At 37.0% G+C, this 63,711-nt stretch overlaps 1 protein-coding gene across 2 annotated transcripts; it reads left to right on the forward strand.

Annotated features, from left to right (window-relative positions):
• Positions 1-43,674: 43,674 nt before the first annotated feature.
• LOC144546481 (ATPase 8, plasma membrane-type-like) lies at positions 43,675-49,586 on the forward strand. 2 transcript variants are annotated; one of them, XM_078295032.1, is made up of 13 exons: positions 43,675-43,822; positions 45,105-45,224; positions 45,438-45,536; positions 45,640-45,777; positions 45,876-46,517; positions 46,606-46,725; positions 46,811-46,933; positions 47,052-47,463; positions 47,536-48,050; positions 48,139-48,312; positions 48,387-48,569; positions 48,660-48,838; positions 49,343-49,586. In XM_078295032.1, exons 1-13 carry the CDS (start codon positions 43,775-43,777, stop codon positions 49,437-49,439), a joined length of 2,850 nt encoding a protein of 949 aa, XP_078151158.1. In that variant the 5' UTR covers positions 43,675-43,774; the 3' UTR covers positions 49,440-49,586. The 2 variants fall into 2 exon arrangements, with proteins under 2 accessions (XP_078151158.1, XP_078151159.1); XM_078295033.1 differs by having other exon boundaries at positions 48,660-48,853; positions 49,343-49,426.
• The last annotated feature ends 14,125 nt before the right edge of the window (positions 49,587-63,711 follow it).

A 63,711-nucleotide genomic window follows, 5' to 3' on the forward strand; every position in this document is an offset into this window, starting at 1 on the left:
GAGCAACAAGATAGACGACATACTACATAACAATGTAGGAATCAATGCAAATGTGTAAAGAGGATTGGTTCACGTGAAAGTCCTTCCGGAAGCATTGAACAATGATTTTGTTGAACCAATCCTCCATTGTTTTGTAGTATGTCGTCTATCTTGTTGCAAACAACACAGAGCAAAATCATTCATGCAAACATTTTAATTGTTTATTTTTTCTTTGTTATGAATTTGAAGAATTTTGATAACGTTAAATCCTATAGAACTTTGAGCATGTTTCACCTCAAAAATTAGGCCAAATTCCTCCTTTTAATATCTAGTTTTATCTATTTTTATGTTGAATTTATCAAGTTCCAAATTATTGCGAAAATCTGATTTTAAATGCAGTATTGGAGCAAACCAGAGATTCCATGCGGCCAGAGCCCATTCTGTGCGGCCATACAGCTGAAAACAAATTGCAGCAAATTCCAGACTAGAAGAAAAATGAAGAAAAAGGATTTGTGCGCCCAGAAGGAATTTTGTGCGGCCACACTAAGAATCCATAAAAATAAATAAATTCGGATTCTTGCAATTTCAACTCCAAAAACTCCAGAGACACTTCGAGATTTTGTGCAGTCACGTCTGGATGCAGTCCGGCCGCACAAAATTTCTGCTATCAACACAATTTCGTGTTTTGGCCGTATCTCATGAGGTCTCGCTTGATTCACTTCCTTATTGCCTTAGTGTGCTTCCCAACCCAAGAAAACTTCCATATAAGGTCCAAAACGCAGCTAAGGAAGGATATTGAGTGTGTGCGGCCACACTTGGTTGTTAATTTGCTAAGGAAGGATACTCAAACTTATTTGCTTGCTCCCAAAGTCACCAAAATTGTTATAAATCAAGAAGTGGGCAGTAAGAGAAGGTATCAGTCCCCTTGTGGGATTCAAAGCAATACAACCCTCCAGCAAAGCTTTCACCATTAATTCTACATTTCTTCTACTCTTTCTCCACCATTCTAAATCTTTCTAAGTAACAATTGAGGCGTGAAGTGAGGTGAACGACAAATTGAAGGTGAGTAACTTGAAGAAGACAAAGATTCTACAGGGATTTGGTGTTTTCTACTTCTCTTAATTTTCTTAGTTATTTTCCTGTTCTCTCTTTTATTTGATCATTGATGTTTTAGTGAACATGAGTAAGTAGTTCCCTTTCCAGGGGCGTAGGCATGTAAACTTGATGTTGGTATAAAATCTACCTTACTTGGTTCTTTTATTATGATTGTCTTTGATTGAATGTTTGTTCTTTGAATTCAATATTCTAGTATGTATGACTTCAATGCATGAAACTGCAAATCTCGTGAAGTCTTTTAGACTACCGTTTAGTATATGAATGATTTTAGGTTAGAAATAACCGGAACCCTTTGAGCAAAGTTTCAAAAGGTAAAGAACTTAATCGTGAAACATTAGAATTGTGACACCTAGATTTGTTTTGGTCGCAAATTGTCCCCAATCGTGATAGTTGGAAGCAGAATGTTGTTCGAACTCACGACTAAAATAACAACAATTCTATGGAATAGGTTAAGGCTAACCCATTTGATTAGAAACCCCATTTAAATTAACACATGAATAAATACCAAGTAGTAATAAAACCAATGGATAGTTGCCTTAAGCCCCTAGACATTGTCCAATTGTTAAATACTCTCTCTCTCTCTCTCTCTCTCTCTTGCTTTGACACAAACCAAACCCTTCGGGTATTGAACCCAACAAAAATAAAGGAAGATTGCAACAACCCCCTAATTTACTTAATTGCACATGTTTTAGTATTAATTAATTTAATGAAAATTAATCTCTCACGTTGTCTCTTGGATTGATACCGATAATTACTACAATGATAGATTGTGCACTTGCAATAATTTTACTACGTGTTTTTAGGGGTTTATAAATTTACACTACAAGAAATTATGCAATTAACAGTACTCAGAGGGTCGGCGCAATAGGAAACGACGGTATGTCTTAGATCGGCCGGCACTAGTACCTCGGCACAATAGAAAGTGCCTGCCTAGGTTTTCGCAGCACGATTGAAATCTATTTCGCCTCTTATTTCTCCAATGTGAAAAGTTTATTGCTTTATTTACTCCCGTCAAAATTCTATCTCAAAACAACAAACAAAAGGCAGTCAATCGATTGTACTCCATGACTCCCCAGCTACTGCTACTCTTCTCCGTGACTCCGCCCTTGCTGCTCTTCTCCGTGACTCCGCCGCCACTGCTGCTCTTCTCGGCGACTTCGCCCAGCCACTGTAAGTAATTAAATTGTCCTTTTCTGTATTCATTAGTATTTTATTGAGTTTCGTTTAGTCGTTAGAAAGGGTTTCTGTAATGGAATATCAATTACAGAATCCACTTACATTTGAGAAATAAAAAGATTACCTACCAAGTAAAAAGAAACCAAATTAACCTGAAGAAAATAGAAATTTCGAACATATCTCTATCGAAAAAACCAATAGTATGCTTTGTTCCATTCATATCCCAGCAATAACATCATTTCCTCAATTCAGACGTTTTTCAATTTGAGAAAGGTGAGCTAGCAATATTCCTTTTATAACTCTTCTCTCTTTCTAATTTTCAATCTGTTTTTTCATCCAATTTAGACGTTTTTCCGATTGCTCTTGACAACAGGAAGCTACAGCGACCTTTCTCCACTAATGGTCAAATTTGATGGAATTTGTATTATTAAATCCGTATTACAGTCAAGCTTATGTGTTGGTTTCTTTTGGTTTTAATTCATGGTTGACATTACAGCCAGTGTTACCTGTAGATACCAGTTAATTGTTTTGCTTGTGTTTAATTGGTTGATTGAGACTAGTATTGTAAACGTTTGAGGCTTGAAAGGCATTTGCACTAAAGTACAAACTCAATTCTAGATTGAAAAGAGATTGTATACTTCGTACTGGTCCAGTAGAAATTTTGGTCGGCAATCAGTTTAGTATGTAGTTTCATGTTGAATAATTTGCTGTTGCCAACATAATGAACTTCCATCTGTGTTCCATGTTTCCCGAAGTTTTTGATGTGCTGTAAGTACCAGGAATGACCGCTCTTTTCCATATTACATATCCTACATTACAGTACCGATGTGACTAATACATTCGTGCGCCGGTGTGGTAACATCGATTCGCGTCAGGACAGTCCTCCAAACTTGAGCTGAACACATGCATCTCCATATTAAATTTCAATTTTCATTCATTAGCCATGTGGCAATTTCCATTGCTCAAATTATTGCCTTATTTTTCTCCCTTATAATTGTCTCTTTTTTCCCCATTTTAAACAGAGATAACATCCAACAAGAAGCCAATTTATACTTGAATGTTACTGGTAAAGTATAGTATTTTCCACGTGCTTTTCATCTCCTCATTTTTTCTTCAATCATAAAGGTACACTGTCTGTTAAACCTTAGGGTATGCAACTGACAATCTCCATTTGCTACAATTTTCTTTAAACTTCTCTGTTCCTTTGTTTATTGTTTGCAATTTATCAGTAATTTTTGACATGATGGAAGGAACTTCATATAACTTTTGGTAAAGTACCTAATTTTCCTTTAGATACATTATTTTTGAAATTTTTGGTTGTATTAAGTCACTTAATGCAATTTATATAATTTTTGGTTTTTCAGTGTGGGCTTTTAATTTTTAACATATGAGGCATTACGCAAAGCTTCAACAGCTAGAAACAATAAGTTTGATTAGCTAAGCATCATTTAAAAAAGTTTATTATATACTTTTTTGAATTACAAATTTAGGCTTGCACCGTTATTTCTAAACTTATTTTCAAAATGCTTTATTCACTAAGCACTGTATTCAACTGGCACTCTATAACCTCGTATCCAAATTATTGTTATTCTATTTTTTTTGTAATTTGTCTTGTAACGATAGTTGAATTTATGGTACATCAGGGTTTTGCTATTTGGCACTGGGGGAGATCGATTCACTCAAAAGGAAAAATTGGTAATTGCTGGCAGTCTCCGTTTATTCCAATCAGAGGCAAATGAGGTTGGATTTGTTGTTTTTTTATATTTCCTTGAATGTCAAAGCATGGATTTAAGAATATTGAGGTGTTGGAAAATGACCAGAATTAATTTAATAGGAGAACTGCTTTATGCGCAGCAAATAAAGGTGCTGAGAAGGCGTTTATAAAAGCTGTCGAGGTGGACCGACTAAATGACACAGTGAGAGATTCTAATCCTCGTGAGGTTTGTAAACTATTTTCTGTTGTTAGTTTACCATTGTTTGACTTATTTGGTGTAAAATTTGTAAGTTGGGGTAAAGTGAGGATTGTTTAAATTAGAAGAAAAATCGAGGGTTGACTGAGAATCAATTGTACAATTGATCAGCTTAATTGTGCCTGATTGGTCAGATTGGTCTGATCCCCCATTTCTTGTTCATTCTTCATTGTTATGCTATGAATGGTTGAATTGTTGAATCGAGAACCTCATGAAAAATCTAAACTCGATTATAAAATTGTGTAGTCTGTTAAATTTGGGAGAATCGATAAAATTTCAAGTTACTGTTCTTACCTTGTCAAACTTTAGTTATTATGCAAAAGAGTTCATTTTTTGGAGAAGTTTCAGATTGCTCACTATCTTTTCATTCGAAAAATTGAGAGAAATGAATGTACAGTAGCTATTTTTATGACTTATTTACCGTAAACGTGTTTTTGAGTCATTTGACAGGTTTTGAAAAAAATTGTGTATTTAGAAAAAAAAAAAGCAAAAATGTCGTACTCGACGATTATCAAATATCCACTAAAATTGGACATCATATGGATCATGCAACACCTGTCATGGAGTGCACAACATGCCAAATGATGAAATAACCAGAAATTTTCCTTAAGTTCAAAGACCGTGCGGCATCCTCAATACCATGTGCAACATAGCCAAAAGGCCGTGGAGATGATAGCTTAGGCCTTCTAGAAGTCCTGCTTTGCTGGCATCACGCTAGTTTTAGACAATTCCTGGTAAATCATGCATGAGTGGAATATCCCCCATGATCTCTATGACCCCCATGATCTCTAGTACTCCCACTACTGTGTAGAAACACTAGTGGAAAATGTACATTTAGTATCAGCCCATCAGGGTCAGATATAGGGTAAAAGTGATACATATACATTTCTGGATGGGGCAAATTTAATGGCCAACCTTGATAATAGGTATCAGGATCAAACATCTTTAAAAATCCGAACTTAATAGTCTAGAACATATCAGGATCGGCCGAACATATATTGATTGTGACATATTAGGATCGATTGTTTATATTTGATTGATCTTAATAGTCCAGAAGCTATTAGGAACAGCTCACTAACAACCGATCCTGATAATTTTATATTAAGAATGGTTATTTTATATACGATCATGATACCATCCAATACATGATTTTTTAGTTTTGATCTAGGGTTCGCACACCATTTTGCCAAGTCTTGTTCCTCATTTTCATTTCACGCACCTTTTTCCCCAATTATCCAAGTCACCCTCTCCTCCACTCCTCCACAGTTACAGTTCCCTCTCTCGCCTCATAAAACCCTCTACGCACCATTCTGATCCATCTCTCTCTCTCACTTGCTCTCTCGCCTCAGACCAGCCCCCTCCGCCTCAGCTCCACCACTCCATAGACGCGCCCAGCCCCTAGCACTGATGCGCCCCATCACCTCCATCACAGACTAGATTAGTTTACTGGTTGGTCTTCTATTTTTTATTTCAGATTAGTCTAATGGTTAAGTTTATTGTAATGTTAGTATTTAAAGGTTTGTTCTTAATGCTGTTTTGATACAAATTAGCACACTTAGGTCTGATTTCCTGCACATTACTCATAAATAGTTTTGATTTAAATGCAGGTTGCTTCTCTCTTATTAACTTTTCTGAAATTCAAGTTAAAAGATGCTATTTCTGGTTTTGTCTTTTTTTATTACCTGTTCATCTTTGTAGTTCTCTCTATTCCTATAGAATTGCAGGCTGATATTTATATTCAACATTTCATTTAGTAATGTTAAAGGCCAAAATGGAGATGGAAGTATACAAGGAATTGGACCAACGATCAGATTATGAAAGAAGTGTTTTGTGATTATTTGATATAATTTAGTATGATTAATTGGCATTGTGAATGTTGAATATTATTGGCTAGCAAGTTCAGATAACATGTAATTTTAATATTCGACATTATTATTGTGTTTTAGTGTCAATCTGATATAATTTTAGTTAGCACGATTATATTGGATGTGTGATTGTTGTAAATTTGGTGGGAGCTGGCCATATTAAAAAATAATTTCAAAAAGAAATATAAAATCAGGTTCGGCCTTAAATGATAGTCGAATTAGATGATTAATAATCTTCAATCAACCAATTAGATATAACGTCGGATATAAATTCGAGCACATATTATTTGTAAGAATCAGATCGGCTATTTAATTAATGTCCGACCTTGATTATAAGAATTAGTATTGGCTGAACATTAATGACCGATCCTGATTATAGAAGTATGATATCTGATCCTGATTAGTGGTGCAATCAGTATCGCACGCTGGTCAGATTCTGATGTTTGTTTTCAACCGATACTGATTGTTGATTCTCCATCTCAGACCGGCCTCCTCGAATGCTATAAATACCCCTTTTAGATAGGATTGTAGTGTGTTCTGTAATACTTCGTCAAATTAGTTATATTTTTAGTGTATAAAAAGAAATTTAATGTTTTAATTTTGAGGACAAAATTCTTTTTGAAGAAGGGAGGAATGTAATATCTTTAAAAATTGAGTTATCATTATTCATGCTTACATGATATTTTCGTAATATAATAAATATCATAGTGTTTTTATTTTAGGAGATATTTGATTTATACACTTGAAAAAAAAATATAGTAAACTTGTCTTTATTCATGAAATTTTCAATTATTAGTTTGATCAAAATTATTTTCATTGTTCTTTCCTTTCTTTCCAATTACTGATTAAATTTATTCATACTCACTGTTATATCTCCACGAGAAAAATATTACAAACAATATAATTCACTAACGTATAATTATATATATATATAAACAAGTTGTTCCTAATAGGGTCTAGACTATTAAGATCGGTCGAATATAAACAAGCGATCCTAATAAGTGTCACAATCAAGATTTGTTTGACTGATCCTGATATGTTCTAGACTATTAAGATCGGCTCTTTAAAGATGTTTGATCCTAATACCTATTGTCAAGGTCAGCCATTAAATTTGCCCGACCCAGAAATGTATCACTTTTATCCTATAACCGACTCTGATGGGCCGATACTAAATGTACAATTTTCACTAGTATTCCTACACAATAGTGGGAGTACTGGAGATCATTGGGGTCATAGAGATCATTGGGGGGGGGGGGGGTCTTCCACCCATGCCTGATTTATTATGAATTGTCTAAAAATAGCGTGCTGTCAGCAAAGTAGGACTTCTAGAAGGCCCAACATGCCATCTGTGTGGCCTTTGGGCTATGTTGCACATGGTATTGAAGATGCCACACGGTCTTCGGACTTAAGGAAATTTTTTGGATATTTCGTCATTCCACATGTTGTGCACTCCATGACAGGTGTTATACACAAAGTTGACACATATCCTGCTTTAAGTACAATCAGAATATGAAGTGATAAGATAGTAGTTAATTAGGCCCATAATTCATATATAGCCCATTATGATTCATATATATTAATTATTAAATTGGCCTAAAATATTCTGACTTGTAGAACATATTTCTGGCAAAACTAACGATGTCGCCATCGGAAAAAAAAAAAAGACGATAACCCATTCATTTTTAAATTGACTTGCAATAGCATATAATTCTAATAATTTATTTTTAAATTTTTCATAAAAGCTTAATTAAGTTTGTACCATAATTAAGAGATCCTAAAGAAGAATAAATTAAATATCTCGAGATTTTTTTGCATATACAAGGCTATTTAAGCATGAAAAAACAACAGAAAGTGAGAATCAAAATTAAGAAGCTGGAGAATCAAAACTTGGAGGCTCACGACAGTTTAACGGGTTTTATCTCTCTTTGTTACTTATTTATATTTTGCAAGATGTTGTATTTTCTAGGGTCAATTGTTATATCTTTTGCACCTATGAGATGCTTGATTTTCCTCTCAGATAATAGCTTGTTAACTCTATTCACTACAACATAAAACGTTGATGACACACGGTTAGAATAGCTAATGTTGTATTTTCGAGGGCACGACACATGGTCACATTAGTCACGTGTAATTAGAACTAATAGATCTTGATCGAATGGTGAATCTTGAATAAACTAACTTAAATTATGAAAATGAATAGTTAAATGACTAAACATGACCGGTTACATTTGGATTACGTCATGTGTGGTCACAGCATGCCTTGGTCATGGTGTGATTAATGTGTTGTGATCATTCACGTGCCATGACCATTTTTTCAAATATAGTCACGGCACATCATGTGTTTCAAGTCACAGGATGACTAGTTACGACATGATATATATTTAGATCCTTAGTAGCAGAACTATTTTTCTCCTGGCGAATCAACAATTCTTCTGAGTAGAGTAGTGAATCGGACTGCGTCTTTTTTCTTTAATTCTTTTACACGAATCAGCCTAGACTGACTTTCTTTTTCATGTAATATTCTTCTACTTTACTGTGATTTAAATCTAGAAATAGATATTGTTTCTGTCTAGGGGTAGGCACAAGTATAAAATACCACTGAATCTAAACAAAATTTCGAATCCAGAGATAGGCAAGTGTCTACACCAACCCACCTTGGATCCGCCAATGCGTTATCATGCATGAAAAGGGTGATATGTTGTACACAATTGTGGAACTGTGTGTATATAGTACTAATATAAGTGTTCCTACAAGTGAATCGTAACAAATAGTTTCAGGCAAAGCAAAGGAGGCCGAGGAGCAAGTTAATCTAATACAAGACGTTGAAACTACTAATTTATATACAGTCACAGTAACTGAGTATAATAATTAGAGTTAGATATACGGTTTCTATAAGAAATATGTGTATAATTTTTGGAAATCATACCCGGATGTACAGAACAAAGAAGAAATCAATGGAGACAGGCAAAAGGGATGGAAATACAAACAACAAGTTCGACATATGTCAGGAGAATTGGTTCTACATGAAAGGCCTTCCGGAAGCTTCGAGCAATGAAAACAATTATTTTGTTATTCAATCCTCCTGACACATGTCGAAATTGTTGTTTGTATTTCCATTCCCATTCCCATTTTCATTGATTCCTCCATTGTTTTGTGGTATGCTGTCTATCTTTGTTGCTCTTCATTGAAAGTTGAAGATGAAAAAGTATTTAAGAGAAAAGAAAAATTCCCAAAACATTGGTACTTGACGGATAAAGTATGCCAAGGCAATAATTTGCAACTTTGTACCACTGTAAAATACGTCTGTACCTTGTACCCATTGCCCATCTCTGGCTATGCTTTTGGCTAAGGTGATTAAGAACATGAATTGGCTTCACACGCTACTCTAGCCTTAAAAGGATCCATATCCATATTTGTTGCCGATCATAATTCGCAAAGTATTCAACCTTTACATAGTCCTAATCAAATGAGACAAGAAGTAGTTGCACTAAACATAAACAACATCACGTACATCACAAAATAAGGTTTAATCCCATTATATACAAATTTAATATGAAGTAGGCTAGCTTTAAGTAGCAACTAGCAATACACATAAACACCCTAAATTATAAACAAAACACTCTAAATTATAAACAAAACGCATTTACAATTGTGCGGAGCAAACGATTATATTGACATAATTCTCCAGTATATCATACGAAACAAATATCTATCCATTGAAACTGAATATCATTATAACTCGAAGACTACGCTCAACATTGGTAAGACTACCCAGCCTTCTTTGAAATATAGGTTGATGAATGGTAAAGATGTCCAGAGGTGCTCCCACCTCTTTGACATCACACACGTCTGCACCAGCTACTTAGGCTGGAGCAACTCTAAGATTAGGCCAAGTATATATCAGGTCGTGCAAATTGCTTATGACATCTCAATCAGTCATTGTTACTTTTGAACTTTTACACTGGCGGTTGCAAAGTGGCGATTGAAACTCTAGATTTGGCGGAGTTTTCAAAGAAGAGAGACAAAGTTATTTGATTAGACAAATCCCTAAGAGAGAGAGGAGTGAGAGAAATTTCATTAAACTGTGGCGGAGGTGAGGATAAAAGACACAACAGTGCTATTAGAAGAGGTGAGAAAAAACGAAAGACCCTAAGGACAATTTCTACACGGTTTAAGAATAAAAACCATGTAGAATAAGTCTATCCAAACACTGTTAGTAATAAAAACTATGTATAATTTACAAAAGAGTCTGGGAAAAAACTTTGTATAATTTATTTAACCATGTCAATGTATTGACATGGTCTAAACATGGTTATTTCTAAAGAATCGTGTACGATTTATATTTTGTTTTTTTTAAACTGTTTTATATCAATGTTAGGCATTAAAGATCATAAAAGAAGCATCATACATATTTAAAAAATATATAATTACGAACTTGAAAATTTATTAATAAATTAAAATTTTATACACATGCATATATAATTTCTTTTTAAAATTTAACAACTTACAAACATGCATCGTCATAAAAGAAAATATGATATTGAAGTGATGGACCAAAATGATGAGGATGACAATCATTTTAAAATTTGAGATACTAAATATTGATTCATACCCTTTTTCCTTGTTGGCGTTCGTGGATTTAAGTACTCCACATACATATTTAAGTGCTGTTGGAGATTAACATGTCATTCACTAGCTCGACACCAATCAATTCATGATATGTCATACACTAACTCCACATACATTATATACTAACTCCATATACATTATATATGATATGTCATTCTCCTTTACAGGTGTAGAACAATCACGCAATTCACATGTAGAGTCTAAATTAATCTCATCAAGAGTTTCGGACGCCATTATGTGAAATTTCTAATACTTAAATTATCATGGTGGCAGATGAAACAAATGATGAGATAAATATCCCTACCACCGTGAGATAAGAGGCAAAAATGAAGAGGGATGAGACCATAATAGACAAAATTAAGAGAAAAGGTAGAGAAGAAATAACTTAAATTGGTCAAAGGGGTAGAGGTGAAAATGTGCACATAGCAAAGCAGGTATTTCAAGAAATTAATTTTTGTGAAGGGGTTGTGTCAAAAATAATAGAAATAACTCATAACACAAATTTGTACCGCGCTAAAATATGTCTTTAACCTTTTGCAAAGTAACCAATCCTGGCTATGATTTCGGCATATATGATTAAGAATTGATTTTGGCTTCAACGCTACTCTAGACTTAGAAGGATATATATCCATATTTGTTTCCTATCATAATTTTCAAAGTATTTAAATTTACAAAATCTTAAGTTAATGAAAAAAGAAGAAGTTGCAAAACACTAGCTATCAAAACTAATATAAATAACATCACATAATTACAAAATAAATTTAATCTCATTATTTTTATATCTAATATTAAATCTTAACTTGCTATTTGATTTTCTCTAATAACTTAGTATCAAAACTTTTGAAAATAACTCAAATGATATGTAATTTTTTAATTTTGGTATTTGTGATCTTCTTTTTTATGGAGCAAGTGATCTCTAAATTATGTGTTTGAATTTGATGAAGTAAATCCATTTAAAACAACATTGAAAAATAAAAAACATGCATAGATATTTATAGTTACAAATTTAGCATATATCATTAAAAATGCTTGCCAAATAAACAAATAATTGTGTACTCACACTTTACGAATTATTTGCAGCTCAATAGTAATGAGTTGTACAACAGAAATTCATAATTTTCGGATGTATCAAAACTATTTTTTAAGTATTAAGTTTTGCATTCATATAAACATTGACTTAATTTCCCAGCCCTATAGTAACCGGAACAACTTTGGGCCTAGCCTTGTTTTAAAAAATCAATTATGATGCATGCGCCTAAGTTGAGTATATCATTTTTTTAACAATGTTTTTATAATTATTTTAACATCATACTAAAGAAGCCATGGTTTTGAAGTTCTTTTACACCATCCCGGCCATAACTATATATATAATTGACACAATCATGTTCAGAACGGGTACCAAGCAAATAGTAAATAAATACCAGTTTGTCCTTTGATAACAATTTTTATGTGATATGTTTACACTGATCTAATATTTTATATTGACTTAACTTATAAAATTTAAGACAGACACAAATAATTGAGATATTGATAATTTCATGTTATATTAGTAGCCATAACATTAACATACATTGGTGGCCATAAAATTAGACCATCATAAATTAATTAGTTTCTGATCATTGACACATCTGTCAAAATTAAGTTAGGCTTTTCTGCAAATTAATTAAGTGATTAGAATGATGGTATCAATATAGGATCAGAAACCCCTCAAGTTATCAATACGAAATTTAAGTAGAAAGTATAAATAATAGAATTGAAAGTAATTAGTATTGTGGTAAGTCGTAAATCCTAGAGAGATTTGTCCTACAAAATTTCCCTTGAAGTATTGTGCTAATTTAGGAAACTTAATTTTAATTTCCCTCAAAGTCTTAATTAGTGTAGGTAATTCAATAGTTCATAATTTGAAACTCAAAACTATCCCTGCATGTAGATTTCACACCCGAAAACTATATATATTAATGTTATAGGTTTGTATGCTTGCTAACCATTCAATTTAATACCGTTTAGGGTTATATTTTATTAGTACTTGGCAAACCAATTCGGCTAACGTGATTATTCTAGAACTTCATTAATAAGTTTCTGGCTGTGAAACGGCAAATCCAACCTATTCAAACCAATCTCCTTTTTTCTGAGTTGGCGATAAAAAAAACAAAAAAAAAAGTTAAAAAAATGAATTTCATCTCATTCCAAACGCATCTGAAATATATAATTTCAGTTATTTCAAAAATCTCATATATAGTTCATTCCGTATCACCCATTGCTACTTTTTCAAATTATAAAAAAGAATCGGCTGGTTCTAATACTTGGATAAATATTGCTTCATCACAAACTTGAAATTGAATAAAATTGCTTTCATAATGCTCAACTTATTGATCTTCTGAGGTGATAATTTAATATTATATATATCTTACAACTTTTTTTAGTAGTTGTATTTTATTTTCTAAGTCAAAAACAACAAATTTTCTTAATTAATATCTTTTTACATTGGGTTTCTCAAATTCTAAAAATATGAATTAATACGTAGGCTAGTTCTAATATTTAAATCAATATTGCTCCTTACAAACTTTAAATGGAATATAAATTTATTTTATAATGATTACCTTATAATTTTCGTGAGTAGCTAGATTGAATCTAATATTAAATAAATCTCGTAACTATTTTCGTAGTTCTTTTTTTTTCTAGGTTGAACACATGCTCGAATTACAAACTTTAAATTGAATAAAATTGATTTCATAATACTCACCATATTTCTATGAGTAGAATGAATGTAATATTAAATATATCTTATAACTATTTTTGGTTCTCATTTTTTTCTGAGTTGAACACTGCAAATTGTCAAAATAAATATTTTTTATTTTTTTCCCCTTTCCTTTCCTCTAATTATTAAAACTTGGAAAAAAAATATTAGGCCGTGCCATTATTTGGAACAATATTGTTTCACTACAAATTTCAATTGAATACAATTTTCTTTCATAATGTCCCCACATTATATTTCTCAATAATTAGAAATCTAATATTAAATACATCTTACAACTATTTTTGGTAAAATTTTTTCTAAGTTAAGTTGCGCACTGCAAATTGACTTAAAAATATTTTTACCCTTTTATCGAATAATAAAAGCTTGAACATAATAGGCTGATTCTAATATTTGAATCTATATTACTTCATTACAAACTTCAAATTGAATAAAATATTGTTGGAAAAAATACGTGTGTCGACAATCGTGTCGACAATTTCTATATACATTGTTACTCAATGTTTGATTTTGGTTTAATCATGAGAAAAATATGAATTTTATCGATGTATGTAATCTTATGTACTATATATAAATATAAATATAAAAATACAATGAATTTTAACACAATGCGGACATCTAGCTATTTAAAAATATACCAGTAATATTTCAATCAACCATTTGAACTTTAAAAATAAAATATCAATATGAAGGAAAATATGTCATCTACAATACTACCATTGTCTATTTCTATATATTTTGGATTAGTATGTGTGATCTAGTTAGATTTAAAATTGTTTATATAACCTATAGATGTATGTAATTTTGATGTTTGAAATAGTAATTGTAAAACATAATGCAGTAAGTGATGAATAAACTTAATTTGCCATTAAATTTGTGACTGCACAGTGGACAGATTCTGAGGCAGATTAATGAGCGAATTTGAAAGGACAATTATAGATCATTTTGGGCAAATAAGGAGTCTATTTGACATGTCTTGCAGTCTAGTTTATGATGTTCAAGTTTCAAGTTGTTTGGAGTTCCCTATAATAAGTTATTTCAGTTTTAGTAACCAGGGGTCAGAATTAAGGGTTGTTGTTTAGAATTCTGTTTTTCATTTATTTTGTGTACAAATTTTAAGAGTTTTCTTTAATGTTTAAGAGTATATAAATTGAGTTGTGTCCTATGAAAATTGTAAGAGAAGAACATTTGTTTAAGAGTTAATAGAAAGATATTGTGTGTTCTTGTTTTCTCTTCCTCCAATAGCATTCTATTTTTATCAGTAAATAGTTATATATGTACCAAAATAATGAATTAAATAATGAGAAAAACTGAAAGAATCTAAAGGTTTCCAGCTGAACCACCTTTTTTTCCTTTCTCATTCTCTCTTTAACTAAAAATATTACCCTAGAACATTGAATTAAATTAAGGTAGGCCATGAATAACCCAACAAATACAAGTCTACCATGCATATTTGCCATATATAAAGTTCCCTTAAAATATCCAAATCTCTATCCATAACAAGCATAAAGTTTTGCAAGTGGAGAGTTCTTCAGGAACAAAAGGCAAAGAAAGCAAACAATCAACAATAAGCAACAAAAGCAAACATTTAACAAAAATCAAAGAAATAAATGAAACTGAAACTTGTAGGTCTAAAGGTCCGATGGTTTGAAGGCCCGGTTTGGGAAGTTGGAATGGTGCATCGCTGAACTAACTCCCTGCTCGACATTGTCTTCCCAGAAAAAAGGATCCTGTTCAAAAATGCTATCAAAAAAATCATAGTTTTGATTGCTTGAAGCTTCCGAAATGCCTTTCATTTTGGAGTTGTTGTTTGTATTTCCATTCTTATTTCCATTGATTCCTCCAATGTTTTGTAGTATGTCGTCTATCATGTCGCTCTCCTTTAAAACAACGTTCTCCCTACACATCATTTATGCAAACATATTATTTATTTATTTTATTTTTGTTACGAATTTGGAAAATTTTAGAGAAAATTTTGATTTGTCATCTTACGTGAGAGAGATCGAACCAGCAGGTTGATCAATTATTGTTTGATCTATTCCATCCATCGAGTTGATCCATAAATCTTGTGCAACATTTATTGTAGTGTTGTATGGATTGTTGAACTCAGGGATATCCTTGTTGCCATAATAGTTACTACAAATGCAATGATATATATTAACACAGTCCTCTTAAGCTAATATATGACATAGGTATGTAATTCAGATATAACACAACTCACCTTTGAGGTGGCATCGGATTTTGTGGTACCATTATTTGCTGGCTTCCATCCCTAGAGTACCAATAGGGACTAGCTTCATTTTGTGAAAATAATTGATTCATTGCACACTGAGAATTAAGAATACAAGTAAAAGAAAAGAAATGATTAATTTGTTATCTATCATGAAGAGCAATATCTGTTTTAAAAAAGAAAGAAAGTGATTTAGTATTTTTTGTTCACAATTGGAAAAAAAAAAGTTTAAGAGGGCCAACCTTCTGAGCTCCAATACTAGTAGCTAGCTTCATAATTTCTTTCTCCATATTATCTAACACGTTTATGTCTTCAATATCATTAATAGAATGAATGTCACTAAAATTAGAAAGTACCATCTTGTCAGTATTTAACAACCTTGAAATCAATATCTGACTAATGATAAATTTAAATAGTATAGAAAAAGTGTAAGTTCAATACACACGCCAATGGTCCTAAAATATCAAGAAATCCATTTATGGCGTTTTTATTATTTCACACAATTTTTGCCTTTCTTTCACACTTTTTTATTATTTCAATTTAATTAATTTTGTATATTTAGGCTTCAATTATACTGGATATTATTCCATAGATATACACAAAGCCTATACATTATTTAACCAACTTGAAATTAGTTTGTGGACTAATTACAAATTTAAATTGTAAAGATAAAGTTTAAGTTCAATACTTACGCCAATGGTCCTAAGAAATTAAGCAATCCATTTATTTTGTCCATGTAATCAATTAATTGTTCATTTAATTCCTGCAAAATAAAAGAAAATCACATCTTAACAATAAATCATATTTCATATACGAGGAGGAATTCAATTACACCATTTTATAGTGACACATTTTGACATCAAATGTTTAGTAGTCATTTTTGTAATTTCAATATCCAAAAACTCGGTTTGAATTGTTTACTGTTTAATAAATTTTTTTCAAAATCATTGTTTTTCAATGGTCCATAATTGTCTAAATACAACATTTTTATACATATCTTAATAAATACTTAACAAGTTCAAACAAATGTAAAATTTGATCTCCAAGAATATTTTAATATGTAGATCATGTTGTAAGATTCAGATTGACTGTTTGGACTTATAAATCGTAAAAATGACTTATAAACATATATACTCTGGTCAGAATGCGTCACCATAAAATGGTGTAATTGGATTCATCCTTTTCATACAAGGTATTATTTGGGACATGTGGGCTGCATTACCAAGATAATGAGTAATTTAAATATTAACAATCTTTATATATGAAAGAAAAGTAATCTTCATATCTGCATTAATTATTGTTCTTGTACTGGATTTGTGATATCATAATTTTCAAAACATTACCTCAACTGGCGAGGATCTGGAAAAAGAAAGAATAAAATGAATTGATTAATAACTACAAAAAAAAACATAACATATTAAGTAATAATTAACTAAGTAATAATAGAACTGACCCTTGATTAATTAGTTCTTCCATATTAATCTGGTGATCAACTTTTTTAAATGCTTTCTTTAAAGCCTGTTTAGGCCAAACAAAACATAGATTATCAGTTTAATTACCAAACAACTAAATAAATATATAAATTACAATAATCTAGTTAAAAAAAAATTATAGAGGTGAAACTTTCCTCAAGGTCTTCTAATCTTCTGCTCAATTGAAAAAACAAGTCATAAAAGGAGATTTAGTTAGAAAATATACCCAAAAAAAAATGTAAATCCATTTTGGAAAATTCATACCTTTTCTGCCTTTCTTGTGCACTGACGTCACCATATCTTTTAATTACCTCTTCGAACTTACTACAAATGAGAACAAGAAAATGTAATTTGTGGACTTTGATTTTCACATCTTGAAACTTCGAAAACCATGCATTTCATTAGGGAAGAAAAAAAAAAACCAACCCATTTAATTAAACACATGCAATTAGGAGTTCAAACAGGTACCTATTTTTTCCCAAGAAAAGTTTAGGTTTTCCCGCGGTGTCAAATATGAGGAGGAGGACATCGGCATCACACAAAATTGATAGGTCACTGGCCTTTTTGATGATGCCTGTTCGTCGTTTGGAAAATGTGGCTTTCCGGCTAGTGTTAGTTTCCAGTTTATGAATATGTAGCTTGTTTCTTCCCATTTTCTGTTCATCATAGTCAGAAATGTATATATTGGAAAAAGTCAGCGACCTCTTTAAATCCAAGATAATGGAAGTTAAATTACATTTAGGATTTTGAGAAAATACCCAATATCATTATTTGATCAATTAAATTTGATTTTGAGAAGTTAAATTAAAGTAGTCTCAAATGAAATGGGCAATAATGGATATGAGAAACGAGAAAAAGAAGATAGTAACAAATTAAGTTTTTCTCTTTTGGTCGATGCAAAAAGATAGTAAACGGAGGATACAAAAAATTCTGACTAAAAATTTAAAACTAAAAATTATTGAATAACTCATGCCCAAGAAATCTAATGGTATTTTTTTTTAATGAGAATTACCTTTTTTTTTACAAATTTACTGTGTATTATCAATTACAAATACAAGCCAATTAAATTAGAAATAACAAGTTTTAAATGGAGAAGACAAAAAATTCCGACTAAAAGTTAAAATAATGAAAATTATTGAAGAACTCACCGTGAAATATAATGGTAGTTTTCTTTACAATAAGGAGAATCACCTTTCCTCACAAATTTACTCTGTGTATCAATAATTAATATAAGACAACTTGATCATTCCCTCTAATTATATATGACTTTATATGTTAAAAATGGAAACCCTTTTCAATTCGTCATTTTTTAGAATTGTTTTTTATAAAAATACTATAAAAAAGTATGAGAGGATGAAAATAGCAACTTCTTTTCAAAATTAACTTTGTCATATTACAAAAATAATTACATAAAATGGGCAAAGAACCAAAAAAAAAATCCGAAATATACAAAAATATATATCTTTAGATAAATATTTTCTTACTGAAATGGTCCAAGACCAATTTTGTAATTTTTTTCTTAATTTATTATTTTTGAAAATTGTTCTATTTATTTCTTTGCTATAATATCAAAGTCATTAATTTATTTTATTTATGTCGCATGACATGATATATACGAATGAATCATATATATTGTATTTTATTTTATTTAAATTTAGCCCATAAGCACCTAAGTCTAAATAAAGTTGTGACATGTATAGCTAAATTTGATAATAGTTCATTTTACTCGTGCAATTAGATCATAATCATATTTCTTTTAAATAAGAAATTTAATTTTTGACCTACGGCCGGAACCAAAATTTTATTTGATTCTTTATCCACGGCTCAAACTTTTTCTCACACCCCTTTAATCACCGATCAATGTCATGGTTGAATACTGAACTTTTTCTACTGACACCTCATTACCCACGTATGATTCATCCTTCTACTCACACCTCATTATCCACGGTTCATCTAATTTTAAATTTTTTTGAACCACAACAACCATGGTCCAACCATGTATATATGTCCTCCGACCATCTCACTTCCTTGTTTACCCACGGTTCATTAAAAAAATTTCGGAACCATAGCTAATAACGTGTTAGTAATTAACTTTTTTGTAGCAGTGATATTAATGTCATACCACCTGACGTAACCTAATGATACTTCGACTATAATAAAATTATGATCAGTTAGGATATAATGATATGACTAATTTTCGTCCCTATGATTTATTATTTGTTAAGTTGCTCTGAGTCAGCTGCATGTATCCCGAGAAAAGAGGGATCCCATTTTTATTGGTTGGAATTATAGTTAAAAAAAAAGAAATGTTCTTGTACTAAGCCATCATACTCCATTCAGTCCTCCAACTAATTCAACTGATATATTTCTAATTTTAAAAACCAATTTAACCGATATATTTCCAATTTTGTATCGCTAAATAACAGTCACTACTACAGAAATGGTCATTGTACACTGCACATTGTACACGGATTTGATGATTTTACCTAAAAACCGTGGAGAAATTATAATTTTTTGGAAGCCCGAAATATGTGTGGGATCTCTACACGGATGTTTATTAAAGAATAAGTGTAGAAAGCCGTGAGAGAGCTATACGGATATTTATTAGGAAATGTACACGGCTTATTGTTTAAATAACAGTGTAGAAAGCCTTGAGAGAGCTACACGGATATTTAATTAAAGAACCGTGAAGAAAGGCCGGCATTGTACACAGATGTTTGTTTAAATAACAGTGTAGAAAGCTTGTGAGAGCTACACAGCCGTTTCATAAAGAGCCGTGTAGAAAGGTGAAAATTATACACGGTTTTTTGTTTCATTAATAGTGTGGAAAGCTTTCAGAGAGCTACGTATATTTAATAAAGAGCTGTGTAGAAATGTTATTTTAGGGTTTTGATGTTATATAAAAAGGCCGGCCTTCGCGCCGTTTTGATCATTTCAGAGCCGGATGAAGAGTCGGATGAAGAGGTGGATGAAGGACCTTCAGAGCCGGATGAAGAGTCGGACGAGATCATTTGTCTCTTCATCCTGCTCTGACGGTCCTTCGTCATCCACCTATTCGATCCCTTTTTTTTCATGGTCCTTTGTCCAACTTTTTATTAAACTCTTTCTTTATTAAAACATGTATTGATCAATTTATACTCTCCCTCTTGCAGTTAACCATTGGGTTAGTCATATATATTCCTCTTTTCTTTCTCTAATTTTCTGTTACTTATTATTGCTTAATTATTTAGGTCAATTATTAATTAATGCATGCATGCTTGATTTGTTGAGATAATGTAAATAATTAGTGTATTGTGGTCCAATAACCAACCTATTGATGCTTTTAGGTCCATGCCCGTTCAAAATTAATCCAATAGAGATTAATTTTGGATAATCTCCCGTTTGGGACTGCTCTTTGAATATTGTGTCTCATTTAGGATGTGAACACATATTAGTGGGATTTAATTAGTGTTTGAGATAAGTTTGACAATATTTCTCCTTATTGCTCCTACAAGTATGTGGTTTTTACGCATACTTGGGGAGTTAAGGGGAAATGCTGCCGAATTTTTCTCAAATACTAATTAAATCCCGCTAATGTGTTCACATATGAGGCATAATATTCAAAGAGTGAGTTAGGATTGTAAACCGACCCCTTTGTAAGCCAAGAATTTGTAATAATATATGTTGATCGACCACCATGATTAATTGGAATCATTCTTTTAATTTAATTTACAGATGGATCGAAGTTGGATGAACGAATTGCGACGTGATAGTGCATAATATTTGGCTCGCGTTGATGAGTTCATAAAATGTGCCGAGAGTTATAGAGTGAAGATAAAAGATAACGATATCTTGTGTCCTTGTAGAGATTGTAACAATTTTAAAAGATTTGGAGACTCGGAAGAAATTAGAGCTCATTTGATTTGTTGGAGATTTAAGAAAAGATATACATGTTGGTTTATGCATGGTGAGAAAATTGGGAAATGTAGTGCTACCAATAGAAATTTTGTTTTGGAAGAGAATGATGATAATGTAGAAATTGTTGATAATTTTGAGCTTCATTCCAACGATGATTTTGAGAATGTCGAAAATTTTGATAATGTACTTAAACTTGATTGCAACGAGGATGTTTGTGAGATTATTGATGAAAATGTAGAATACGATTTTACTGAAAATCTAGAGGACATGTTACGTAATGTGGAAGATCAAATTAGTGATAAAAATTATAAAAAATTTCAGTATATGTCTAATGAATCCAAAAAGCCGTTATATCCCGGGGTCTCCAACCCACCCTTTAATGGTTAAATTGTCTTTAGTTAAGATGATATTATGCGAAACTAGCCACATGAATACTCTAATTTTTGGTAGTACCGGCAAGTTCCACCATATCATTACATGTTTTGGTTGATATCCATCAAAATTAAGAATTTTATAAATCAAATGAGTTGAAAACTTCTGTGAGGCTTCCCATTTCCACTCAATTTTGTCGTGTGAGTAAGTGAATGAAGTGGAGCTGATTAGATGTAGTAATTCTGTCCATTCCTGAAAATCTATTCCTACTAATGAAGTTTTAAATTTCACTAATCGCCCTTGAGAGTGTACCACATCAACTAAGAATATGTTTGGGTTTGTACATTGAGTAAACAAAGTGTAGTACCTAGTAGGAAGTGTGCAGTTTTGATACCATTGATCAACCCAGAACCTGCGAATTTACCCATGGTTCATAAGATACCCCCATTTCCCCTACATGATTAACTTTCAACATAGCAGTCCAAAAGACATAATTTAATGGATGGTGATTGGTCACATACTTATGTATTAGAAGGGTTTTCCAAAGTCCATTGTATTCAGAATTTTTCAATTTCCACCACCATTTGAGTAGAAGAGGTATGTTCATTTGTCTTAGATCGAGAATTCCTAAACCACCAACTTGTTTAGCTAAATTTGAGGTGTACCAGTCTATGAGAATATATTTTTTTCTTTTTAGAATTACCTTGCCATAAGAACTGTCTTCTAATCTTATCTATTTGTTTAATTACCGTAAGAGGAATCCTATAGACTCAGAGTGCATATAAAGGGGCAGCTGTAAGGACTGAGTTTATTAAGGTTAAACGACCTCCTATGAATAGCAAGCTTCCTTGCCATTGTTGCAGCTTACTTTCTATCTTATTTACCAGAAAAGACCAGTCAACTACTTGCAATTTTTTATAGTGTAAGGGCAGTTCTAAATATTTAATAGGAAAATTTCCTTGTTGAACAACACAGATTGTCGTAATAAATATTGTTTTCCTTAGCTTTTTCTCGAATTATAATTTTTTTTTTTAAAATAAGCCTGGTTCTAATATTTGAATCTATATTGCATCACTACAAACTTTAAATTGTATTTAATTTTCTTTCATGATGCTCACTTTATTTTTCTGAGTATAATGAATCTAATATTATATATATTGTACAATAACTATTTTTTTTTCTAAGTTGAACAACGCAAATTGGTTTGCAAATATTTTTACCCCCTTGCTTTTCTCGAATTATAAAAAACTGAAAATAATAGGATGTTTCTAATATTTGAATCTATATTACTTCGAAAACTTTAAATTGAATAAAATTTGGTTGTAAAAAAAATGGTGTGTTCACAATCGCGCGTCCAGAATTTCTGTACATTGTCACTCAATAATATTCGATTTTTTGTTTTAATTTATCTCAAAGAAATTGTGTACTATATTTAGATATTAATATCAAAATACAATGAATTCCCAACACAACGCGGACACCTAGTTAAAAAAATAGCAGAAAGATATAAAAATAAATCTCCAATTATATTTAATAAGGAGACTATATTGAGCAGTACAATCTACAACGTGAACTTAGAAAATGAAAATATAAATATGAAACAAAACATGCCATCTACTTAAAAAGTACCTTTACCTATCTCTATTAATTTTGAATTAGTATTTGTGATGTAAAATGATAAAATAGTGAGCTGTTATTCCGAGGGAAATAGTGTAGTAATTACTTTATATGTTGATGTTAAAAATAGTTCCTGTAAGAAATAGTGTAGTAATTACTTTATATGTACCAAAATAATGAATTAAATAATGAGAAAAAGTTACAGAATCTAAACGTTTTTAGCGGGGAAATAAAGCAGCTGTTATTCCGAGGGAATAACTGGAAACTGTTTTTTCCGGTCCTAACTGTTCAAATTTTTTCATGCATGAATCTCAACGAAGAAATTTTTTTCATGTGTGAATCTCAACGAAAATCAACAATTGGAATAGGAATAACAGGTTCATGTTATTCCTTTGGATTAACAGGTTATTTATTTCCTTCTAGCGGACACCATGCCACTTTTTTCGTTTCTCAGTATCTCTTGATCTAAAAACATAACCCTAGAAGATTGAATTAAATTAAGATAGCCCATGCATAAGCCAACACATACAATTCTATCATGCATATATAAAGGAATTCCCTTAAAATATTGAAGATTTCAGCCAAAAAGATTTTTCTTTATTGATTCACATCTTGGGATTTACATAGAGCTTACATTTTCCTAATAAGTCCCTAGACTTCTCTATAATCCCTTTTACCAAAAGAACCCTAACAAAAGCACTAATAGCAAAGATGCAAATCTCTAACCATACCAAGCATAGAGTATTGGAAGAAAAGAGAACGAGAGATTTGCAGATTTGCATACCTGTCAATAGTAGAAATTTCTCTCTCTTCATCAAAAAGCAAACAAAGCAGACAATCAACAAGTAAAGAAAGGAAAGGTTCAACAAACAGCAAAGAAATAATGGAACTGACACATTAGGTCTAAAAGTCTGATGGTTTGCAGGTCCAGGTTTGGAAATCGGAATCATAAACTGCTGCTCCAACTCCCTGGTCGGCATTGTCTTCTGGGAAAAAAACATTCTGTTCATGTAAGTTACAAACAAAATCATTGCTTCCATTGCTCAAAGCTTCCAAAAGGTGCAGATCCGCCGGTTCAACTAAGGTCCCCTTCTCGAACCAATCCTCTTGACACATTAAGTTATTGTTTTTGTTGACATTCCCATTCCCATTCCTATTTCCATTAATGGCTCCCTTGTTTTGTAGTATGTTGCCAATCTTGTCGCTCTCCATGGAAACAACGGTCTCCCTGCACAAAGTAAATCATGCAACCATTTTATTTATTTATTGTTGCATTTGTTATGCATTTGGAGAATGTTAGAGTAAAAAAAAATTGTCATCTTACGTGAGAGGGATCAAATCAGTAGGTTGATCCACAAATGTTTCTTGGATTCCATCCATCGGAGCCCATGTGATGTCTTGAGTGGGATCATTCATTGGAACATTGTATCGAATATTGAACTCAGTAGTATCCTTGCTGCCATTACAATAGTTACTAAAAATACAGTGAAGTGTAGCATACCAGTACATACCAGTACCTGGGTATCCAATGTTGACATAATGCTCTTATGGTTAAATAACCAGGACCTGAGTAATTCTAAACTGGCAAAATAACTCACCATTGAGATAGCATCGGATTATGCGGAGGCACCATTTGTTGGCCATCATTCATACCATACCAAAAGGGACTAGGTTCTTCATTTCGTTGAAACAATTGGTTCAATCCACACTGAGAATTAAGAATACAAGTAAAAGTTAAAGATGAAAAAAGAAGATTTTATTCATATATTCATCTTAGATTACTATACAAAAATCAAAACCGATCGACCTACCAAGAATATAATCAGGGATAACCATAAAGAGACCGTTTCTTTTGGTATTATCTGGCTACTTATTTATTCGACAACACACAAATAAATGAAGGATTCAAAACCTAAAAGAGTACTAGTACTGCAAATAAATAAAAGCTGAATTCAGTGAAGTGTAGCATACCTCTGCATTGAAGTATAGATCCTGTAGGCTCTTTTGCTAGGGAAAAGAAAAGATTCGTTAGTTATCTATAATAAAAAGCAATAACTGTTTCCAAAAATAAAAAAGGAATCATTATTTGTTGTTCACAATTGGAGAAAAAAAATATGAAAAGTTTGAAGGAGATGTTAACCTTTTGAACTCGAATATGATTAACAAAATTGTCAAGTTCTTTCTCCATATTCTCTAACACGTTTACGTCTTCAATCTCATTGATATTTTGAATGTCACTGAAATTATATTTCAATTTAATTCATTGTGTATATTGAGGCCTCAATTATATTAGGTATTATTCCATATATAGAGACTTCATTTACAAATCCTACAAATCACTTAACCAACTTGAAATCAGCATCTGGGCAAATGATAAATTTCTGTAGTAGAGAAAAAGTTTAAGTTCCTTACACCAATGGACCTAAGATATTTTGAAATCTATCTATTTTGGCTGCATAAGCTAATAATTCTTTTTGCACTTCCTGCAAAAGAAAAGAAAATCAAATCTTAAAAATAAATATCCTATACAAAAAAACCAATATGAAAACAAATTTCAATACAGTTTTCAATAATTACGAAGATAATGAGTAATGTAAATATTAACAATCTTTATATGTTAAAAACAAATTATATGTGCATTAATTATTCATTTAGTGGTTGGTTTTCGGATATCAGTTTTTTCAAAACATTACCTCAATTGGCGGGGAGCTGAAAGAGGAAAAACAAAAAATTAATCAATAACTATCAAAAAAGAATAACATATTAATTAATAATTAACTGAAATAAAATAAAACTAACCCTTGATTAATTAGTTCTTCCATATTAACCTTGTGATCAACTTTTTTAAATGTTTTCCTTAAAGCCTGTTTAGGCCTAATAAAACTTAGATTAACAATTTACCAAATAAGTAACTAAATAAATAAATAAATTACAATAATTATAAAAAAAATATTATAGTTATGAAACTTTCCTCAAGGCTTTCCGTTCTTCTGCTCAATTGAAAAAACAAATTAAAAAGGGAGATTTAATTAGAAAAAAAATCCAAAAAAAATAATAATAAATTGTAAATCGATTTCGAAAAATACATACCTTTTCTCCCTGTCTTGTGCAGTGAAGGAACCATACCTTTTGATTACCTCTTCAAAGTTACTATAAATAAAACAACGAAAAGAACATGCATGCTTTACCAAAGTTTTCAAGAAAGGAAATGCAACTCGTGGACTTTGGATTTCACAACTTAACATGGAAAACCATGTATTTCATTACGGAAGAAAAAAAAACTTAACCCTTAAATACTTTTGGTGTTTTGCTAGAAGTAATATGCACATTTGCAAAAAGGAGTTAGTTACCTATTTTCCCCCAAGCAAAGTGAAGGTTTTCCCAGAGTGGAAAAAATGACAAGGAGGACATCGACATCACACAAAATTGATAGTTCTTTGGCCTTTTTGAGGATGCCCGTTTTCCGTTTAGAATATGTCACTAGTCGGTTGTTAGTTTCCAATTTCTGAATCTTTATCTTGTTTCTCCCCATTTTCTGTTCACCATAGTCAGAAACAATTTAGAAAGTTGACGTTACCAACAAAAAAATAATGGAAATAAATCATTCTATTTTAATTATAAATAATTTGTGTAATAGGTGATAATAGTTTTGCAATTAAAAATGTTAACGAGTCTAGCTACAAAGCTTGAACTTGGTCATCTCGGAACGAGCTGAGGCAGTTTATTAACAGCTTATTCATATTGTGAGAAGTACATAGATCAAGATTTTTTTTTTTCGATTTGTTGTTGTGAAATACGCTTTGGCCACGAGAATTTCATCTTCTTCTTATTACAAAAGTTTCATCCTCTCATGGTGGGCACAAAGAGAGATATTGATAGAGTCAGAATATAGCTTAATCCTATTTAACGGATAAATCAAAGTTCATTGATGAAATAAAGATATTGGAAAAAAAAACAGCAATTGGGGAAAGAAGAATAGAAGATAGTAAATAATGAAGCTTCTTCCTCTTTTGTTGAGAACCAAGAGAGAGAGGAAAAGAGTCCGAAAATATTTCATCTTCTTGTGGGAGCTGAGAAACGAGCCAAGCCAGCACGTCGGCTGGATCAAGTTTGAACTCCCTAATACCGAGCCCAGCCAGAATCAAGCGAGCTAATTATAAGTTATTTCCGAACTGAGCTCGAGTAAGCTACGAGTCTATGAAGTTTTTTGTGGTCTTTTTGGAAACAACAATACAGAATAAATATTTTTTTCCCATAGTTGATTGAGCTTCAAACAATACAACGTTACTAAAGAAAATAGAAGTAAATGAATAAAATACTTAGTCATAAGTAGTCTGAAAATTATTTGTCTAAATTTTACTGAAAGGATCAATGATTCGGTAAAGAAGTAATGAAATTCTCAAATAAAATGGCCATTATTGGAGATGAGAAAGGAGGAAACAAAAGAAAACAGTATGTAATTAAAATGAATCACCTCAGTTCTCTTGATAACTCTCCTTATAAATGAACAAAGCAAACAAAATGAATGGCTATATATACAAATACAACTCGGGCGAAAACTTAGCGATGAATAAACTAAATATAGAATTATAACTGTAGATCAAAAGAACAAACAGCAAACACGGAGAAAATTAATTATAAATGTGTCAAACAATAGAAGAAAAATAGAATTTGAATTATAAACGTGTCAAAATATATTTTTAATATACTAGAAAAATAAATAGAAATTGAGATATGTTGCTAAACTTTTGTTATATTTAGATATCTATGCACAACTACGGAAATTTTATATATCCTAATTAAAAATCAAGAGAATTTTCAATATATTTTTGAAATTACTGATTTTATTTTTTCACTGCAAATTTACTTCAAATCCATCTCGTAAAATTAAATAATTGTTTGAACGTCTAATTGTGAAATAAATTGAAGCACAAAAAAATTTCCTCTAAAATAACTACTACTCTCAGTCTACTTTTACATAATTACAATGGTAAAAAAAAATAAGTTAGGTTAAAAAAAACCGTGTTTAATTATTTGGACATCCAAATAAAAGAAACATATAATTATAAAAAAAATTTAATTAGTTTTCATAAATCTAATTTTTTTGAAAACATGAGGTGACGTGAGGTGACGTAACATGAAATGATTATTCTTGATTTAGTTTAGGAAAATATGAGTGGAGGTGATTTGGAATATATTGTTCTCCTTGATTTAGTTAAGAAATTGTGAGGTGGCGTGACATATTGCGATTTCATCACGTTATATATAGATCATTTTTTTATGTGACCTAAATAAAATAGTGGAAATAGACATCTTATGTAAATAAACATTTTAATTTTTTTTAGATTTAATGTTAGTTCATTGAAACAAATCAGAAAAATCATATAAAATTAAAAATTAGATTAAAATAAAAAGTAATGTTGAAAAATCTAGTCCCGTGATCTGACGTGGCTATATCAAATTTGTGTTATCTAATTATTATATTTATTGAAAAGAGACATGTCACGTTAGTGGGCACATCTTATCACACAAATCATGTCAGGAGCGGAGTTAGACCTTCAGACTATGGGAGTCAAATGTGAATAGGAGTTAATTTTATAGTATTCACAGTATTTTGTTTTAAACTGTTATGTTTTGATCCAAATTGCTATTCGGGCCTGTTGGACTTTGTATCTTTAATATGTAGTCTCTTGTCATAAGAGAGAACTAAGTCTAACCAGAATATCATTTTCAGTTGTCTCTGTCTCTTCCTCTTCTCAAACCCTAGAAAACCTAACAAATTGATATCAGAGCCATCTTACCGTCGGCAGTCGATCGACGGTTCCAGGGTTCAGATCTGTTCCGCTGCCGTTAGGGTTTTCAATTTCGCTTCGCTAATCAAATTCATTTTTCTCTGTTGCGGGTAGCGTTTCTGTGTGGTCGGCGATTTCACCTGAACCGCGATAATTCCTTCTGTGTTGCGTGACTCTGATTTAGGTGTGGTGTACGCGCTTCTGTGAGCCGCGATTTGTTGATTTGGGTGCTTTGTACACACCGAATAATTGAAGCAGGTCAAATCTAAGATCCTCTAATTTTTCCCATAAATTTGGCGTTTCTCCCATAAATTTGGCGTTTCTGTTATAATTCCGAAACAATTAAAGTTCATATCCGGTTTGATTTGTGCTAAATTCCATTTTCTGTTAAATTGGAATTTTCAAATTTGGATTTTGTGTTTCGGTGATTGGAGGAATTTTGATAATTTGGGGAATTAATTAATTGGGTGTTTTAAGAAATTAAATGGATATGTCAGCGAAGTATGATATTGAGAAGTATGATGGGAAGATGAGTTTTGCACTATGGCAAGTGCGCGTGGCGGCAATTTTGTCGAGCCAAGGCATTAAGGATGCCATTTTTGGTCGAGATAATTTGATTGATGCGTTGACGGATAGTAAGTGGAGAAATATGGATGATAAGGCACTCTCTATTATCCAATTGTGTTTGAGCAATTCGACACTGCAAGAGGTCCTATCGGAGAAAACCGCTAAGAGTTTGTGGGAGAAATTGGAGAACATTTACATGAAGAAGTCTCTCATCAATCGATTGCGGTTGAAATTGCGCCTCTACACCCTTCGCATGGTTTAAGGTACATCAGTTTCCGATCATATTTCGGAGTTTGCATCTATTTTGAATGATTTGGGTAAGATTGATGTTAAGGTGAAGGATGAGGACCAAACGCTTTTGTTATTGTGCTCATTACTCTCATCATACAAGGCATTTAGAGACATGTTAATTTATAGTAGAGACAAGATTTCTCTTGAGGATGTTAAGAGCAATTTGCAAGCCAAGTTGCATATTGATAATGAAATGACCAATAATGAGAAAGGGAGTCAAGGTGTTGGTTTGGTTGTTGATCGAGGTAGGTCATGGGACCGAAACTCGAAAGATACAAGGACCCGTTCGAAGTCTAGGCACAAGAATTTGGCGTGTAACTATTGTAAGAAGAAGGGACACATTAAGGCCGATTGTTTCAAGCTCAAAAATAAACAAAAGGCGGATACTAAAGGTACTTCTTCAGAAGAGGCCAATGTGCCTGAGTGTGACACGGTTGATACTCTTTGTGTGGTAGATACCAATGTTGATGACAAACATTGTTGGGTGATGGATACGGGTGCTTCGCAACATATGACTCCGAATAGAGATTGGTTTGAGACTTATGAGCCTACGGATGGTAAGGTTCTCATGGGGAACAATAACATGTGTATGGTTACCGGAATTGGTTCGGTGACAATTAAGTTCTATGATGGAAAGGTCCGAAGGTTAACGGGTGTGAGGCATATAACTGATTTGTCGAAGAATTTGATTTCTTTGGGGTCTCTTGAGGAAAAGGGGTGCAAGTTCCAAAGTGAAGGTGGAGTCCTTAGGGTTTCTAAAGGGGCTCTCACAATTATGAAGGCGAAGAGAATTGGAACTCTTTATTTCCTACAAGGTTCCATGGTCACGGACTCGGCTGCCATTGCGCGTTCGAGTACTATCTCGGATGCGGATGCTACAAAGTTGTGGCATATGAGATCGGGGCATATGAGCGAGCGAGAAATGACCATTTTGAGCAAGAGAGGCTTGTTGTGTGGCCAATGCACGGGCAACTTGGAGTTTTGTGAGCATTGTGTATTTGGCAAGCATAAGAGGTTGAGCTTCTCTACGACCATTCATTCGACCAAGGGAACATTAGACTATATCCATTCGGATCTTTGGGGACCTTCTCGCGAGCCATATAAAGGTAAAGGTTCACGTTACATGCTTACTTTCATTGATGATTTCTCAAGGAAGGTTTAGGCTTATTTCTTGAAAGAGAAAAGCGATGTGTTTCGCACCTTCAAAGAATGGAAATCACTTTTGGAGAACCAAACGGGGAGGAAAGTTAAGAGGTTGAGAACCAATAATGGTTTGGAGTTTTGCAACCGTGAGTTTGATAACATTTGTAAGGCCGAAGGGATTGTTCGGCACAAGACGGTGGTTCACACTCCTCAGCAAAATGGTGTTGCAGAAAGGATGAATATGACACTACTTGAGAGGTCTAGAAGTATGCTTTCAAATGCGGGTTTGGGTAAGGAGTTTTGGACAGAAGCCATTAACACATCTTGCTATTTGGTGAATCGATCTCCTACCACTTCAATTGAATTGAAGACACCCGAAGAAGTGTGGTCGGGTAAGCCGGCCGATTATTCGAATTTGAGGGTGTTTGGTTGTCCCGCTTATGCACATGTGAATGAAGGAAAGTTGGAGCCTAGATCAAAGAAATGTGTTTTTGTTGGGTATCCCAAAAATGTGAAGGGGTATAAATTGTGGTGTCCCGAATCATCCAAGTTCCTTATCTCGAGAGATGTCATTTTCAATGAGTTGACAATGTTAAAAGCAAATGATGTTGCACCCGAGCCGACTATTAAGGAGAATGAGAAGGTTGAGAAGAAGGTGGAGTTTGAGGAACCGGTCCAAGAAGGTGATGATGCGATCTCACATGATGATGCCAATTTAGATGAAGGCCAAGAAGAGGCACAACCATATGCATTGTCAAGGGACCGAGCTAGAAGAGAAATTCGACCACCTACAAGGTATGGATACTCCGACTTTGCTTATTGTTTGGCGATTGCAGAGGATGTGGAGTATTGTGAGCCATCTTCCTACAAGGAAGCCATTTCTTCCAATGATGCGGCCAATTGGATCGCTGCTATGAATGAAGAGTTACAATCCTTGCAACAAAATGAGACTTGGTCTCTTGTGAAGCCTCCTAATGGTAAGAGGATTGTGGGTTGCAAGTGGGTGTTTAAGAGGAAGATTGATGGCTCAAATCCCGCGGATTTTCGATACAAAGCAAGGCTTGTGGCTAAAGGGTATAGTCAAGTCCAAGGTGTGGACTTCAATGATGTGTTTTCTCCTGTAGTAAAGCATACCTCCATTCGAGTTTTGCTCTCTTTGGTGGCAATGAAGGATTTGGAGTTAGAACAAATGGATGTGAAAACCGTCTTTTTGCATGGTGATTTGGAGGAGCAAATTTACATGAGTCAACCGGAGGGTTTTGAGGTTGTGGGAAAGAATGACTGTGTGTGTCTTTTGAAGAAGTCCATTTATGGCCTTAAGCAATCACCGCGGCAATGGTACAAGAAATTTGACTCATTTATGGTGAGTATTGATTTCCATCGTTCCAATTATGATAGTTGTCTCTATTTCAAGAAGTCTGATGGTGGGGATTTTGTTTACTTGTTGCTCTATGTGGATGACATGTTGATTGCATCCTCAAACTTGAAAGAAATTAGGAGGTTGAAAGAGCAATTAAGTTCGGCATTTGAGATGAAAGATTTAGGGGCCGCCAAAAGGATTCTCGGAATGGAGATCACAAGGGATAGGTCCAAAAGAAAGTTGTTTCTTTCACAAAAGAGTTTTGCCGAGAAAGTGTTACGCCGTTTTGGCATGGAGAAAGCAAAGGTTGTTTCAACACCTCTTGCAGCGCATTTCAAGCTTTCGGCCGCTTTAAGCCCAAAATCTGATGCTGAGAAGAGATATATGGAAAATGTTCCATATTCGAGTGCAGTCGGGAGTCTCATGTACTTGATGGTGTGTACTCGACCCGACATTGCTCAAGCTGTTAGTGTGGTAAGTAGATATCTCTCGTCCCGGGAAAGGGCATTGGGAAGCGGTGAAGTGGATCTTCCGCTATTTGAGAGGTACTATTGATGCTCATTTGGAGTTTGGTAATGGTAAGGCACTAACGGGTTATGTGGATGCGGATTTTGCAGGTGATTTAGACAAGAGGCCGAATATGGTAATGGTAAGGCACTAACGGGTTATGTTTTTACCCTTGGAGATTGTACAATTAGTTGGAAGTCTACACTTCAAACAACTGTTGCACTCTCAAGTACCGAGGCCGAATACATGACAATTACTGAGGCTATTAAGGAGGCTATTTGGCTCAAGACGTTTGTTGGTGAGATGTCTTCTTTCGAGGGTCCTATTACGGTGTTTTGTGACAACTAAAGCGCGATACATTTGACCAAGGACCGCATCTACCATGAGAAGACGAAGCACATTGACATTCGGTACCATTTTGTTCGAGATGTGATCTCGGAAGGCAAGGTTGTTGTGAAGAAGATTGGTACTGAATCAAATCCGGCCGATATGCTCACAAAGCCTCTTCCAATTGCAAAGTTCAAGCTTTGTTCAAGTTTGGTGTCGGTTTGTTTCTAGCTAGTTTGAGCTAGTTTTGTTTCTAGGATGTTGCTAGTGTATCTTTATGTTTGCTTTATGCATTTGCTTTATGTTTTAGTTTGTTTTAGATGCAATTTGGTTCAAGGTGGAGATTGTTATGTTTTGACCCAAATTGCTATTCGGGCCCGTTGGGCTTTGTATCTTTAATATGTAGTCTCTTGTCATGAGAGAGAACTAAGTCTAACCAGAATATCATTTTCAGTTGTCTCTGTCTCTTACTCTCTTCCTCTTCTCAAACCCTAGAAAACCTAACATAAACTATATAGAAAAATACATGTTAATATATATATATATATATATATATATATATAGGAATATGCTAGCATGCTATGCATAGCATAGAGCCCCTCCATGCAACGCCTTGGATTTTGACTTTTCAAAATCGTAACGGTCGATCCGAACTGTTCATCTTGTTATCCATATTAATATGTATTTGGAGACCAAATTTTACATTTTTTGGAATTTTTTTACTATTTCTTTAGATTTATTGAAAATCGCTGTTTTTTTTATGGTCCAGATTTGCTGAAAACAGCAATTTTCAATAAATCTAAAGAAATAGTAAAAAAATTCCAAAAAATTTAAAATTCGGTCCCCAAATACATATTAATATGGATAACAAGATGAACGGTTCGGATCGACCGTTAGGATTTTGAAAAGTTAAAATCCAAGGCGTTGCATGGAGGGGCTCTATGGTATGCATAGCATGCTAGCATATTCCTATATATATATATATATATATATATTTAAAACTAATGGGGTCAATTGACCATCATATTTTATGCATAGCTCCGCTTCTGATATCACGTGACATGATATGATGTAACAGAATGGATAATAACGTGATTAATGGCCGAGTGGCTCTAAGTGAACTGTAACCCGAGAAAGGAGGATCACATTTTCATTGGTAGGAATTTAAGAAAAAAATAGATATAAGTTGCATGTAAATGTTTCTTTCCAAATTGTTCTCTCATACATTTGTACGGAAAGCATTTGTTTATAGTCAATTTTACATGAACAAGAATTGCTCCGCCATAAACGGAGAATCTCTATCATGTATATATCTAAGTTATTCTAATTGGCAAATAATTATAAATATATATAATTTCACTCATATATAATTTAGGGAAAATATTTTTTTCTCCTGTCTCCCATTTCCCAAAAAGATCCGTATCCTCCGAGGTATCTGACTCAAAAAAAATGAAATGGAAGGCCCAGATTTAATATCAGCCGATGCTTGCTCGGGATGATGGACGGGTAGTATTATTTGTGCTTTGAGATTCGTGCCAAGTTAAAAATTCCAATCTTGAGTTGTCTGATTTACCCCCTGATCAGAAACAATCTCTGCAAGAATTCAATAGAGTTCATTAGAGTTGATTTCAGTAGAATAGATTTTGAATTGAATTTTTGCGGCCATTTTTATTAATATCCTTAAAGAAAAACTAAATTTTAAAAATAACCCTACATTTAATTTTTTATTAAAAATACCCCAACCGCCACGCCCACAGGCGGCCCAAAACACAAGCGGAGCGCCCGTGGCTGGGGCGCCCCATGGCCCTTTTTATTTTTTTTATTTTTTTTTAGAGATGTTAGTATTTTGATTTGAATAATTTTGTGAAAAAAAAGTTTTCTTATTTAGAGTGTATGCCAAAAAATAAAATATTTGATATATTTACGAAGTGATGTCGTAAATTTTTATAACTTTGATTTTTTTATTTTTATATTTTTGGTGAACTTTGATTTTATTTGTCAGTTGGATATCACAAGTCTAAATATAACACTAATAAGGACTTGGCCTTTATTATGGTTTTTATAATATATGAATAATATACACATACACATACACATACACATATATACATACACATACACATATACATATACATACACATACACATACACACACACATATACATATACTAATAAGGACTTGGCCTTTATTATGGTTTTTATAATATATGTATAATATACACATATACACATATACACATATACATATACTAGTATTTTGATTTAAATAATTTTGTGAAGAAAAAGTTTTCTTGTTTAGAGTGTATGCCAAAAAATAAAACATTTGGATATATTTATGAAGTGATGTCGTAAATTCATATAATATGCAATAAATTTTTTTTACGAAATTGATTTTCAGTGGTTCGTATAAAAGTTATACAGATTCAATTAATTTTATGTATAGATATTTTCTTATAATTTTGAACGAAAATTTTAACTGAGAATTTTTATTTTTTATTATGTATGCACATATATGTTGATAAATGTCATTTGGAGATGCAATATGTTGGAGATCTTTAACCAAGAGACATCATGTCATGGATCACATGCATACTCTTTTTTTGATATGTTGGATCTAATACGCCTTAGTTTGTATGAAATTTTGGGCCAAACCTTGATCACACGGTTACTAAGTGGTAAGGACATAACTTTTATACAAACATTGTATTGGATCCAGAGGAGTATATGTTATGTTTTATCACATGGGATTGCATGTGTACAAAAGACAATATGTATATATGTTCCATGAATTGAAATCTTCTACCTTTTTTTGTTACTAACTAATATCAAATTATAATTGTAGTGTGGACCAAAGCAAAAATGTATGTGTATATGTATACTAATATTATTTGTTAGTTGGATATCACAAGTCTAAATATAACACTAATTAAGGACTTGACCTTTATTCAAAATAGTAGTTTAGAGCTACTAAAATAGAATGTGTATATATGTAGCTTTGTATATGTACATGTATGTATATGTGTGTGTGTGTGTGTGTGTGTGTGTGTGTGTGTGTGTGTGTGTGTGTACGTGTGTGTACGTGTACGTGTACGTGTACGTATATATATATGTATATGTATATGTCTATGTATATGTGTATATGTGTATGTGTATGTGTATGTGTATATTATACATATATTATAAAAATCATAATAAAAGCCAAGTCCTTATTAGTGTTATATTTAGACTTGTGATATCCAACTGACAAATAAAATCAAAGTTCACCAAAAAAAAAAAAAAAAAAATCAAAGTTATAAAAATTTACGACATCACTTCGTAAATATATCAAATATTTTATTTTTTGGCATACACTCTAAATAAGAAAACTTTTTTTTGACAAAATTATTCAAATCAAAATACTAACATCTCTAAAAAAAAAAAAAAAAAAAAGGCCATGGGGCGCCCCAGCCACAAGCGCTCCGCTTGTGTTTTGGGCCGCCCGTGGGCCTGGCGGTTGGGGCATTTTTAATAAAAAATTAAATGTAGGGTTATTTTTAAAATTTAGTTTTTTTTAAGGATATTATTAAAAATGGCCGGAATTTTTGTGATCACAATAAAAAATGGATTGACAAGAATTCAGTATAACATGTTTTAAAAAAATCCTAACTTGTACATCTATTTACTCCTTGTGCCATTCATTTAGGGTTACCAGCTTACCGCTTACCACATAAAAAGTAAAAGAAAAGAAAAAAAATAAAAGGAAGAAGAAAACAAAGGGTGTCACTGTCACCCATCCCAAGTCCATTTTATCAGAATAAAAACAAAGTTTATAACTCAGCCTAGAGATGGAACTACTAACGAAAGACAAACGGAAAAGAAAGAAGAAGAAGGTCAGAGAAGAAGGTCAAGGAAGAAGGTTAGGAGCGTCACTTCATAGTGGTCCGTACAAATCGCGCCAAATACCATCGATTTTGAGACGATTTTGCAGTGCGATTTCGCCTCTCTCAAATCGCGTCGATTGAATTCGACTCTCGCCTCTTCTTCGTTTCCGATCACGATTTTGTCATCAAATCCATTTCCATTTCCAATTCCTTCACACGCGAAGACCTTCCGATCAGAGGGTTAATTGTACTCGGTCAGGTAACCTGAGGGGATGTGAATTCCTCCCAAAATCCCCCACTCTAATCCTATTTTTATAAACTCAATTACAACAAAAACAGTCAATCCAGTCAATGCGTATTCCTTTCTCTTCTTATATTATCTCCTAAAATTTACACCAACGGGAGGCATCCAGTGAACTATATCTTTCCCTTCGTGATTTTCTAGATAATCGAGTCTCCTCTCTTTGTGCGCAATTTCTCCTCCTCTTATGCACGATCTCTGGCCGGAGCCTAACCGGTCCATTCCAACGAGTCTTCCTTTTCTGCTGCTCCTGTCAATGGTGGGACAACTTGTAGCTCATGGTTTGGAAAATCGGCCTAGTCAGAACGATATCGGTCATGTGCGAGCCGATAATCACTCGATTTTCTTGCCCTGCCGATTTTTGCACGAAAATTTATCACCAAGTTAGATTCTATCAAATTAGGATGAGCGGACCTAAATTTACAATCAATCTCTTGCATCCAAAGCAAAATTATGCAGTTTTAGTAGTTCAATAACCTCAATTTTGTATTTTTGAATGGACAGTCGAAAAAATTTGGAGTGGAAAACGATGCGCAAGGAAATCAAGGCATTAAAAACTTTAAATAGACGTGGTTTACATATATGGTACTGTTTTATTTTGAGGGTGTAACTTGATACATAGTGAACCATGTCCATATCATTTACTTTAGAGACGCAATGTGCTTTTCATCTTGATTCGCTATTGTATCAAATAAAATTTTTATTTGACATGGGTTAAGAATATAATGAAAACAAGTATTGATGGATAAAAATACTTGCTAACATCGATATAAATACTTTACCCGTGAATTCACACTTTCATGACGAGGTATGAATACTTGTAATATTTAATAATAATACTTTCACACGTCATTCAAGAAAAAAAAATATTGATAAAATATGTTTGATATAAACACTTGATACATGAACTATTTAATTTTGCATGACAAAGTATTAATACGTGCCATATAAAAACAAAATTAAAAATTCATAGAATCTATTAGGTACAAACACTTGACATATGAATTATTTATATTTGCATAATGATCTATAAATATTTGAAATACTTGATATTATTATTTTCAGACATCATCCAGTGTCATATGGAAATAAAATTTATAAAATATGTTAGGTATAAGCATTTCAGACATGAATTATTTACACTTGCATTACGAGGATAAATGCTTGCACAACAAGGTATGAATACTTGCTCGATGAGATATTAATACTTACACTACAATGTATTCACGATGAGGTACTCGAAAATATGTCATCATCGATCTCATTTGAAAGGAAAATTGCGTAGAAGACATCTGTGGCTTTGGCTTCGCAAATTTCCTCATAGATCGTAAAAAAAAATGAGTATGTCATGTGTTCAGCTTTTTCCCCAAAATACTTGCTATCTTAAGTTGGAATACTTGATATATTTGATGAAGCTATATTTGTGATGAAATTACGTAGGGTTTTAGGCATAGGTTTTGCATTGTTTTCTCACCTTTATGTTTAATTAAATAACTAATTGCTTACTATTGCCCGAATTTATGTTTTGATGCATGAACCATGTTTTGGGGCTGTTTTAACTTATATGGAGCAAAAATCGGGTCGATCGGAAAAGCACAGCATCGATTCCAAGTCTTTGTTACGGGCCATATGAGCCCATACCGATCCAAGCCCATTACGAACCAGGAGAGATCCAAATCCAGCAGCGACACTGTATTGATACGTCCGTATTACTTTATATGAATTGTAACCAGAGGTGCAAAGTTGTAAAGAACTGTACTACTCCAGCTGTATCCAGACCAGATCCATTGTACTCTAACTCATCTCCAGCACCACTAACTCCTATAAAAAGACTTATGGAGTGAAGAAGAAATTATCTTAGATCTACTTTTGTATTTTCTTTTATAGTTTAGTTGAGAGGAGTGTAAAGATGTTGTTCTGCGGCTAAGTATATTTTCTTAGGGCTAGGCTATGAACTTTGTTACTCATGATGCTTTGATATATATTTTGATTTGGTCATTGTTTAGTCTTTTGTCATTTGATTGTTTTTACGCCTTATATTCAATCTCTCTTGGTTTTCCTTGTTATTCTAGACTACCACTATGATAACCTTGTAGATCTAACAAAGTAAGAAGGAGAGTTGTGGAAGGAGGAAGAGAGCTAGAAGAACCTTAGAGATCCAATGGAGTTACAAGGTGAGTTGTGGAACGAGGAAGAGAACCAAAACAACCATGCAGGTAGAAATTTTTGGAACGATGATGAGGGCAGTTCCACAACAAATTTTGAAACAATCCCATGTCTTACATAAGGACTCTCCATCCCGCTGTTTGAAAGATTTATTTTCAATAATTATGGGTTTTTGCGAGAGGGAAGTACGTACTTTGAAATTTTTCGATAAAGATGCTACACAAATGCTCCCATGTTGTGATTGAATTTGTTCATAATGCAAATAAAACCAAACTCGGGCCTTATCCTTTAATGTCAAAGGAAAAAACCTAAGCCTAATTTCATTATCATCAACTTCATTTGTTGTAATTACATCACATATGCCAAGAAAGATTGAGATGTGTTCATGAGGATTTTCTTTTGGCAATCCACCAAATTTCTGTTGCGAAACCAAATTAATGTGAGCAGGTTTGATCTTAAAATTTTGGTTTGCAACTGTTGGCAGATTTATGCTTGGGTTGGGATGTAGTCTCGCAGAAGTTTGGATGTAGCCTACCAAATTAAGTATGGGCATATGTGATGCAAAAATTAGCAACAGAAATTTGCTAGGCTACATCCAAACTTCTGCGAGACTACATCCAAACTTGAGTTGGGATGTAGTCTAATACAAGCATAATTAAGTAGGCTTTGAGAACAAGAATTGGAGAGAGGAGGAAAAGAGGAGGTTGAGGGCTTATTTTTTCGCTTGACTAGCGAAGGAACACCCCCCCCCCCCCCCCCCCCACCCCCCCCCCCCACCCCCCCACATTGTATAACCTTATAATGTTTCATTTTTGTACATACAGTTTGTAAGTCACACTTGACTAATGCATAATAAACACTTGAGTATTACATCAATTAATTAGTAAATAACTTTCACTCATATATATGCTACTCGCAAAATTGAATCTTGCAGATTGGAATGTTTTTGGTAGGGGGTGCGAGTATACACCTTCTGATGATGATTAGTCTACTTAATTATGTTTCTATTTAGGAAAAGTAACTTCATTTTGGATTGTTATCAGTGATTTCTAGGGGGCCTTGTAATTAACTACTCTTTTATGATTTTAATGTGATTTATTAATTATATGATACAATTAGATGTTATTGGTTTTTGGTTTTTGGTTTTTGTCTATATATATTAACTTACTTTTCTAGTTTTATTTAATTTGTTGGTACATTTTATATGTTATAAATGGCTAGTTAATATATGGAGGTTAGCCTCTAATACGAGCATAATTAAAACATGTACATGTAAATTATTATCAACAGTTCAAAATTAGTAATAGATGACATAACTAAAATAACCAATACCTGCCAGATGCCAACTCTAGCAAAACGTATGGTGTAAGTGACTTTTGCCTTTGGTTGAACAACGCAAGCATTGAATGACCAACAACGTCAATACCTAACATCGTTTATAAGAAACGCTATCGGTTCATTATCAACATCTAAAGGCGTTACTCCATTAAACAATTTATTTAATGACTGAACAACTATTATTCCCATTTATCCATAACTTTAAACCGATAGCGTTACTACTTAACACCGTCGGTCGGATTGTTTGAACCAATGGCATAAAAGCTCAATGTCATCAAAACTGAGCAGATGACATATGTGTATACCTTCCCTTCCGGGGCAATGGCCGTTGGTTCGGAAACCGATGGCGGATTCATATTTGAACCAATGAAGAAGTATTTTTCTGTAGCAGTGTGCCCTCAAATAGATATCACGGAAGAACAAAATCATATAATTAATTGTTCTTCATATGGCGTTGAGAAAAACTTTTTACAAACAAATGAAACTATATTTTTATGAGAAAAAATATATATTACTGTGAAACATCAACTAATAAATAGTTTTGACTAACTTTGAAAAATAACTAATTTTATTGGTTTTCACACTCAAAATAACTCATGTACCAAAATACAAATAAAAACAGAAAATAACTACTTGGACCAAATAAATTACAAAACCATGAATATCTACAGAAATATATATAGGAACCATCTAATTATCTGGTCTAAGAACTACAAATGGATTTGGTAGGTACAAATTCATAAATTAAACATCTAATTTTGCTAAGAAAAAACCTTTATATTTTAACTACACAAAATTGATGAATATGGTTATGCAATTTTTTATTTTTTTTTCAAAATTATCATACCATTTGAAGGCAATCCCACATGAGGCGAGACATTTCGAGCTTGACAAGGTTATTTGAGGGTGATTGCCGCGCAAAAGGAGGTTGCTAAATGGGTGCTTAACCTCATGCACAATACGACTGGCCTCCACAATTTCATTGAACTCTGGATCTACATTCTAAATTCCACGTATTTTCAAATCCGCCTTTCCATCTTCCAAATGATCACACTCAATCAAAATGTTTGGCTTAGCATATCCAGTGATGAAAAGTGTACAAAGTGTGAGTAGCATTGTTTGTACTCCATCTAGAGAAAGTGATAGCCTTGATCCATCCCCATCCATTAATCTTGTTTATCTGGTATAGCATTAATACATATTTTTAATTCATTGCAATGGTTTTATCCATACTTATACAAGCATCTTCATGCATTTTACGAATTTACCAAGATAACTACTACCTCACTGTCTAGATCCAAAAAACTTGTTATATTGTAATCGTAGCATGATCACTTTAAACAAGTGCATGCTGCTCTAGCACTGTATCAACAGAATTATCAATGGACTGACTGCATGGAACTGATAAATCAATCCTTTTTTTTTTTCGATTCTGATATTATGTAGGTAAGGGAAAGAGAAGATTTACTTGGAAGTGCTGTAAATTATGAGATTTGCAAAGAGAATGCCAATGTGACATTCAGCTGGAAAAGATTGAGGCCTCCTCTTTGCGTGTGCAATTTCGGAGTGAGAGATGAATTGCTTGTCAAGAATGTATAATCTGTCTTGTCAGAACTTCATTGCCAAGTTCTTTGTAGTTGCAAATAGTTCATAATTATTATTAACAAACTTTGATATTAAATAGAGGTCAGCATGGAATTTTCTCTCCACCTAATTGATAAATATTGCAAGTTAAAATCACATTTTCTATATATATATATATTGAGTCAGACAAAATTTATAATTGTGACCGTAGTGACATAGTGTTTTTAGTTATGCCTTCTTATTTCATGCACATTTCTTGCACACGGGTCCCACGTAATCTCTCTGATTGCATGGTTTTTATTCTGGAGAACCTAATTAAAGAAGTAGGTTAGGTGCTCATGGTCTAGGTGTTGGTTCTCAAGATAACCAGGTTGGGTTAATTAGGTGCTCAAGAAGAAGGTTCAACCGCCACTGTGTATATGTTGTGCAGCCTCAATTTTTAACCGCCTCAGTATACCTAGAGGATAAGACAGTTGTTGTGTTTATTGATTATTGTATGTCTACAATTTAAATTAAGTACATTCGTGGTATATATGTATGTAAATAATGCAGTTTATATCATGAGATGTTACTATTAATTTATGTGTGAATGAATGAATTATATTTATGGTTAGCAAATATGGAGGCTAGCCCCAATATTAAAAGAAACTACTCACCAGTCAAGAACCGCTGCTAAATAATGTCTCAACAACAGCGGTTCAAAGGTATGAACCGCTGCTAAATAATGTGAACTGTGCCATCAATGCCGGTGCAAAAACCGTTGATGATAAATGTTTCTGTAGTAGTGATCTTTGTTGGGTCCTCTAAAAGAGAGCATTTTTAGAATGTTCAAAAAGTTCTAAGGCGTAGAAATGGACAATACCAGTTAATAAATACTTTATAATAACATACATTAGGGATATAAATCAAAGTACTTCTTGTAGAGTGTCATCCTAGAAATCAACTTATGGTGATAAAACAAGCTAAACATCTAACATTAGCAAACTTTGGGTTAAAAATGGAAAAAGAGCAATTTAATTATTTCAAAGGTGAAAGCCTCCATAGTTATATTGTAAGGCAAACTTTGAATCGCATTTGTCACTACTCCTAATTGCATGATTAAGTCTAAAACTTCGAAAAGTAATAATAAGTCCAATTTTAGTTAAATTTACCTTCATTCATCTGTCCAAGAGCCAATCATCAAAAACTGTCTCAAACAATATTTATTTAAGGTCAATTTAAAATAGAATAACAACTGAGCTGCTGTCAACCAGCGGTAGTGACTAATGTTTTCTATTTTTATCAAAAGTAGATAGACCAGAGACATGATTTCTGTAACAAGATATAAAGGGTGGGGTGGTTAGAAGCAAACAGGCCAGTCTCATTTAGTGTGGGGAGTTCTCTTTTCCTCACAACAAATCCTCGAAAGGAGGTAGGAGGAGAAGTGAGCGGCCTCTAAGTACAACACGACAGCAGGAGCAATGGCCACCATCTCCTTGGATGATATCAAAAATGAGACCGTTGATCTCGTAAGAACTCAATCTGTCGATCCTTCTTTTTTGAAATTTTTTTTCTTCAAATGCAGCATTAATCTCCATTACAAGAAACCCATGTTACAATCACAGTCATTAACATACATTCGTTGAATGCAAATAAAACATGTGATGTACAAAAATACTGTCGACCCACCCGACTAGTCTGACCTGTTTGACCCGACCCATATTTTACTGGGTTGAGATGTTACTGGGTCGGGTACGGGTTGGATTTTAACAAACTCGTTACTCTGGATCAGGTCATGGGTTTGCTCTTAATAACCCGTTTATACCCAGACCAGGCCTCAAATATTCTATCTACGTTTCTACCCAATCTGAGGTCGTCTCCTCAACGCCTCGATCTCCTTCGCTCGCGATGCCTTGGTCTCCTTTCCGCGCGGCGCACGCTCTCTCTCCCACGACGTCAGGATTTTATTTTGCAACCTCCTTCTAGTTTGATCATGTGCTTAACTGATTCTGATTGAATCATGCCAAGTCTTTCATCAATGATACTTTTTCTTATTTTGTGGATTATCGGTTTGTCAGGTTGAGGATTGAAATTTGATATTTTCATTTTGTCGTAATTGCCTTGTACCAGTAAACTTTAGTACCAGTACGTAACTTCTCATTTTTTTTCTGGGTAATTAAAGTATAGGGGAAATGAAATCATATAGTGATGTAAGATAATGTAAGCATCCAATACAACAAAGCTTATAAAATAGGAAAAAATTATTATTTTATTTGTACCAAGTGTTATATGCTAAATTATTTCTATTTTATTTGTGTTTGTCACTTTTATTTGTACTAGTTTTAATAAAAATAGTAAAAAGATATATAATAGATTTTCCATCAAAATTATAACCCGTTTAACCCGTCTAACCCGCATAACCCGTAATAACCCGTATATAAAAAAATAGATGGGTTGGGTTGGGTTATAGGTGGGTCAAGTAAAGAATTTTTTTAACCCAGTGTAATCGGGTTGGATTCAAATTTTAATAAAATATCATCGACCCAGCCGTTGTACACCCGTGTGTGAAAACACTATTTTTTCTATATCCAGAAATAAGTCCCTCATGAGTTTGAATGGTCTCAGGCTTTATTGATTCTCTTACTTTGGTAACTAATATTGCTCGGTATCACTAGTGGTCCCAAAACAAAGTGCGACTAAACTAAGGGGATCTCTGCATTGTGTGATCTGATGCAATCAAGCTTAAAAGATTGGAAATCCTAGTAGAAAAAATCATTTGAACCTTTCCTTTCTTATTTCTTATGTTATCAGGAGACAATTCCAGTGCATGAAGTGTTCATCCAGCTGAAATGCTCCAAGGAAGGGCTTTCTGTGGACGAGGCCGAAAGCCGTCTCCAAATTTTTGGCCCCAACAAGCTTGAGGAAAAGACGGTATAGTTTTTCAAATGACAGCAAAATTAGACATAGATACAATAATGCAACTAATTATGCATCCTTACAAGATAAAAGTTACAGAGGAAATAATGTTTCTTAATAATTACTACTATATATGAACTCATACAACATAAATACATGACAACCTGACAAGTGACAAGGGATATTTTGACAAATTAATGACACTATGTTCCTTTGCTGATATTATAGGAGAGCAAATTCCTCAAATTCTTGGGGTTTATGTGGAACCCTCTTTCATGGGTAATGGAGTTGGCCGCCATCATGGCTATTGTTTTGGCTAACGGAGGGGTACGTACATCCAAAATTTTTTTTTATTTTTTTTATTTTTAATATTTGTTTATCTTGTAAATGATGCTTATAAATCTTTTTTACAATACATACACAACAATAGGGGAAGCCTCCGGATTGGCAAGACTTCACTGGTGTCGTTGTTCTCCTCATTATCAACTCAACCATTAGTTTCATTGAGGAGAACAATGCCGGCAATGCTGCAGCAGCTCTCATGGCTGGTCTTGCCCCCAAAACAAAGGTAATACAACTATGCATTGATACAAGCTATATTGGGCATGGTTCCTCATTAAAAAAATATATATTTTGCTTATGCAAGAGCTTTTTAAAAATATATAGGTGCTTCGTGGCGAGAAGTGGTTGGAGCAGGATGCCGCCATTTTGGTGCCAGGTGACATTATCAGTGTCAAGTTGGGTGACATCATACCGGCTGATGCTCGTCTTCTAGAAGGTGATCCTCTGAAAATCGACCAATCCGCATTGACCGGTGAGTCTCTCCCAGTAACCAAGATGCCAGGTGACGAGGTCTTCTCTGGTTCCACTTGCAAACAAGGTGAGATCGAGGCCGTCGTTATAGCCACTGGGGTCCACACTTTCTTTGGCAAGGCTGCTCACTTGGTTGACTCAACCAACAATGTCGGTCACTTTCAAAAGGTCTTGACATCTATCGGAAACTTTTGTATTTGCACAATCGGTATTGGTATTGTGATTGAGATTATCGTGATGTTCGCCGTTCAAGCACGTGAATACCGAAGCGGAATTGACAACATCTTGGTGTTGCTCATTGGCGGTATCCCGATTGCCATGCCAACTGTGCTATCCGTGACCATGGCAATTGGGTCCCATCGTCTGTCACAGCAAGGTGCTATTACCAAGAGGATGACTGCCATTGAGGAAATGGCCGGTATGGATGTTCTTTGTAGTGATAAAACCGGTACTCTTACCCTTAACAAGCTCACAGTTGACAAGAACCTTATCGAGGTTTGTCAATAATCTCTCACTTCTAGTGTTTCACTTTCTAGCTAGATGTCCCTTTCTCTCTATCTCATTTAATTTTTGGCTTTGGTAGATATTCGAGAAAGGTGTAGACAAGGATGCTGTGGTGCTTTATGCTGCAAGAGCCTCAAGGGTCGAAAATCAAGATGCTATTGATGCATCAATTGTTAACATGTTGGCTGATCCCAAAGAGGTAACATAAGTTGGGAATTTGTATCATTAATTCAGTATATGTAAGTTTATTTTGTTTAACTATTATTTTACCATATATACTACAGGCACGTGCCGGAATTAAGGAGGTTCACTTCCTTCCATTCAATCCAGTCGAGAAGCGCACTGCCATAACCTACATCGACTCACATGGAAAATGGCATAGATCTAGCAAGGGTGCTCCTGAGCAGGTATACAATTATAAACTGCCATAACCATATCCATTTATAAACTGATTATTACTGTAGCTACCTCAATAGATTAGTTCCAAATAAATAAATCTACTACAAAATGATTTCCCCACTGTAGATCATCGATCTGTGCAACCTAAAAGAACATGACAGGAATCGTGTTCATGCGATGATTGACGGGTTTGCTGAACGTGGGCTCCGCTCTTTGGGAGTTGCCAGGCAAGAGGTGCCAGAGGCCAAGAAGGAAAGCGCCGGTTCCCCATGGGTTTTCATTGGCCTATTGCCGCTCTTCGACCCACCAAGGCACGACAGCGCTGAGACCATTACTCGTGCTCTCAACCTAGGTGTAAATGTCAAGATGATCACTGGAGATCAACTTGCCATTGCCAAGGAAACTGGTCGTCGGCTCGGTATGGGCACCAACATGTACCCATCATCTACACTTTTGGGAGATAATACAAGTGAGGTTGCCGGCTTGCCTATTGAGGAGCTCATTGAGAAGGCTGATGGATTTGCTGGGGTGTTCCCAGGTAAATAATTAAACCCATTTAATAACAACCATGTATTAATTCTAGCAAGCTAAACAAATATAACTAATGTAGAGCACAAGTATGAAATTGTAAAGAAGCTCCAAGAGAGAAAGCACATCTGCGGCATGACCGGTGATGGTGTCAATGATGCCCCGGCTCTAAAGAAGGCTGATATTGGTATTGCTGTGGCTGATGCCACCGATGCTGCCAGGTCAGCATCCGACATTGTACTCACTGAGCCCGGTCTCAGTGTCATTATCAGTGCAGTCTTGACAAGTCGTGCTATCTTCCAGCGCATGAAGAATTACACTATCTATGCTGTCTCCATCACTATCCGTATTGTGCTTGGATTTCTTTTGCTTGCTCTTATTTGGAAGTTTGACTTCTCACCATTCATGGTTCTAATCATTGCCGTCTTGAATGACGGTACCATCATGACTATTTCAAAGGATCGTGTCAAGCCGTCACCGCTGCCTGATTCCTGGAAGCTCAGAGAAATCTTTGCTACCGGTGTTGTGCTTGGGACTTACATGGCAATAATGACTGTGGTTTTCTTCTGGGCTGCACATGAAACTGATTTTTTCCCTGTAAGTACCCATTTGAAGCTATTCAATTATTGTCTTTGAAAACTAAATTCTGTAAGAACTTTCTAATTATTGCCCAAATTAACTTCAGAAAACCTTTGGTGTGAGACCAATTAACAACAACACTGAAGAGCTCATGTCAGCTGTATACCTCCAAGTGAGCATCATCAGTCAGGCACTCATTTTTGTCACCCGGTCAAGGAGCTTCTCTTACTTTGAACGCCCCGGTTTCTTCCTCGTCTTTGCCTTTTTAGTCGCTCAATTGGTGATTTTCTTAACCTTGTTCATCATATCATAATGAAAATATTTCCAATTGTGATTTATAAATTGCCTTTGTAGATTGCCACTGTACTTGCTGTCTACGCAAACTGGGGTTTTGCAAGGATCAGTGGAATCGGATGGGGATGGGCTGGCGTAATATGGATATACAGCATTGTAACCTACATCCCTCTTGACATCCTCAAGTTCATCATCCGCTACCTTCTCAGTGGCAAGGCTTGGAACAACGTCTTCGTTTCTCACGTAACTAATAACTACAACCCACCATCTGACAACCTTCAAATCAACTTTTGAAGAATATTTCATGCATGACTAAACTTTTGATGAATGCAGGTTGGACTCACAAACAAGAAGGATTATGGAAAGGGTGAGCGCCAAGCGCAGTGGGCTGTCGACCAGCGCACACTACACGGCCTCAGTACCAATGGTGGCGGTGCTCACTACAATGAAGCCAGCTATGCTGAGCTCTCTGAGATCGCAGAGCAGGCTAAGAGGCGTGCTGAAGTTGCCAGGTAACTATCAGTAAGGCACTGGATGATGGGGTCTTTGTTGGGTCTGGTTTAATTGGTTTTTCGGTTTGAATGGATCGGTTAGGTTGAATTTATTAATTACTTTGGTTTAGATTTTTTAAAACCGAACCTACCAAACTCTATATGGTTGTTATTCGGTTGGTTTGGTTATATTTTTGAAACCAAATGAAATTTTGTTTGATTACTTTAATTCAGTTATAACCAAACTGACCCAATGAGCACCCTACCGAAGGAATCATTACTGTTATATAGGGTAACTATCATCAGTTATCACAGTTATCATACTTCACCTGATCATGCATACATTTAGCATGACTCAAATTCTTGCAGAAAACATATATTATTTGAATCCTTTTCTTCATTTTACAATGTCAACTAGTCTAAACAGTGGTGCCCATATTTTATTTTTTATGTTTAGGAGTGATATGTGAAATTTATAAGAGTGAGAAATGATCTTTTTCATATTTGTATTGTAATTATATATAGGTTGAGGGAGCTTCATACAGTGAAGGGACATGTCGAGTCGATGGTTAAGCTCAAGGGTCTCGACATCGACACAATCAACAAGAACTATACCCTGTGATTAAACACAGCGTGCCAATGGAATGCATGGGGACATAGAGAGACGGTTTTTTCGATCTCTCGTCTTCTTAATTAAATTGTAATAGAATGCTATTTAGAAGAGACCAATTATGAGGAAGAACGAGATATTTTTATTGGGATTCAGATCTGTTTTTGCTTTCTTATATCCCCTTTTTGTATTAACTATTGATGTGTTTGGTTTCGATCTAGTATTATAATCTGGTTAATTGAGAAAATTGTTTAAAATTCTCAATCATCTTTTGTTCTAACACCTCAAAGATAAATTACTTGATACACAAAAATTTAAGATCGCCTTTTAACTACTTGTCTACAAGCAACCAAATAACTCATTGCAAAATGAGCCAAAGTGAAACGAGGTGATCATTGGGTCAGTTCAGTTAAAAACCAAATTAATAGTCAAACTAAAATTTTAATCGGTTAACAAAAATATAACCAAATTACCAAATTAAATTTGTCGACTGAATAAAAACCGATGCAAAATAACCAAATTAAATTTTGGTTTGTTTAATTGATCGGAAATAAGAGAGAGATAATTTTAAAAGATCAAAACTAATGCATGGATTTAAACCATATAGAGTTTGATCGATTTGGTTTTTTTCCGATTTTGAAAAACTTTAACCGAGCAAAATATAAAAAAGCAAAGTAATTCATGAAAATGATATTCTGAACTAAGGCGCATGCACCAGAATTAATTCATACTTGTAACACTCAATTATGGGACAACTTATATTGAGCCGATTGATCCTATGGTACAATAGAGGGAGGCTATGGTACTACGCAATGCGCTGATTGATCTGTACTATAGATTAATATCTTCATTTTCAAAGTTCAAATAGTTATTTAAACCATTCAAAACATAATTTTTTTATGAAAATATACTTGTAAATTGAATTTTACATTATTTTGTACTATTTTTTTAAATAGGTAGAACATTACTTAATATAAAAAATTTAGACCTTTAAAATTAGAGATTTTCCACTTGACTTATAAAAGGTGTAAAAAAAAGTTCTACAAAATCAGAAATATTAATCCATTATACATACCAATATGTGTTATGCATAGTACTATAGTCTCACACTCAAGATAATAAAGCACCTCACTGAAGGAATTTAGAAGAGGAGGAGAAGACAACAAAGAAAACTTGCATAATATTCTAGTCGGGACCCACAACTTCACATCTTTTCTTGTATCAGAATAAATTAAATTGTTTTTCTCCTCTTATTTCTTGTTTTATTAATTAAATTGTAGATGGTTAATCCGATGTTTTTAGTATATTTAATTTTGTTTCTGACTTTTCATCTATTATATATCAAATTGAAAGGAAAATCATTTCTTTTAGCTAAAATTATACAAGATTAAATCTATCTTCTCCTGTACCTTTCACCTCTGCCCTATTTTTGTCCACCAAACACGATTTGATATCAATTTTTTTTCCATTCCATTACGTCCAATATCAAAAGAAAGTGTAAGAAAACAAAGAAAAAGGAAAATTATAAAGAGAAAGGAAGAGACGCAAATAGAAAGAAAAGGAAAAAAAAGTATGTATGTATATATATATATATATATATATATATAGAGTTAGGCTGGGGTGCTATGGATAGCATAGTGGCCTCTATGCTACGGCTCAATATTCGAGTTTTCAAAATCCAAACGGTCGATCCGAACACACACACACACAACCACACACGCACACACCCACACACGCACACACCCACACACACGCACACAAACACGTTCGCACAAACACACACACGCACACCCACACCCACACCCACACGCACACACGCACACACCCGCACACACCCACCCACACACACTCCAACAGACAAGCACACCTGCACACACACCCACGTGCGCACGCACACGTACACACGCGCACACACGCACACACACGCACACGCACACCCATAAACACACCCACCCACACACACACACACACACCCGCACACCCGCACACCCCCACGCACAAACGCACACCCACACACACACACCCGCACACCCGCACACACCCACACACGCACACCCCCACACACACGCACGCACGCACACCCACACCCACACACACGCGCACACACGCACACACGCACACACGCACACACGCACACCCATTAACACACCCACCCACACACACGCACACACACACACACCCGCACACCCCCATGCACAAACGCACACCCACACACACACACACACGCACCCACACGCACACACACACACACGCCTCAAGATGGCAAGATATTAGGGCATATACAACTCTAATAAAACACTCTAATTTAAGGTGTTTGGAGCACTCTTGTAGCGTGTTTATATGGCAAGATAATAGGGCATTTACAACCCTAATACTAAAATCCAATTGAAGGTGTTTGGAGCACTCTAGTAGTGTCTCCATATGGCAAGATAGAAGGGCATTTACAACCCTAATACAGCACACAAATGAAGGTGGTTGGTGCACTCTAGTTGTGTCCCTAAATGGCATGATAACAGGGTATTTGGAACCCTAATAAAACACTCCAATTGAAGGTGTTTTGGAGCACCCTCATAGTGTCTCTATATGCCAAGATAATATGACATTTACAACAATAATAAAACACTTGTATTGAAGGTGTATGGAGCACTCCAGTAGTGCCTCCAGTTGGCAAGATAATAGGGCATTTAGAACTCTAATAAAAAACTCCAATTGAATGTGTTTGGAGCACTCTAGTAGTGTGTGTCTTTTTGAAAAGATATTAGGCTATTTAAAACCCTAATATAACACTCTCATTAAAGGTGTTTCGAGCACACTTGTAGTACAATCATTAGTATCTCGCGCACGCACAGCCACATACACACACACACACACACACACACACACACACATGCACGCACGCACGCACGCCTGCACACGCACACACGCACACACACACATGCACCCACGCGCACACACACGCACCCACCCACACATGCGCACACCCACGCACACTAGCACACACCCACACACGCACACCCGCACACGCACACACGCACACGCACACACACGCACACACGCACACACACACGCATACACGAACACACGCACAGACGAACACACACACACACAGAGGAACACACACACAGAGACAACCACACACGCACACACACCCACACGCAAACACACCCACGCACACCCAAGCACCCACGCATACACGCACACATGCGCACACCCACCCACACACACCCACCCACACACACACACCCACACAGAAACGCACACACACACACCAACAAACCCACACCCGCACACACACACACACGCACCCAGACACGCACACACCCGCAAACACACACGCACACGTACACACGCACCCACTCTCACACATGCACACACACGCACACACACGCACACATCCGCACACACCCTCACACACCCGCACACACACCCACACACATGCACACCCACACGCAAACACTCACACACGAACACGCACACACACACACACACACACACACACACGCACACACACATGCCCACACGCACACCCAGACGCACACACAATTGTAGTACAATCATTAGGATCGAGCGCGAGCGCGCACACACACACACGCACCCAGACACGCACCCACCCGTGAACACACACGCACACGTACACACGCACCCACTCTCACACATGCACACACACGCACACACACGCACACACCCGCACACACCCTCACACACCCGCAAACACACCCGCACACACGCACACCCACACGCAAACACTTACACACTCACACACACACACACACACACACGCACGCGCACACGCCCACACGCACACCCGGACGCACACACAATTGTAGTACAATCATTAGGATCGAGCGCGAGCGCGCACACACACACACACGCACCCAGACACGCACACACCCGCGAACACACACGCACACGTACACACGCACCCACTCTCACACATGCACACACACGCACACACACACACACACCCTCACACACCCGCAAACACACCAGCACACGCGCACAACCACACGCAAACACTCACACACGAACACGCACACACACACACACGCACGCGCACACGCCCACACGCACACCCACACGCACACACACTTGTAGTACAATCATTAGGATCGAGCGCAAGCGCGCACACACACACACGAACACGCACACACACACACACACGCACGGATGCACGCCCCGCACAGACACACTCACCCGCACACGCACACATGCACACGTGCCCACACACACACACACGCACAAACGAACACGCGCACACACGCACACATGCACACAGACGAACACACACACACACAACCACACACGCACACACACCCACACGCAAACACACCCACACAAACGCACACAAACACATTCGCACAAACACACACACGCACACACAAGCACACAAGCACACAAGCACACACACGCACACCCACATGCGCACACACACCCACCCGCACACACACACCCACCCGCACACACAAACACACCCACACACACTCCAACAGACACGCACACCCGCACACACACGCACACACACCCACACACACGCACACACACGCACACCCACGCACACACACACGAGCGCACACACACCCACGTGCACACGCCCACGTACACACGCGCACACACGCACACACACACACGCAGACCCATAAACACACCCACCCACACACACACGCACACACACACCCACCCACACACGCACACACACACCCACCCACACACGCACACCCGCACACCCCCACGCACAAACGCACACCCACACACACACACACGCACCCACACGCACACACACACATGCCTCCAGATGGCAAGATATTAGGGCATATACAACTCTAATAAAACACTCCAATTTAAGGTGTTTGGAGCACTCTTGTAGCGTGTTTATATGGCAAGATAATAGGGCATTTACAACCCTAATACTAAAATCCAATTGAAGGTGTTTGGAGCACTCTAGTAGTGTCTCCATATGACAAGATAGAAGGGCATTTACAACCCTAATACAACACACAAATGAAGGTGTTTGGTGCACTCTAGTTGTGTCCCTAAATGGCATGATAACAGGGTATTTGGAACCCTAATAAAACACTCCAATGTGTTTTGGAGCACCCTCATAGTGTCTCTATATGCCAACATAATATGGCATTTACAACAATAATAAAACACTCGTATTGAAGGTGTATGGAGCACTCTAGTAGTGCCTCCAGATAACAAGATAATAGGGCATTTAGAAATCTAATAAAAAACTCCAATTGAATGTGTTTGGAGCACTCTAGTAGTGTGTGTCTTTTTTGAAAGATAATAGGATATTTAAAACCCTAATATAACACTCTCATTAAAGGTGTTTTGAGCACACTTGTAGTACAATCATTAGGATCTCGCGCACGCGCGCACGCACGCGCAGCCACACACACACACACACACCCACACATACGCACGCACGCACGCCTGCACACGCACACACACACATGCACACACGCGCACACACCCGCACCCACGCACACACTCGCACACACATACGCACCCACCCACACACGCGCACACCCACGCACACACGCAGACACGAGCGCGCACACACACCCACACACACACTCACAAACGCACACACACGCACACAACCACACACGCACACACACGCGCACACCCAAACACACACACACACGCACACATGCACACAGACGAACACACACACACACAGACAACCACACACGCACACACACCCACACATACACACACCCACGCACACCCACACACACACACACACATACACACACACCAACACACACACGCACACCCGCACACACACGCGCGCGCACACCCACCCACACATACTCACACACGCACACACACGCACACCCACACACACAATCGCACACCCACAGGCACACACACGCATCCACACGCACCCACACGCACACACACGCACCCACACACACACACACTCACACACGCACAAACACGCACACACACCCACACACGCACACACACCCACGCCCGCACACCCACCCACACCCACACACACTCACACACGCACAAACACGCCCACACACCCACACACACGCACACACACACACACGCACGCCCACACGCACACCCACACACACCCACAGGCACACACATACACACGCACGCGCACTCGCCCACACACACACCCACACACACACACACACGCACACCCACACACACACACGCACACCCACACACACACACGCACACACACACACCCAAACAAACACACACCCACGCACGCACACACTCGCACACACACACGCCAAGATAATATGGCATTTTCAACCATAGTGTCTCTATATGCCAAGATAATATGGCATTTACAACGATAATAAGACACTCGAATTGAAGGTGTATGGAGCACTCTAGTAGTACCTCCAGATGGAAAGATAATAGGGCATTTACAACCATAATAAAACACTCGAATTGAAGGTCTATGGAGCACACTTGTAATGCCTCCAGATGGCAAGAAAATAGGGCATTTACAACTCTAATAAAACAGTCCAATTCAATGTGTTTGGAGCACCTTTGAAACCCTAATATAACACTCCAATTAAAGGTGTTTGGAGCACTCTTGTAGTGTCTCTAGAAGGCAAGATAATATGGCACTTACAACCTTAATAAAACACTCCAATTGAAGATATTTGGAGCACTCTAGTAGTGTCTCTATATGGAAAGATAATAGGGCTTTCACAACCCTAATACAATGCTCCAATTAAAGGTGTTTGGAGCACTCTTGTAGTGTCTCCAGATGGAAAGATCATAGAGCATTTATAACTCTAACAAAACACTCCAATTGAATGTGTTTGGAGCACCCATTAGTGTCTCTAAAAGGCAAGATAATACGGCATTTACAACCCTAATAAAACACACCAATTGAAGGTGTTTGGAGCACTCTAGTAGTGTTTCTATATGGCATGATAATTGGGCATTTACAATCCTAATACAACACTCCAATTGAAGGTGTTTGAAGCACTCTAGTATTGTCTCTATATGGCAAGATAACAGGACATTTGCAACCCTAATAAAACACTTCAATTGAAGGTGTTTTGGAGCACCCTTATAGTGTCAATATATGGCGAGATAATAAGGAATTTACAACCCTAATACAACACTCGAATTGAAGGTGTGTGAAACAGTCTCGTAATGTCTTCAGATTGCAAGATAATAGGGCATTTACAACCCTAATAAAACACTCCTATTGAATATGTTTGGAGCACTCTAGTAGTGCCTCCAGAGGGAATGATAATAGGGCATTTACAACCATAATAAAACACTCCAATTTAAGGTGTTTGGAGCACTCTAGTAGTGTTTTTATATGGTAAGATAACAGGGCATTTACAACCCTAGCACTACAATCCAATTGAAGGAGTTTGGAGCACTCTAGTAGTGTCCCTATATGGCAAGATAATAGGGCATTCACAACCCTAATAGAACACTCCAATTGAATGTGTTTGGAGCACTCTAGTAGTGTCTACTGAAGGCAAGATATTAGGGCATTCACAACCCTAATAAAACACTCTAGTGTGCGCGCATGTGTGGGTGTGTGCATGTGTGTGTGTGCGTGTGTGCGTGTGTGCGTGTGCGTGCGGGCGTGCGTGCGTGTGTGTGTGCGTGTGTGTGTATGGCTCCGTGTGCGTGTGCGTGCGTGTGTGTGTGAGTGTTATATTAGGGTTTTAAATGTCCTATTATCTTTCGAAAAAGACACACACTACTAGAGTGCTCCAAGCACATTCAATTAGAGTTTTTTATTAGAGTTCTAAATGCCCTATTATCTTGCTATCTGGACGCACTACTAGAGTACTTCATACACCTTCAATTCGAGTGTTTTATTATTGTTGTAAATGCCATATTATCTTGGCATATAGAGACACTATGAGGGTTATTAGGGTTCCAAATACCCTGTTGTCATGCCATTTAGGGACACAACTAGAGTGCACCAAAGTCCTTCATTTGTGTGTTGTATTAGGGTTGTAAATGCCCTTCTATCTTGCCATATGGAAACACTACTAGAGTGCTCCAAACACCTTCAATTGGATTTTAGTATTAGGGTTGTAAATGCCCTATTATCTTGCCATATAAACACGCTACAAGAGTGCTCCAAACACCTTAAATTGGAGTGTTTTATTAGAGTTGTAAATGCCCTTATCTGGAGGCGTGTGTGTGTGTGTTTGTGGGTGCGCGTGTGTGTGTGGGTGTGCGTTTGTGCTGGGGGTGTGCGGGTGTGCGTGTGTGTGCGTGTGTGTGCGTGTGTGTGCGTGTGTGCATCTGCGTGTGTGCGTGTATGCGTGTGTGTGGGTGTGCGTGTGTGCGTGGTGGTGGGTGTGTGTGTGCGTGTGGGCGTGTGTGCGTGTTTGTGGGTGGGTGTATTTATGGGTGAGCGTGTGTGTGTGTGCGTGTGTGCGCGTGTGTACGTGTGCGTGCGCACGTGGGTGTGTGTGCGCTTGTGTGTAGGTGCCTGTGTTTGCGTGTGTGTGCGTGTGTGCGTGTGTGTGCGGGTGTGCATGTCTGTTGGAGTGTGTGTGGGTGTGTGTGTGCGGGTGTGTGTGTGCGTGTGCGTGAGGGTGTGCGTGTGTGTACTTGTGTGCTTGTGTGTGCGTGTGTGTGTTTGTGCGAACGTGTTTGTGTGCGTGTTTGTGGGTGTGTGTGCGTGTGTGGTTGTGTGTGTGTGTGTGTTCGTCTCTGTGCATGTGTGCGTGTGTGCGCGTGTTCGTTTGTGCGTGTGTGTGTGTAGGTGCGCGTGTCCATGTGTGCGGGTGAGTGTGTGTGTGCGTGAGCGTGCATGCGTGCGTGGGTGTGTGTGTGCGTGTTCGTGTGTGTGTGTGTGCCTGCGTGCGTGTGTGTGTGCGCGCGCGCTCGATCCTAATGATTGTACTACAAGTGTGTGCGCGTGTGGGTGTGTGTGTGGGCATGTGCGCGTGCGTGTGGGTGTGTGTGTGTGTGCGTGCGTGTTCATGTGTGAGTGTGGGTGGGCGTGTGTGAGGGTGTGTGTGCGTGTGTGTGAGGGTGTCTGCGGGTGTGTGCGTGTGTGTGTGCGTTTGTGTGCGTGTGTGTGCATGTGTGTGCATGTGTGAGAGTGGGTGCCTGTGTACGTGTGTACGTGTGCGTGCGGGTTTGCGGGTTTGTGCGTGTCTGGGTGCGTGTGTGTGTGGGTGCGTGTGTGTGTGCGGGTGTGGGTGTGTGTGTGGGTGTGTGCGTTTGTTTGTGGGTGTGTGTGTGGGTGGGTGTGTGTGGGTGTGTGCATGTGTGCGTGTATGCGTGGGTTTGTGTGTGTGCGTGTGTGCGCGTGCGCGTCTGTGTGTTCGTGTGTGTGCTTGTGTGCGTGTGTTCGTGCGTGTGCGTTTGTGCGTGTGTGCGTGTGTGGGTGGGTGGGTGGGTGGGTGTGTCTGTGTGTGCATGAGTGTGGGTGTGTTTGTGGGTGTGTGTGCGCGCGAGTGTGTGCGTGTGCGTGTGTGTGTGGGTGGGTGTGTGTGGGTGGGCGGGCGCGTGTGTGCGTGGGTCTGTGTGTTCGTGTGGGTGCGTGTGCGTGTGTGCGCGCGGGGGTGTGTGTGTGTTCGTGTGTGTGCATGTGTGCGTGTGTGCGTGTGTCCGTGTGTGCATGTGTGTGCGTTTGTGTGCGTGTGTTTGTGCTTGTGCGTGCGTGCGCAGGTGTGTGTGTGTGCGGGTGTGTGCGGGTGTGTGCGGGTGTGTGCGGGTGTGCGTGCGTGCGTGTGTGCGTGCGTGCGTGCTTGTGTGTGTGTGTGTGTGGCTGCGTGTGTGTGCGCGCGCGATCCTAATGATTGTACTACAAGTGTGCTCCAAACACGTTTAATTAGAGTGTTATATTAGGGTTTCAAATGTCCTATTATCTTTCCAAAAAGACACACTACTAGAGTGCTCCAAACACATTCAATTGGAGTGTTTTATTAGAGTTCTAAATGCCATATTATCTTGCTATATGGAGGCACTATAGTAGTGCTCCATACACCTTCAATTTTAGTGTTTTATTATTGTTGTAAATGCCATATTATCTTGGCATATAGAGACACTATGAGGGTGCTTCAAAACATCTTCAATTGGAGTGTTTTATTAGGGTTCCAGATACCCTGTTATCATGCCATTTAGGGACACAACTAGAGTGCACCAAACACCTTCATTTGAGTGTTGTATTAGGGTTGTAAATGCCCTTCTATTTTGCCATATGGAAACACTACTAGAGTGCTCCAAACACCTTCAATTGGATTTTAGTATTAGGGTTGTAAATGCCCTATTATCTTGCCATATAAACACGCTATCGGAGTGCTCCAAACACCTTAAATTAGAGTGTTTTATTAGGGTTGTAAATGCCCTAATATCTTGCCATCTGGAGGCACTACTAGAGTGCTACATACACCTTCAATTCGAGTATTTTATTATGGTTGTAAATGCCCTATTATCTTGGCATATAGAGACACTATGAGGGTGCTCCAAAACACCTTCAATTAAAGTGTTTTATTACGGTTGCAAATGACGAATTATCTTGCTATTTGGAGACACAACTAGAGTGCTCCAAACACCTTCATTTGGAACAGTATTAGGGTTGTAAATACCCTTCTATCTTGCCATTTGGAGACACTACCACAGTGCTCCAAACAACTTCATTTGGATTTTAGTATTAGGGTTGTAAATGCCTTATTATCTTGCCATATAAACACACTACTGGAGTGCTCTAAACACCTTAAATTGGAGTGTCTTATTAGGGTTGTAAATGCCCTAATATCTTGCCTTCAGTAGACACTACTAGAGTGCTCCAAACACATTCAATTGGAGTGTTTTATTAGGGTTGTGAATGCCCTATTCTCTTGCCATATAGGGACACTACTAGAGTGCTCCAAACTCCTTCAATTGGATTGTAGTGCTAGGGTTGTAAATGCCCTATTATCTTACCGGAGTGCTCCAAACACTTTAAATTGGAGTGTTTTATTAGGGTTGTATATGCCCTATTGTCATTCCCTCTGGAGGCACTACTAGAGTGCTCCAAACATATTCAATAGGAGTGTTTTATTAGGGTTGTAAATGCCCTATTATCTTGCAATCTGAAGACATTTCGAGACTGTTTCACACACCTTCAATTCGAGTGTTGTATTAGGGTAAATTCCTTATTATCTCGCCATATATTGACACTATAAGGGTGCTCCAAAACACCTTCAATTGAAGTGTTTTATTAGGGTTGCAAATGTCCTGTTATCTTGCCATATAGAGACAATACTAGAGTGCTTCAAACACCTTCAATTGGAGTGTTGTATTAGGATTGTAAATGCCCAATTATCATGCCATATAGAAACACTACTAGAGTGCTCCAAACACCTTCAATTGGTGTGTTTTATTAGGGTTGTAAATGCCGTATTATCTTGCCTTTTAGAGACACTAATGGGTGCTCCAAACACATTCAATTGGAGTGTTTTGTTAGAGTTATAAATGCTCTATGATCTTTCCATCTGGAGACACTACAAGAGTGCTCCAAACACCTTTAATTGGAGCATTGTATTAGGGTTGTGAAAGCCCTATTATCTTTCCATATAGAGACACTACTAGAGTGCTCCAAATATCTTCAATTGGAGTGATTTATTAGGGTTGTAAGTGCCCTATTATCTTGCCTTCTAGAGACGCTACAAGAGTGCTCCAAACACCTTTAATTGGAGTGTTATATTAGGGTTTCAAAGGTGCTCCAAACACATTGAATTGGACTGTTTTATTAGAGTTGTAAATGCCCTATTTTCTTGCCATCTGGAGGCATTACAAGTGTGCTCCATACACCTTCAATTCGAGTGTTTTATTATGGTTGTAAATGCCCTATTATCTTTCCATCTGGAGGTACTACTAGAGTGCTCCATACACCTTCAATTCGAGTGTCTTATTATCGTTGTAAATGTCATATTATCTTGGCATATAGAGACACTATGGTTGAAAATGCCATATTATCTTGGCGTGTGTGTGTGCGAGTGTGTGCGTGCGTGGGTGTGTGTTTGTTTGGGTGTGTGTGTGCGTGTGTGTGTGTGGGGGTGTGTGGGTGTGCGTGTGTGTGTGTGGGTGTGCGTGTGTGTGTGTGTGTGTGGGTGTGCGTGTGGGCGAGTGCACGTGCGTGTGTATGTGTGTGCGTGTGGGTGTGTGTGGGTGTGCGTGTGGGCATGCGTGTGTGTGTGTGTGTGTGCGTGCGTGTGGGTGTGTGGGCGTGTTTGTGCATGTGTGAGTGTGTGTGGGTGTGGGTGGGTGTGCGGGCGTGTGCGTGTGTGTGTGTGTGGGTGTGCATGTGGGCGAGTGTGTGTGCGTGTGTATGTGTGTGCTTGTGTGTGTGTGTGGGTGTGCGTGTGGGCGTGCGTGTGTGTGTGTGTGCGTGTGCTGGTGTGCGGGCGCGTGTGTGTGCGTGTGTGTGGGTGTGTGTGCGTGTTTGTGCGTGTGTGAGTGTGGGTGTGCTATTGTGCGTGTGGGTGTGCGGGTGTGCGTGTGTGTGCGTGTTTGAGTTTGTGTGGGTGTGTGTGTGTGCGCGTGTGTGTGCGGGTGTGCGTGGGTGTGTGTGCGCGTGTGTGTGCGCGTGTGCGTGGGTGTGTGTGCGCGTGTGTGTGCGGGTGTGAGTGTGTGTGTTGCTGTGTGTGTGTGTGTGTGCGCGTGTGGGTGTGCGTGGGTGTGTGTTCGTGTGGGTGTGTGTGCGTGTGTAGTTGACTGTGTGTGTGTGTGTTCGTCTGTTTGCATGTGTGCGTGTGCGTGTGTGTTTGGGTGTGCGCGCGTGTGTGGCTGTGTGCGTGTGTGTGCGTGTGTGTGCGTTTGTGAGTGTGTGTGTGGGTGTGTGCGCATGCGCGTGTGTGCGTGTGTGCGTGTGTGCGTGGGTGTGCGCGTGTGTGGGTGGGTGCGTATATGTGTGCGAGTGTGTGCATGTGTGTGTGTGCGTGTGTGCGTGTGCATGCGTGCGTGCGTGCGTATGTGTGGGTGTGTGTGTGGCTGCGCGTGCGTGCGCTCGTGCGCGAGATCCTAATGATTGTACTACAAGTGTGCTCGAAACACCTTTAATGAGAGTGTTATATTAGGGTTTTAAATATCCTATTATCTTTCAAAAAAGACACACACTACTAGAATGCTCCAAACACCTTAAATTGGAGTGTTTTATTAGAGCTGTATATGCCCTAATATCTTGCCATCTGGAGGCGTGCGTGTGTGTGCGTTTGGGTGCGTGTGTGCGTGTGTGGGTGTGCGTTTCTGCGTGGGGGTGTGCGGGTGTGCGTGTGTGTGCGTGTGTTGGTGTGCATGTGTGCGTGTCTGCATGTGTGGTGTGCGTGTGCGTGTGTGTGGGGGTGTGTGTGTGTGGGTGTGTGCGGTTGTGCGGGTGTGTGTGTGTGGGTGGGTGTGTGTGTGCGTGTGTGCGTGTGTGGGTGGGTGTGTGTGTGGGTGTGTGTGGGTGGGTGTGTTTATGGGTCTTCGTGTGCGTGTGTGCGCGTGCGTACGTGTGCGTGCGCACGTGGGTGGGTGTGCACTCGTGTGTGTGTGTGTGTGCGTGTGTGCGCGTGTGTGCGCGTGTGTGCGTGTGTGTGCGGGTGTGCGTGTCTGTTGGAGTGTGTGCGGGTGTGTGTGTGTGCATGTGGGTGTGCGTGTGTGTCTTTGTGCAAACGTGTTTGTGTCCGTTTGTGTGGGTGTGTTTGCGTGTGGGTGTGTGTGCGTGTGTGGTTGTGTGTGTGTGTGTGTTCGTCTGTGTACATGTGTGCGTGTATGCGCGTGTTCGTTTGTGCGTGTGTGTGTGTGTGTATGTGTGTGCGCGTGTGCATCTGTGCGTGTGCGGGTGAGTGTGTGTGTGCGTGAGCGTGCATGCGTGCGTGTGTGTGTGTGCGTGTTCGTGTGTTGTGTGTGCATGCGTGCGTGTGTGTGTCCGCACTCGCGCTCGATCCTAATGATTCTACTACAAGTGTGTGTGCGTGTGGGTGTGTGTGTGGGTGTGCGTGTGGGCGTGTGCACGTGCGTGTGAGTGTGTGTGCGTGTTCGTGTGTGAGTGTTTGTGTGTGGGTGTGCGTGTGTGCGGGTGTGTGTGCGGGTGTGTGCGTGTGTGTGCGTGTGTGTGCATGTGTGAGAGTGGGTGCGTGTGTACGTGTGTACGTGTGCGTGTGTGTTTGCGGGTGTGTGCGTGTCTGGGTGCTTGTGTGCGTGTGTGTGCGGGTGTGGGTGTGTGTGTGGGTGTGTGTGCATTTCTGTGTGGGTGTGTGTTTGTGGGTGGGTGTGTGTGGGTTGGTGTGCGCATATGTACGTGTATGCGTGGGTGCGTGGGTGTGCGTGGGTGTGTTTGCGTGTG

The sequence above is a fragment of the Carex rostrata genome, chromosome 29 (genome assembly GCF_964058835.1).
Source record: "Carex rostrata chromosome 29, lpCarRost1.2, whole genome shotgun sequence".
Taxonomy (NCBI): Eukaryota; Viridiplantae; Streptophyta; class Magnoliopsida; order Poales; family Cyperaceae; genus Carex; species Carex rostrata.

Bases quoted from the DNA above. Each gene is read 5' to 3' on its own strand.
- LOC144546481 (XM_078295032.1), top strand. From the start codon at position 43,775: ATGGCCACCATCTCCTTGGATGATATCAAAAATGAGACCGTTGATCTC. The intron at 43,823-45,104 runs GTAAGAACTCAA...TTATGTTATCAG, and splicing joins AAAATGAGACCGTTGATCTC to GAGACAATTCCAGTGCATGA. The intron at 48,313-48,386 runs GTGATTTTCTTA...TTGCCTTTGTAG, and splicing joins CCTTTTTAGTCGCTCAATTG to ATTGCCACTGTACTTGCTGT.